This window comes from Miscanthus floridulus, chromosome 14, assembly GCF_019320115.1.
Source record: "Miscanthus floridulus cultivar M001 chromosome 14, ASM1932011v1, whole genome shotgun sequence".
Taxonomy (NCBI): Eukaryota; Viridiplantae; Streptophyta; class Magnoliopsida; order Poales; family Poaceae; genus Miscanthus; species Miscanthus floridulus.
This window is the reverse complement of record NC_089593.1, coordinates 30,831,529-30,903,617: the sequence shown is the minus strand read 5'-3', so window position 1 is coordinate 30,903,617 and position 72,089 is coordinate 30,831,529. Positions and strand designations below refer to the sequence as shown.

Genomic DNA, 72,089 nt, shown 5'->3' with positions numbered 1-72,089 from the left:
AGTTACAAGTTTTATGCAAACGCCCTACAGTGTCCTCCAAGTGTGAATTTTTCTCATTTCTACAAAAAAAATAATCTTCTCACTACCAAGAATCAAAAACTCAGAAAGAAAGTTTTAAGTCAATAAAGAATACCTTGGCCCTAGTAGGACCTAACTAAATAATGTTTGTGCTTTTGTTTACAATAAAAACCAAATCTCAAAAAGATTGTTTAAATCGATAAAAAAATTGAAATACCGAAAACATCGAAGATACCTTGGTCCTTGTAGGACCTAAAGCTAACAGGTTTTAAAGTCGGGATCAGATGGTAAAGTCATTGGGGGTGCCCCTGTTGTCGTAACAGGCTTAGTTGGGGCGGTCACCCCTCTCGCATAGTAATTGCGAGCTTATACCACTCCTCATCTCCCTTTAACTGCCTGAAGGATCATGCTTTGGAACGGCCGCACCCCGGACCTCTTTAATGCAGCCGCTGGTGTGCGACCTGCTGAGCTCCACCGATGTGGGACTAAAATGCCACACACCCACTGTGCTCTGCTACTGGCAGTGGCAGCCGAGCAGCCTGGTGCGAATCGATGGGCCATGGACTGGCCAGGCCTATTTAAATTTAAATGGGCTGAGAATTCTACTCAGCCACATCGGGCCCGGCTCGACTTGGCCTGCTCAGTTCGTAGTACGCTGTGCCGCTTCCTTTTGGTTCAAACATGAATCCCATCCCGGTCGAGTGAATTGCTGCATTCCCCAGTTTAATTTTTAAGATAAATCGTAAAAAAAAAATTCCAGGAAGCACAGCATTTTGATCATTTCTTTCTCTGAGTGGACTACTCTTTTTATCGGAATGAGAAAAGCTTACAACAACCAGCTTCAAATCCTAGCCGTACCAGGATCAGAAAAATGATTACACATTTTGCTCTCGAAATACTATTTTCCCTTTGTACTAACATCGGGAATGTTACCGCCTCCGATGAACATCTAATGGCCCTGTTTGCTTGCCGTACTGTTTTAACGAAGAAACAATGTTTTTCTCTTACATCAAATCGGTGAATAGTACTTTCAGCCATGGCTTTTCAGCGAATGGAACAAGACCAATATCGTGAAAACCGAAGCATGCTGAATCCGAATTTCTTCGCTCTGATCTCTCTTCCTCTACCTAATCGGCAACAAGTTATTCATCCTCTGGCTTAGTTTGATAGGCTAATGATAGGATTAGAATATAGGTTGCATAACTCTTTTACTATAGAGATAGCACTACACCTAGCAAAATCTTAGTTGCGCATCTAGATAGATTATTTATTGCATAGGTTTTGACTAGGTGGAAATTAGAGGTTATAGTTTTAGAAATGATTTTTAAGTTGTCTAATTTAACCCCGCTCTTAGAGGGTGTAGATCCATGGATTTCGTGGAACTGCTCTATTGTGGATCTGCGTGGAGCTTGAATTGTTTGGATTAAAAGGAGCCATAAATTGGTACCCATGGAAGCTTGAAAAGGAGCTAGAGGTAGAAGATAACAAGAGTAGCCCTTCCTAACTTAATCTTCTATATCCAGCACTGCATAAGATCATCGTATATTACATGTTCACATTATTTTACATTAAGAGAGATATCATAGGTTACAAAGCTCATAGCAAAATACAAAAGTGCAACAAAGGTCGAAAGCCCAATCACAAACACAAATAGAAAAGTTCCATACACCCTACAAGCTAGTGTACACGTGGCTCATAAGAGACAAGTAAAAGTTTGAGACTCAATTCTTCTCAACTCATTCTCTTCATAGATCTTTATCATCACTAAAACCGCTATAGAGGTGCTAACGCTATCCTATTTAGCGGCGCTAACTATAGTGGCCTTAGCTGCGATAGTGGTGGAATGTGCAAATTCTTATCGATACGTACGCAGTTGAAACGCTACAGCGATGCATACAAAGTGAGGGCAACTTGTTCTTTTTCCCTTTTGACATGATTATTTATAATATCCATCAAATTTGATTTCAGATATAGGAGGATTATTACTTTTTCTTGTGACCCGGGGCACAAAAAAAAAATGAAGAAATACTCGCCCGATCTAGTGCCAACTCAAAAAGAAATGATTGACAAAGTGTGTGGAAGATGGACAAAACGTTGCGTAATTTGACAGGATTCATTATGACACCCACCAACTACCAACTTATGCGTTAGCATGGTTATGAACCACGCCGCTTTGTCGTACTGACGAGAGGGCGGTTTCAGCTAATTACATGTACAAAAATCAAATATATAACATTTGTGCATGAGGTGAACCAAAAAAAAGGGTATAAACTAAAATATATATTATTTGTGCTTGAGTTGAACGTATTAGGGGATGTAGCTCAAATGGTAGAGCGCTCGCTTTGCATGCGAGAGGCACGGGGTTCGATCCCCCGCATCTCCATTTGTAGATGCATTTTTTTCCTTTTTATTTTTATTTGCTTATTAATAGATCGTGGCCCTTTTGTGTATTTGTAAATGCCTTTTCGTTTCTTTTATTTTTTATTTGCTTATTATTGCACTTTCCAAGCAAGGGCAGGACATTTGAGAGTTGCGGACACCTTCATTTGCTTAATCACATGCATTTTTTAGCTTAAGATTCCAGTCTCCAAAAGTTGCATTCAAAATCTATTTTTGAACGAAAGGAAGTTTCATCCGATCTCCACATCAACCAAACACAAACACTGCCGTTCACAAGCACAACTGACAAGATTCACACAGGTTATAATCAGGCTACACAGGCGTCAACAATAAGCACACCAGAAAACCGCGGGATCCCAACTCCCAAGTCCCAAGGCGAAGCAAATTTCACCGCGCGGGCAAGGCCGCGGCGAGCTGCACCATAGGCTTCCCGCCGCCGCCGCCCCTGCGCGCCAGCACGAGGGCTACAACGACGGCGACGGCAACGCCGACAAGCAGCAGTGCCGCGATCCCGCCGGCCAGGCAGACCCGCCTCCGGCGCGCGGCGCCCTGCAGCCGGCGGCCCTCCCTCAGCTCCGCCTCGGCCGCGGCCACGTCGCCGGCCGCAGCGCCCACCTTCCGCTCGATGTCGTCCAGCGGCGCGCCCTGGGCCTTTACGAGCGCGGCCATGTCCAGGAACAGCTGCTGGAGCTCGACGAGGCCGCGCTCCACCTCCGCCACCTCCTTCGCGGTCTCCTCCTGCTCCGCGCCTGCGGCGGACAGCAGTGCCGCCCGCATCGCCGTGTCGGAGGGATCCTCGGTGCTGCTGGGGAGGAGGAGGCGGTCCAGCTGCTCCTCGGTCGACGCGTCTCCGGCCACGGCAAGGTACCGGCGGTACGCGGAGACCTGCCGCCGGAGTGCCTGCACGTCCGCCGTTAGGTCGCGCACGCGGCGGCCGGCGCGCGGCGGTCCATGGAGGCGAGGCGCGCGCGGAACCCAGGAGGCGGACGAGCGCCGCCTGCGTGGCGGCGCGCGCCTCGCCGGCGCCCACCACGGCGTTCTTGGACGCCTCGTGCGCGGATCGGAGATGGGACAGCTCGTCGCGCAGCGCGGCCATCTCGGTCTTTGCGGCGTCTGCCTCGGCCAGGAACGCACCGAGCTCCGGGTCGTCGCCGCCGCAGGCGGGGGCGGCCCCGGCCGCGCCGCCCTGTTGCGCCTTGGCCGCGGCGGCGACGAAGGTGTCGGTCATGAGGTCGTTCATCCTGGCTGGCCGGTGCCGGAGCGGGTTGCAAGATGGACCTTCGGTGGCCGGTATCGGAGCTGGTTGCGAGATGGATCTTTTGGTGTGGTCAAATCTCAGGTCCAGTTCAGTTGCAAAAAATTTTGCAAAATTTTTTAAGATTCTCCGTCACATCGAATCTTTGACGCATGCATGAAGCATTAAATATAAATAAAAAATAAAACGAATTACATAGTTTAGACGAAATCCACGAGACGAATCTTTTAAGCCTAATTAGACTATGACTGGACACTAATTATCAAATAACAACGAAAAGTGCTACAGTTGCATTTTGCCAAAATTTTTAGCATCTAAACAAGCCCTCAATCTCAAATGATCGCTGACAAAAGCAAGATTTTTTCGGCATTTAATCAAGTAGGCTGTGCTTATTGCCAGATCTAGCTAGTGTAGTGGCCTAGTGGCACGTATCCTTCTTTTCTATTTTTTTAATCATCAAGCACAAAATGCTACACTACTGAAGGCCATGCAAGACTTCCATTTTCAGACTCCCCATTTTAAGCAGAACAAGATACCAAGATCCAAGATCAATTGTAACTGAACTACGATAGATCAACGATAGTTTTGAGGTATTTCTGGGTGGAAACTCGGTCGGTAGCCGGCCGATCAACGAGATCGCCGCACGCCTTCACGGTTCTCGTTTTGCATTACAAAGGAAACCGCAATGGGCTGCCTCATTCTTAGGCCACGTAGGGTCCCTCAATCGATCCAGTTCGGCCCATAGGCCTGGCGCTGGGCTTCCTTGTACGCGCAAGCCCAGGTGCCCTTCCCGCCAAGTCCTCATCAGAGCTCGCTCCCTTCTCCTTTCCTCCGCTGGAGTCAGCAAGATCGCTCCCAGCAGTAGTGGTCGCCATGCCGTCGGTGACATCCCTCCCTCTTTGAGAACCAGCTTGTCCCCATGCTGGTGCGCACGGGAGCACGGGAACTGTTGACGTAGAGGTTCTTCATCTTCCCAGGTGGAGAGTGCGTCGGGGAGGTAGGACCATACCAAGACTTGAGTAATCATTGTGTCATTTTGCTGACGAAGCCGGCCATCCAGGATTGCTTGCGGAACCTGCAGCTGATTAGTAATATCAGGAAGTTATGTACTTACGACTGCAGTGGATGGAACCGCCTTCTTCAATTGGAATACATGAAACATCGGATGTATAAGACAATCAGGTGGAAGTTGCAGACGATATGCAGACTGACCGATCTTCTCAATTATAAGAAATGGCCCAAAGAAGCGAAAAGCCAATTTGTTGGAGGATATTTGAGCTAAGGAGGTTGTCGGTGTTTCGGACCGGGGGGTCCTCAACCAACCAGTGAATTTGAACTGCGTGCCCCTAATCCCGGATGGTGATGCAAAAAGACACAAGGTTTATACTGGTTCAGGCAATCGGTGCCCTACGTCCAGTCTGAGAGATCGATCTTGTATTCCTTGCACCGAAGTGCTTATAGTAGGGGGTTACAAGCTGGGTGAGAGAGGGAGCTAGTCCCAGGTCTCGGCGTGGAGTGGTGCGGGCTGCTTGAGACGTTGCTCTCAGGCAACGGGGGAGCGTGCGTGAATTGAGTGAGTGCGTTTGCGTGTGAGGGCCGGCGTGGTCCCGATCCCTAGAAACGGCCCTGGCTGCTTCCTTTTATAGCCGCAAGGAGGGAGCCATGAGTACATGAGAGAGCTACCCGTGGAGCCTTAGCGAGGAAGGAAGATATAGTACTGTGGCCTATTCCTGTAGCAGCACAATGTCGGGAATGGCAATTGGTACTTGATCACTGGTGCGTCATGCCGGCCATGCCCGAGGCTGTTGGAGTCGTAGGAGTCCTCGTTGACGTTTAGTCAGCATGGCCTCCGCTGTAGGTGACATGCCGTGCCTTGTGAATCTTTGACTTGGTGGCGCGCCGAGGCCTGGCAGGTGTTTGTGGCTGACCGCGCCGAGGCCTGGCAGGTGTTTGTGGCTGACCACGCCGAGGCCCGGGAGGTGACCTGAGTATGATGCGGGGGCCTCAGTGGTCAGCGTCGTACCCGGTTTAGGTGGAAAAGTGCAGGGCGTGTGTCCGTAGGGCATGGTAACCCTTGCACCGTCAGTAAGGGATGGTAAAAAGGAGATTTGACTGTTGTCCCATCGCTCCTGTTGCTGTACCCTGCCGGTCGTGGCTGACGTAGCAGGTGCATTCAGGCGCATTAAATGGATGGGACAGCCTGTCAGAGGGACGGCCTCGGCGAGAGGGCCTCGGCGAGACGGCCTCGGCGGGGTGAATCGGGGAATCGGTAACCCGGCCAAGGCCTCGGCGAGAGGGCCTCGGCGGGGCGAATCGGAGAATCGGCCTCGGCGAGAGGGCCTCGGCGGGGTGAATCGGAGAATCGGCTGAGGCCTCGTGGTTGTCCTTCGGCTTTGATATTCGTAAGGTCTAAGCAATCTTTTCGGTTCTTGCTTACGGTACCCCTTTTTATGGTATCCGACAGAGGTCTGCACATAAGGTTGAGCTTTCAGATAGACCAAGTCACCTGGTTGAAAAGATCTTGGGGATCTATGCTTGACGGCTTGCGCTTTCATTTTGTTTTGAGCTCGAACAAGATGCTGACGCACCAAAGACTACATAAGTGCTCTTTCTTCTAACCAACCTTGAAGATCAGTGGACTTGCAAGCTTGAGATATGTCAATACCAAAGTGTTTTGATTCACGGCCATAAAGGACTAGAAATGGGCTTTGGCCAAGAGAAGAATGAAATGATGTGTTATACCAATATTCTGCCAATGCTAGCCACTATGACCACTTTGTAGGACAAGCATGCACAAAACACCGAAGATAGGTTTCAAAACACTGCTTAACACGTTCAGTTTGGCCATCTGTTTGTGGGTGGTATGCACTACTCATTCTTAGATCTGTGTCAAGCAATTTGAACAACTCTTGCCAAATATTGCTAGTGAAGATTTTATCTCTATCAGAAATCATAACAGTGGGAAGGCCATGAAGTTTAAAGATGTGATTCAGATAAATCACTGCCACTTGGAGAGCAGTGAAAAGGATGGGAAAGAGCCACAAAGTGAGCATATTTGGAGAATTTGTCTACTACTAGTATGCAATTGAAACCAGTAGATTTAGGCAGACCCTCTATAAAATCTAATGTGACAGTATGCCAAGCATGGTCAGGGATGGGTAAAGGAGGCAACAAACCTGGGCAAGCCACTCTTTCTATTTTAGCCTGCTGGCAAATGGTACACTAGGCTACAAAGTCATGGACATATTGTTTGAGCTTGAACCTAGCAAATAATTGTTTAACTCTCTTGTAAGTCACTTCATATCCTGAGTGGCCCCCAATAGCACTAGCATGTAATGAAGATAAGATCTTAGACTGCAGAGTTGGTTGAGAACCCACCCAAATCCTCTCCTTGTATCTAATGATACCATTCTTCAGTGAATAAAGCCCAATAGGAGAAGATATAGACAACTTAGATAATAACTTAGTAGCCTAAGGATCTGCAGTATAAGAGTCTTGAATTTCTTGTAACCAGAGGGGTCTAATAATTGAGATGGCAGAAATGTCATAGGAAGGAGCTTGAGATACTCTTGAGAGGGCATCAACCACCTTGTTTTCTATACTCTTCTTGTACACAATCTGGTAAGATAGACCCATCAATTTGGTGAGGGCTTTGTGTTGAATAGGGGTTGACAGCCTCTGATCATCTAGGTGAATAAGACTCTTTTGGTCTATGAGTATAGTGAAAGGAGAAGACTGCAAATAGTGGCGCCAATGATCCGCTACCATCAGGATGCCCAAGCATTCCTTTTCATAAGTTGATAGACCTTGAGCCTTGATCCCTAGTGCCTTGCTAACATAGGCAATGGGGTGTCCTTGTTGTTGTAGAACAACACCAATGCCTTTAGTGGATGCATCAGTCTCAATTGTAAATGGCAAAGAGAAATTGGGCAATGCAAGAACAGGGGCAGAAATAAGGGCCTTCTTGAGAGTTTGAAATGCAGCTTCTATTTCAGATGTCCATACAAACAATGTGCCTTTCTTTAGAAGATTGGTAAGTGGTTTACACAACAACCCAAACTATGGCACAAATCTTCTGTAGTAGCCCACCATGACCAAAAAGCTTCTCAGATCTTTCTGATTTTTGTGGTTGGGGCCATTCCTGAATAGAGACAATCTTGGAGGGATCAGTGGCAACTCCGTGACTACTCATAATGTGTCCAAGATAAGTCAACTATTGCTTGGCAAATGAGAATTTGGACATCTTGACATGGAAATGGTTCTGTTGTAGTATAGTAAGAACCTCTCTGATGTGTAAAAGATGATCTTCCCAAGACTTGCTATAAATTAGAATGTCATCTATAAACACCACCACACATTTTCTGAGTAAAGGAGCAAGTATCACATTCATAACTATTTGAAAAGTGGCTGGTCCTCCTATAACTCCATATGTCATGACCCTAAACTCATAATGTCCATTGTGAGTTTGGAATGCAATCTTGAACTCTTCATCAGGTGCCATTCTTATCTGGTGAAACCCATAACAGAGGTCTAGAGATGTGAACTAAGAAGAGCCCTAAAGTTCTTCCAGAAGTTCCTCTATTATAGGCAAAGGGTATTTGTTTTTCTGGGTGAGTGCATTCAGTCTCCTAAAATGAACACATTGCGCACCAGTAGAGCAGGAGTGGAGTAAGGACTAGTACTAGCCTAGATCCATCCCTTCTCTAGCATGTCAGCAATTTGAGTTTCTATTTCAGTCTTTTGAGCTAGGTTGTATCTATATGGTCTTAGGCAAAATGGCTGAGCACCTTCTAAAAGTGGAATGGAGTGATCTCCAGGCCTTGGGGGTGGTAATGATGTTGGTGGATCAAAAACAAGTTTGAACTGATCAAGCAACTATTGGAGATCAGTAGGTATTGACTGCTCAAGAGAGGTATTGGCTGATATTGCTTGAACTTGTACCAAATACAAAATGGAGTTTGTTTTGTCAAACGCCACTAACTGATTGTGATAGACTGGAGGTCCCATTTGAACTTCAGAAGGAATTCCTTGAAGAGTAACCAACTGGTCTTGATAATTAAATTGTAACCTAGTGAATCTTCATTGGGCTATGGGTTTCTAGCCAATCCATTCCTAAGATGATGCCATATCCTCTCAATGGGATAATTTTTTGAGTAGTGCAAAATGTAAACCCTTGAGTGCCCCAAATCTGGTCATGTAACTCATGAGTACAAGATAAGACTTCTCCATTTGCTACTCTGACTTTGACAGGTTGAGAGAGTAACTTCTAGGGAGTGACACTTGCTGCTACCAGATCATTGAGAAAACTATTAGAGCTTCTAGAATCAATCAGCATGAAAACTTCTTTGCCTTGGAGATAACCCCTAAGTCTAAAAGTTTTGGAGCCTTCAATGCCATTGAGAGCTTAAACTGAGATAGCCATTAAATCATCACTAGAATTAGACTCATCTTCCACTGGTGTAGTTGTAACTTCATCATAGTCAGCAATACATTTCCAGATGTCTTCTATAGCTTTGAGGGAAATAGAGGGAGGACACTTATGGTTGGGTCCCCACTTTTCTCCACACTTGAAACACAATCCCTTGGATCTTCTATAATTCTTTAATGCAGATAATTTATCTTCTCTAGATTGCTTGGGCTTACTAGAATCTATCATCTTTCTATCCTCAATAGCTCTGACATAATTAGGAACTGACATAAAAGTTGGTTTCATAGATTCTTGAGTGTTTCTCTTAGAGTAAGATACAATTCAGACCTCTTGATGGCTTGGTCTTGAGATACTTCTTCCTATAAAAACACCAAAGAACTAGCAGTATCTAGATCTTAGGGCGATGCATCATAACAATAGCACGTATATCCTTTTTTAAGCCATCCATGAAGCGATTGGTAATAACAGAAGGTGGAAAAGATGGGTCATGAGCTAAAAGTTGGTGGACAAGGTCACTGAATTGTTCAACATATTCAGAGACTGTGGTGATTTGCTTGATGTGGAAAAAATGGCGAATCAAGTGGTTGTGTTCACCCTTATCAAACCTATTATAGATGGCTAAGAAAAAGGATTCCTAGGTCATTTTACTGATGGCTGTCTGCGTTGTCTGAAAACTAGAGTGCTACAGAACCGACAAGGCGCATGGTAGCTAAACGAACCCATAATCCTAGATCAGTTTGCTAAACATCAAAGTAAGTTTCACAACATTTGATCCATAAACGAGGATTTGTGCCATCAAACTTATGAAATTTGACCTCAGGGATGGGTGTAGTGGGTAGGTAGGGTGGGTAAGGAGGGTAGCAATGCGATCACAGTGCCCCAAACCATCAGTGTGAGACAAAATAGGAGTGGATTTTAGAGGGGGTGTCGCACCTGTGACCGGGGCCATTTCCGGGGCAGTGGTATACACCACCTCGAAATCAGCACCCCGGTGATGAATTCCCTTGCCGTGTGTAACACCCTAGGTGTTTGTCACTAGTTAAGCAATGGGTTTGAGCTCAAACATGACATGTTAAGTGGTGACAAAGGTGTCAAGATCAAATCTACAAGAGTGAGCTCCAACTTAAACTTGGACAACACACCCTTACTTACATGTGGACCCTTGTTAAGATTATGCAAGTGTAATGTTAAACATGCTTATTTCATGTACATTACATCAACATGCATCCATCTCGACCAGTGGAAAAGTTTCATAAAGTTTGAAATCAAGAAGTCACATGAAATGATAAGTTATAATCTTTCTTAGATTGCTTTATTAAGTAAATGGGAATATGAGATGTCGACCAAACCTTGCAACCTTGCTCAAACAACTCTAATTGAGCTCATGAACAAAAGCTATGAAGGATTCATGTTGAGCAAATGCCCAAAAAATGCTTCAATGGATCAAAAAGGATGATTTAAGCATATTTAAGATGCTGTTTTGACCAAAGTAGAACTATAAGTTCTGTACTTGTTCTGAGATTTGACCTTAAATCAAAGTTGTAGTCCATGTTATGTAGAACAAACCTTGTTTTTGGACCAAGATGTAGATCAGCTTGTAAGCAAGTCAAATAGAGGCTTGAAGATTGAACAACTGCTGTCTTAGCCTCCCAGAAATTTTTTCTAAGTCCCTAAAGTGACAGTAGCAAGTTAACTTCTTTGCGACATTTTATCATCCAAATTCATGTGGTATCTCAATTGTATTACTTAAAATGAGTTGAAGTACTTTTCATGGTGAAAACAATAAATTAAGTCTTATCAAATTTGGGGTTCATTTGGATCTTCAAAAATAGTTTCTGAAACAGCAAAAGTTTACTTTGCCACTTAACTGACATTGCCATGTCGGCATTCCGCGTTCTCCAAATTTTGTTAAGCACCTTGATTTGGTACAAAAATAAAAGTTTGAGTATACATGGTGGAGAAGAGCATGTAAAAAGGTGGCACTTGTTTGACTTCATTTTGACAATCAATTTGGATTTTTGTTTGTCGCTGTCAATACGTTGACACTCTCAATTTGGAGCTTAATGCGCCGCTAATAGAGAGCTCTAATGGACTAGCATCCTAAATAGGGGTTGAAGAGCATCAGGAGAGGAACAACTTTGCTTCAAACACCATAGCCCAGTGTGGCCTGTAAGCAGCCCTGGCATGACCTCCAAAATAGGATGAATCACGCCCGCAACCTGTTTGACCTCGTGCCCACGTGTCTTCCATGCACTGGCCTCGCCTCCACCCTGGCTGACACACGTCCCACCTCCTCTGCCAGCGCCGCTGCTGATGGGGAGAGCCCAAGCGCACTCCTCCCCATCCCTCACTTGCCTCTCCACTCTCCCAGGCGCTGCTCTCGCTCTCCTTCACCTTTGCTCACGCGCATGGTCACCATGGCCACCATTGCCAAGCCGATCGAACTCCCACGCTACTCCTCCACATGTCCTCCTCAGCTCTTGAGGCTAACCCCATCACCCTCACCATTGCATGCCGCGCCTCCCTAGCCCCTTTCCCAATGCCGCCGCCGCTCCATAGCTAAAGCCGTCGGAGCACCAGCCACCAGCGCTGCCCGCCTCCATGGCCAGCCGGCCTTGAGCCACCGCAAGCCAAGCTATGGGCTCCTCTTTGTGTGTGTGTGGGCTCCCTGGTGCTCCCCGCCGCTGCCGGCCACCGCTCGCCAAGGCAGGCCGACCCCAGAGCTAGCCTGCCGATGGCCGCAGTCGCAAGCAGCCGGTGCTCATGGCCGGGCCGGCATGGGCAAGCACCTACCGTGACGAGCCCCTTCATGGATGTGCGTGGACCCCCTGGCACTCCGTCGTCGCCGCTCGCTGCCAGAGGACGACCACCTCGTTGGAAATCGAGCCGCCAGCCATCTCCTCTGTTCTAAGTCGCGCGAAGGACCTCACGCACGAATTCTATGAAAGGGAAGGGCTTAACTACAAAGTCTATGACTCAATTGAATAGTGCCTAGAAGGACCTGTTCGTTGGAATTTATTTTTGTGGAAATTCAGGGGCCTCGAAGCAATTGTGTTTTCCTTTTATGCTTTTAAATTGGCTGAACTTTGGAAAATCGTAGTAAATTGTAGAAAAATCATAAAATAGCAAATGAGGACTTTTTGGAATCCTTGTGAGTAAATCTACACATCAGAGTCATAATATGATGTGTTAGTAGAAAGTTTCTGATGTTTTTATTTATTCTTACAAATTGCTTTTAAAAATCCTTTTAAGTTATCAGATGTATATCTTGAGTTATAGAAGTCCAAAAATAGTAGTTCCAGTTGTGTTAATATTGTAATGACATACTATAGCTAATAAAATATTAAAATGCTAGTTGTGTACTATTTTTATAATGTTTTTATTTAATATTGTTAAATCGGCATTTTAGCTTGTTTTTCTTGTTATTTTCATATCTAAAGTTGTGGTGCTCCAATTGATATGAAATTTGTATGGTAGGCTAAAGATTCTATGTGTGTACTGCGATAAAAATTTCATGGGAATTGGATGCATTATGATTGAATTATTGATTTAACATATTTATTGCTTGATAAATGGTTTTAAATAAGTTATAATTTTTATGTAGGTGTAAAATAGAAATTATGGTTCCAATACCTTTGTATGATGTTGTACTACCATAATAACATATAATATTGCTATATGTTTATAGAAAATAATGATCTTTATATTTATCTTGCTTTTACATGTTTTCTTGCAATAGAAATTTGTCTTTTTTATAGTAATTAAATTATAAAACTTGAGCATGTGAAATTTGTATGGTAGCTATGTTTTGATAACATCTACCACTCATAAAAATCTCAGCCCCAAACTAGTTATTCTCATACATCACTAAAATTTATAAATATGTTTATTAGAAGAAAGGATTAATAAAAGCATAATTATAGATAAAGCTTGTAATTGTATTTGGTGATGCTTTGAGTGATTGGTGTTCAATAGTGTTGCTAAGTATGTTAGTGGCGGTTGAAGTTCTTGAATGGCTCATGTGTGTATGCTTTTTGTTAGCAAACAAGTGAAATATTAAATTGTTATATTCTGAAATGGCAGCATGTGCATTTTCTATTGTAATGATAACTTCGTGATGCAAATGATGTTTTCTTTAGATATGTTTGAATACAAAATTGTAGATAATTTCCTTATCTTGCTTGTCCAAAAATTTTATGATTTTAGGCCTGATGGTTTAGGAGTTATAGATTTAGAAGTTTGCTGTCAGGTTTTGCATGCTCTCAGTACATATCTGAATGATTGTGTTGTTTTACTTAGCTAAGCTTTAGATCATGTCTTGGAGATAATAGAAGAAGTGTAGTTCTTTTTATGAGCTTTTAAAATTCTTAAAGATCACCCCTTTTGGTGGTCGAAATCTCCAGTTATGAGCTTGTGAATTAGAGTGACAGATTCTGTCCTAATCTGGACAGAGATGTCTTCTTTATGATGTTTGACCTGCTTAACTTTGGAATTAGCTTGTGCTATTTATAACAAAGTTGTGCATGGTTTGATAAGATTTCTAAAAACTCTAGAACTACCTTATTATGAAAGCTATAACTCAACTTATTGCTGTCTAAAGTTGCACGTCAGATTCAGTCCATGTTTCGGATAGAATTGTTGCTTTGTGTGTTTAAGGCCAAATAATTATTGAATCACCTAAATATGATAATAATAAAGGTATATATAACTTAATAAGATTTCTATAAAGTTAAGGATCATGCTTGTTGGATGATTTGAACTCCAGTTATACATTTTTGAATTTAATGTCAGTTTTTTGTCCTCATCGGTACAGACCTAAGATATTGACATATTTGATCGTGTTAACCTGTGAGTTAGCTGTTGGAATGGATAACAAAGTTGTAGACAATTTCATTATATTTCCATAAAGTCCTAGATCACTTTTATTGAATGATTGTAACTCTAGTTATGGTTGAAACACGCGACTATTGTACTGCTGTCCAAATTCTGTGTATGCACTTAAGTTGATTGCCCATTCTTGATGTTGCTAATGCATGCTCTAAATTATGTAGCCCTAGTTACTTAGTTGAATGACTTGCTCTCTAGTGCTTAAATCAATATGATGTGACCATTCTTCATATTCATGCACTTGTATTATTGCATCTCATCTAGCTACGCTAGATGCACCACATGAAGGATGTGATGATAGAATCGAACCAGAAGACGGTGTTGGTGGACCTATCCCAAAGATAGAAGGACCCCTAGAGTATATGCCTGAATAAGAGATGCTCGCCAAGCGAGTGTCGTCTAACAAACACTAACATAGTGTTAGATCCTAGGTAAGCCCTAGAGCATTCTAAGCCTCCTATGTTTTTAAACTATCAACTTGAGTCCTTTTATGTTGATGCATTAAGTACTAGGAGTTGATTGGAACCACTTGCTACATATATTTTCCTTGTCCACACACACACACACACACACACACACACACACACACACACACACACACACACATATATATATATATATATATATATATATATATATATATATATATATATATATATATATATATATATATATCTTGAATCCTATATAGGTCCTGGATCGAATATATGCTTAGCCATGCTTAGTTGGTAGAAGTTGGGTGATTACCTGTCACCAGCATGATATAGGCTGATAACTAATCATGGTTGGCTATATTTGCTAGCGTGGAAATAATCATGTATCAATGAATAAAGGAGACCGGGCGGGATCATTATAGAGAAGTAACAAGGCATGGAGGTCTTGGGTGCCTATCTATCCCTGTCTATGTCGATTATGGACCGATTCGTTGTACGTCCTCATGTCATGTTGAATACATGCCTAGCACTTAGCTGGTCGGATCCAATGATACGACCATGAAGCCGAGTAGCTCAATTCAGGTCGGGCCCCGATAAGTGGAAGTGTGCACACTAGAGGCAGTAAGGATGTGCGAAGAGCCAATGGCGTGAGTCTGAGGGTGGGTTCGAGTCCCTATCTTCCTGGTAGATTTGTAGAATCTCTAAGGATGCGGCGCTGATCAGACCTGTGACTGTACCTAAATTATACCAAAGGTGACCTGAGGCTACCTTGGCATAGGTGTGACTCGGTTTGTGTTAGGAATAAATTCCTCAGCTGGGTAGAAATCAATTCGAATCGCCGTCTCTCCCGGATAGTGAGAACTTGACTGAGCAGCGGCAACGTAGCATTAATTAATGGAATTTGATGGTTATGATGAATATGGAAATGTTACACTGGCTATGGTTACTATTGCCTGTTACTAAATGATAGTCCACATGTTTGGCATAGGTTAGTTGCTAATCTATAGATGAATAGCTATAATTAACTTGGTTATCAAATTATAAAATATATAGCTCAACTAGTGGCTTTTATGCAAAATTTTATCAAGCTAGCTCCACCTATAAAGCATTGCATACTCTTTGGTATCACTTTATTTCTGGTTTAAGACGGGTAAGTCTAGCTGAGTACATTCGAGTACTCAGGGTTTATACCACCATGTTGCATGCGAAGTTCTTGGCCTGCTGAAGATGATGGTTAACCGCTAGTGGGCTTGATGACTCTATATTTATCTCTCATCTATATGCTTTTACTGGAGGATGTCACTTATGCTAGCAATGTATTTGGAACTTATATTAATGTAATCATTTAAAAGCTATGTTGTTTTCACTAATCGGTTTGGGAACCCAAACTTGTATTATTATTTGTGAACTCATTGTAAACATTATTTCTGCTGCAACTCTATGTATGTGATGTGTATTTGCTTAATCATGCGATCATGGTTATGATGTTGATTCACCAAGGTCCTTCGTGATACTCGGCAGACTACCAAATTTATATAAGTGAAATTTGGCTAGTAGTACTCTTGAGGAGGTTCATAATGTGGAATTTAATGAAATCAATGGTTTCCAAGAGGAAGATAAGAATCTAGATGATGTGAGAGGCACTCAATTGGTCAATGCAATGAAGAACATGGACGTTGGTGACATAAGACCTAGAGAGGTGCTTGATGTTGAAGATGACAAGAATCAAGTGCTCTCTAACGCAAATATGCTAGCTAGTGGTTCTCATGATTAAAATCAAGCTAATACAAGTGATGACAAAGAGCAAGATCAACAAGTGGCTAGTACATCATCTCAATCAAATGATCAACAAAGTGCAAGCAATCAAGTTCAAGTGCTCCAACCAACAAATATTGTAAGAGATCATCCTTTGGACTCTATAATTGATGATATATCAAGAAGTGTGCAAACAAGATCAAGATTGGCATCATTTTGTGAATATTTCTCATTTGTGTCATTCATTGAACCAAAGAAGATAGATGAAGCTTTGAAGGATGTTGATTGGGTCAGTGCTATGCATGAAGAGCTAAACAACTTCATAAGAAATCAAGTATGGGAACTAGTTGAGAGGCCTAAGGATCATAATATGATTGGAACAAAGTGGGTCTTTCGGAATAAGTATTATCAAGGCACGATAGTGGTAAAGAACAAAGCAATATTAGTGGCTATTGGCGGTAGTTAACAACCATTATAAATCATCAATATAACATGCATAAGGGTATAAATATAACCACCAACAAAGGTCTAGGGGTTTAAACTAATAAATTTCATGAGTTTTGGTGAATCTATAATTTCTATAGGGTTTATTTAGAAAACATCAAGGTGGACCTACATGTTAGATTTAATGGCGCTTATCCATAGCGAAACAAACACCAGAAGACTCTAGAAGACTTGAGAGGACTCCATGCCAAGGCAGAGAGGCAGAGGCTATTAGGTGGCCCCACCTACAGGCCGGCTGGCCCCTGGGACCCACTGTCAGCCTTCGTGTTGCAATGTTGGTTCTCCACCGCCTCCTAGGTTGTATCTACATCGTCCTTTAAGTCAGTTTGATCTAAGGGCTCACATTGGACGCTCCGGCCTATATATACCAGTCCCTAACACCCCTAGGTTATCCTAGTCATCAAGTCATTTGAGAAGACAAAAACCCTAATTATCCTCAGAGCTCCATCATATTCTAGGGCATAGATAGTTAGGCTAGGTCTAGAGGGAGGCAAGTAAGCTTCGCTTGAATTCCTAATCGTGTCAAGAGCGTGATTTGGTATAATCTTTGTATCCCCTCTCTTTTGTATCTCCATTACTTTTATATGCTAGCTACAATTGTTATGACAATATTAGTATTCATCTTATTCATGTTCTTCGTTATAATGTTCATGGTCTACTTTGATTATATGCTTAGTATAGTTGGATTATCATCATGTTCATGCATAAGTTTGTATAGCGCTCACTCTAAGGATCCATGGGTGGGTGGTCGACATTGTGTAAGCATGGTTCTTATACGTTGTTTACCTACGATACACCCTATATTCCGGGTCATGTGGTAGTTCACGGATGTGACACTCCCGTTGAGTCCTTTGTAGTCCACTCCCTGAATATAGGTGCATGTAGGGTCCGGTTACAAAGGAAGAACAAGCTCTATTCTTAATCTTCCTTAGTAATATCCCTTATGTGTAGATATGACAATGATCTTAGCAATGATTACTAGGTATAATTGCACTAATCAATGTATGCTTTGACTTATAATTAAGAATGACTTAGGAATTATTACTCTAATATTCTACCTGACCATGCTAATCCCATAGAAAGGAGTACTATGAGTGATTTATTATTATTATTAATCAATACTTATCATATATCTTATCCTATGATTTACCCCTGTTATGAGTAGAACATTGATTATAGTTTATTTCTTCATCAATAGTATAAGTTATCAATACATGTCCGTGCCAGACCTTCCCTGTGGTAAAAATATAAATAACAATACCTATAATACTATCGGGTGAAGTGCTATAATGATATATTATCTGTGCACTTGTAGATCCTTTTCATTCATATATTTATATATTCTTTCTAGTCACATAAAATGATAAAGAACTGCTTAGTATTATTCTAGTAGTAATGCTATGTAGTACCAACAAGCATCTCTGGCACCATCATTAGGGATGACAATCTAGTACAAGTAATGCTAGAGGATGTAGGCATAATATAGGTGACTACTTCAAACAAGTGACAAGTTAATAAATACCAATAGTGGCTCAAGGTTACACACAAGTTGAAGGCCTTGACTTTTGGAGAAACATATGCTCCGGTTGCAAGATTAGAAGCAATTAGGATCTTGTTAGCCTATGCTTGTGCCCACAACATCAGGTTATACCAAATGGATGGGAAGAGTGCATTTCTCAATGGGTACACCAATGAGCTTGTGTATGTTGAGCAACCGCCTGGTTTTGAAGATGAGAACAAACCCAACCATGTCTACAAGTTGAAGAAGACTTTGTATAGATTGAAGCAAGCACTAAGAGCATGATATGAGAGGTTGATGGATTTTCTACTCTTTAAGAGATTCAAGATGGGCAAGGTTGACACCACTCTCTTCACTAAGAGGATAGCTAATGACTTGTTTGTGTTGTAAATCTATGTTGATGATATTATCTTTGGATCAACCAATCAAGATTTTTGTGAGGAGTTTAGGAAGATGATGGCAAATGAGTTTGAGATGTCCATGATTGGAGAGCTTAGTTACTTCCTTGATCTTCAATTCAAGCAAATGAAGAATTGCATACTTGTGAGTCAAGGCAAGTACATTAAAGACATGCTCAAGAAGATTGGAATGGATGATGCTAAAGCTATTAGTACACCAATGGGAACAAATGGAAGCTTGGATAGTTATGCTTGTGGCAACATGGTGGATCAAAAGATGTATCGGTATATGATTGAAAGCCTACTCTATGTGACCGCATCAAGGCTGGATGTGATGTTTAGTGTATGCATGTGTGTAAGATTTCGAGCCTCACCAAGAAAAAGTCACTTAAAGGAAACAAAGAGAATATTGAGTTACTTGAAGCATACATAAAATATTGGATTGTGGTATTCCAAAGGAGCAAGATTTGAGTTGATTGGATATTTGGACTCCGATTATGCGGGATGCAAAGTTGAGAGAAAGAGCACATCGGGCACATGTCAACCATTGGGAAGATCACTTGTGTCTTGATCATCAAAGAAGTAAAATAGTGTAGCACTTTCAATCGCCGAAGCAGAGTATATTTTGGCCGGTAATTGTTGTGCTCAATTACTTTGGATGAAAGCTACTTTGAGTGACTTTGGAATCAAATTCAAACAAGTGCCATTGCTATGTGACAATGGGAGTGCCATGAAACTCACCAACAACCCGGTTCAACATTCAAGAACAAAGCACATAGATGTCTACCATATTTCATTAGAGATCACCAACAAAAAGGGGACATTTGCATTGAGAGTGTGGGCATCGATGATCAACTTGCCAATATTTTCACCAAGCCACTTGATGAGAAGAGGTTTTACAAGCTAAGGAATGAATTAAACATACTTGACTTCTCAAATATGTATTGATGACCCCCATTATAGGACATGCCTCTCCTTTGAGCTAAGCAAGGTAAAATTGATTGACATGTCATTCATACATTGTTAAGGACTTGTTTAGTGCATCTAATCATTTCTCACATGTCTTAGGCTCATTCATAAAAATCAAATGGATTTGGTGCTTGTATGGTACCACTATTGCTTCTATGTTTGAAATGATCTAGTTGTAGTATATGACATATTTGTGGGCTTGTGAACCTAATGTTTAATCTAGAAAATGAGCTATATGTGTTTAACTCAACATGGTCAAGATAACCCTTGAAATGAGGTGTGAAGAAGCTTGTCATTGAAGCAAACCAAGTTAAATATATTTTGTAAGTGATCTAGATTGAACCAAATATAAAAATGATCCTCACCTAAAATGGTTTCACCCTAGCCTATATAAAATTTTGAGCTCACCTTTTGTGGTATTTAATGCCAAAGGGGGAGAAGTAATCTCAAAGATAGTAAGATAGGGGGAGCAAACAAATGAAATGACATTGCAAGGGGATCAATTAAAACTTGAAGCACACAAGTAGGGGAGCAAGCTCATAAACTTGTATGTTGCATTTGTATGTGCATTATATTTGTTTGCTTGCATGGCACAAGTTTTTTAAATTCCATATCCATACTTGTGTGGTGTATGCTAGTTGTAAGAATTGATTGATGAAATGAAAACAAGCATGCGTAGGATGTTAGCTAGATAATCACATGCTTTTTCAAGTGGTACTAGAGCCTTACTTATAATGTTGATCTCATGAGGTATCTAGTGTTTTTGTTTTTACAAGTGGTATTTAGCAAATCATGGTGCTAAGGATGGTATTATTGGTAACTCCGATTGGTATCACGCTTCAAAGGTCCATTCTTTATACCTTAGCATCATTTGGTAGACATTACTTCCCCACACTTCCTAATCTATGCATATGTGCAAGCTTTTAATCCAAACTCTTAGCACATATATAGGGGGATCTAATGCTACCAATTTAGGTTTATGAAACTTGTCCATATCCTTTACACATGGTAAAATGCTTGGGCAAGCAACGTGAATCCAAAAAAACTTGATTGACTATCTTTGTAAAAAGGTTGTCATCAATTACCAAAAAGGGAGAGATTGAAAGCCCTAGTTTGGTTTTGGATAATTGATGAAATCTAGGACTAACCTTTGATCTAAGTATATAAATTAGATAAGGTAGTCCAATCCAAGTGGTGGAGCTAGATGATGGTCATGGTGAAGGTGATGGCCACAAAAAGATGGATCAAGTGCTTCATATTTAGAAAAGAAGAAAGAGAAAAATAAAAATGGGGTCAAGGCAAAGGTATAATGATAGGAGCCATTTTTGGTTTGCACTGAAGACACCATAGAGGGTGTGAGTGATTTAGGATCAATAGTCATACTATAAAGAGAGGAAATCTTTGGCTAAGCGGTTATTGAGTGCCACTTGGTGACATGACTCTTACATATGCATTAGGGACCTAATGCGCTAACAATTGACCCTTGTAAAATGCTTTGAAAAATGCTAACACATGAGCACATAGGTTCTACACTTTGTAGTTAGCTACATGGAAGCAAGGGTGAAGTGGTTGTGGAGATAGACAAAGAAAAAGGAGGAGATTGTAGTGACCGGACTCTGGCGCTGGGGTGACCGAACTCAACCCGGGCGCATCCGATCAATCTGCGTAAAGGAGGCGCTCGGCGTCACAATCGGACGTAGGCAAGGGCATGCAACCGGACGCATAGGGGCTACATCAGGTCACTTGTGATGTACACTGACGTAGGGACGCTGTAGCTCGGCCTGCGGTGTAGAGGTATTCGAACTCAGAGCCATGTCCAGTCGGTGTCGACCTGATGTGTTCAGTCACGAAAAACCATCTTAGGGTGCTTACTGGAAACGACTGGATTCCATGTTGGTGGAGCATCCGATCATCAGGCGGTGCGTTTGGTCCTGGCGCGAAGGGAGTGAGAGCGCACACTGGCTTGGCACGTCCGATCATAGTCTAGCGCATCTAGTCATATCCTTGACTTTGCGCTGACCATTTTTGACCATTGGAATCTAACGCGCAGAGTTCAAAGGGAGGACATGTGGTGGCCATCAGCCGATTGGACGCTGGGGTGCGTCCGGTCGTGCCTGCGTAGAGCAATGGCTCTATTCGTTTGAGGGGGTCTATAAATAGACCATGGCCAGCTTGGGGCTCACTCTCTTGGTACTTTGACATTCTTGACATCCTTGTGAGCCTAGGCAAACATCTCCTACTCATCTCTATCATTGATTCATCATCATAGTGAGATTAGGAGTGATTGCATGTAGTGGCACTTAGGGATCGTTGTGGCCGTGGATTTCTTGTTACTCTTGGTGGTTGTTGTCATCTAGATGGCTTGGAGCAGCGGAGGAGCATCAGCATGAGTTGGTGGTTGTTCGTGGCCGTCTTCCGGTGATTTATGTGGGGTCTTGTACCTTCTTCGGCGTAGAGCCGAAAGGTAACTCTAGTAAATTGCTCATGACATTAAGTTACCTCACTTATCATAGGTTCTTGCGGCGCCAAGTGTTAGCTAGGTGTGTGATACCTATTAGCCGCCGAACCACCAAGTGTTGGTCGACACAACGGGGACTAGCGTGCCGGCAAGCACGTGAACCTCAGGAGAAAAATCTTAGTGTTCATCGTGATTGGAATTCTCCCAGTGATTGAATTGACTTTCATATTGTAATTGGTTCATTTCTCTACACGACGGCATAATCACCCTACTCACTTCCTTATATTCTTTGCAAACTAGTTGTGTAGCAAACTCTTTAGTGTAGCTAGTTTTGATAGCTTGCTTGCTAGCTTAGTTTCATTTAGTGGAGCTCTTTAGTGTAGCTTGTTTGAGAGCTTTTAGTGAGTAGTAACTTAGCCTCTTGTGTGCCTAGAGATTGTAGCAACTAGAATTATTGAAGTAGGTGGCTTGCAACCCTTGTAGAGCTAGAGCAAAATTGTATTTCACCGTTTAGCGTACTAACAATTTGTTCTAGTGATCTTGTAAAGTTTTATAGGCTATTCACTCTCCTCTAGCCATATTAGGACCTTTCAGGTTCTAGACCTTTTACCCCTGTGCACGTGGCGATGGCGAGGCGGAGCGCGTGCTGCAGCGGCGATGCAACAGCGAGGCCGAGGATGAATGCAAGCTGCATCGACGAGGAGGAGCACGGCTGCCGGCCGCCAGCCGTAATGACGAGGTGGAGCTCGGTTGCGGGCCGCTACGGTGACGCTCGATCACGGTCCGCTACGGCGACGCTTGGTCACGGTCTGCTACGGTGACGCTTGGCCATGGGCTGCGACAGTGACACGGAGCACGGGCTCCACCGACGACAAGACAGAGCTCGGCACGAGCTGCACCAGCAAGGAGGTGGAGCTCGATGCGGAGCCAAAAAGCGCCATCGCTCTAGCCTCCGCACACGAACGGTTGCCTTAGAGACTCAGACTTCCGCCGTCGCCGCACAGGAACGGTTCGTCAGTTCGTGTGAGTGGATAAGGACCAAGGAAAGAGAAAGGAAGAATAAATAAAGAAATAAAAGAGAAGAAAAAATAAAAAGAAAAAGAAAAAAGGGTATTATGATTATTTTATTATTTTCATCTACGGTGTGAAGCTGATTTACCAAACACCCTACCAAAACAGTTTTAGCTCTACAAGTAAAGCTGTTTCTAAAGCAAAAGCTGCCAAAAGCTAATTCATTAGTGAAGCTGAGCTGTACCAAACAGACCCTAAATCAGGCATTATTCCTCTTTTTACACTCATCTAATTTCTTTTTCACCCATGGGAATTCAGTGACCTTTTTGGGATGGATTCCATTTTCTTGTGTGTGGGTTTTTTTTGGTTGGGTTACTCTTTTTTTCATAAGAAACTCACATTTGAACCATTAAAAAAAACAATACCAAAACCTGTTCCTAGAACCACACCAATGTAAATGGTGGCTATGTTGCACGTTCGAGTAACTCTAAGAGGCTCTCTATATGGTTCCTAATTGTTAGGAATAGAGATTTTGAAGAACAAAATATCACCTAACAACTTCTTTGATCGGTTATCCAAATATAGTCGTTCTCTATTCCAGAATTCTTGCTAGCCAAAGATGGAGACCAAGGTTAAGTCTCTAGAGTGTGCATAAGATATAGATATACAAAAGATGTTGAAGAGTGAAAATATATAAAAAATGGTTTTTATTCAAATCACTCCCCAAATGATGATTTGGAGTTTTAGAAAGACTCTCAGAGATGCTCTTATGACGCCATAAGTCTTGGCACTGAGACTGCCTAAGCGGAGCTTACGTGCCTAAATGCTTGGCATCTAGGTTTGCTCGAACAATGTAAATGGCGCCTAGTTTCTCAAACAATGTGTGAACTAGTTTAAATTGTGGCACAAGAGGAATTTTATATCATATTGATTGCTCCTACAGTGTCTCACCTTACGTCATCTTAGCTACAACCGATCGTTGAAGACCCTAATCAGTCGACACCGCCTCATGACCAATAATTGCCTGAGGTGCAAGAGTCTCAAAGGCCTCAACCTCATCTAGCAGAAGACAAGCCTAGGCACCATGAGTACCATCAACAACAAGAATGAGAAGAGCCAATACATGACGAGTAGTAGTAAGGTAGCTCCCATGAAACCCAAGGCACTAGAAATGCATGCACCAGAAGAGGCCACCAAAGAACTAGAACTTCAAAAGCTTGTAAGGATCTAATGGATGACTATGTGTGAATGACCTATAAAAATTTCTACAATGACAAAAACAAGACTAGGCATGATATTGATTCCTAATAATTCTACATGTCTAGCATAGCACTTCAATACAAGCCTTCCTACACAAGTCTAGTGGCAAGATGAATAAATAGCAAACAACTAGAGCACTCAAGCTACTCGAATAGCACTACTCAGCTAGTCGAATTACCCAAGACGAGCAACTACTTGAGGAGAGCTAATCAACTAGTCGAACTACTCTAGCAACTACATAAGCAGAATATGAACACAAGTAATAGCAAGTATAGAAGGGGGCAAACTAATGGGAGACGAAGTTGATAATATTTTTCTCCCAAAGTTCAGTTGCTTGCCAGCAACGTACTCCCCTTTTAGGCGAGTCCTTTGGGTCACCGCTCCTCTGCTTGACCCTCAACTTGAGCACTCTCTTATGAGCTTGCCCATCAAGAAGGCACTCCAACAAACCTCTTGATTTAACTAGAGCTGCTCCTCACAACCTCCCGTGGGGATGAGCACAAAGCCCCTCACAATCTTCTCCACTAGAGCCCCCACATAATCACCCAACGATGATCAACGATGCTTTGCTACTCTAAGATTTCTAGGTGGCGACAACCACCAAGAGAAACAAGAAAACCACAACAACAACAAACACCTAGTGCCACAAAGATGCTAACTCTCAAAGCAATGCACTAGATCCCTCCTGATCCCACCCAAAAGCAATCTCGAGCATGCCAATGTGATTGTAGTGTGTTCTTTACCTCTAAGTATGTGTATGTATCAGCCAAGGGTGCCAAGAGAGCTAAAATAGCTGATACACCCTCTATTTATAGAGCCAACAACAAACTAGCCGTTATGTCCCTTTGGTGGGTAGTCTATCTATCTTAAACACGACTGGCAAAAATATACCTTGGCATTCAGGCCTTTGCTTCCAACTCCATCCATCTTCTCTCCATGTTGAACATATGCACCATAGTTATGATCAACTCCACCATCTTCTTGTCTTGCTCAACTCCTTTATGTGGACCTAGCGCTCAAACATCTCAATTAAAAGCATTAGTCCACTAGTTGTCAGTCAATTACCAAAACCAAATTAGGGCTTTCAAATGTGCTGGTGATGATAAGGATGTTTGAGAAGGTGAAATCTTCAGGAGTGGTCAAGTGGCTGGCAATAGATAGGAAGAAGAGGAAGAAAGCCCCACACACCGAGAAAACCATCGCCTGCAAACGGTAGCCAGAGCCACGGTTGAAAAACCATCGCTAGCAAAAGACAGGAACATGAAGTATCCAAACATGGAGGTCATCAAAGATATTCTAGATTGCCTGAACAATTATCAAAGAGGCATGCATTTCCTACCCAACCAAACACTCTAATTTTTTCAACATGGAATGAATATGTTCCCGGATTGGTACTTGCGTGCATTTTCAAATGACATAGACTTGATGGTTGCAAAAATTTTGAAAGACACATTTGGAGGCCCAATGAGAACAATTGCCTTCGACTTTGATGACATACAAACACTTTTTGGCTAGGTTGCATCAAAACCAATCTCATTCACGTGCAGTGCCTCTCCAGTCTCCATTTGACCGAATTATTTTCTTTAATTGATAAAAGACCTCGGGGGTACTTAGATCCTCAAAGAAATGCACAGAAAAACTTTAACTTCCTCGTAAAGTGGAAACTAATGACAAAGAGCTAGAAAAAACATTGAGGAGAAAGAGGAAATCCAATCTAAAGCAATATACTCAGTGATGCTGAAGGTTGCGATGTAAGTTGCATGGATTTGGAAGAAAATAGAAGATAGGGGTGTCATATATCACCCCTACAACTTTGAGTATGTTCAGTTCTATTCTGTACCCTACCGTGGTTTCTGAATGCATATCCATTTATATAGTTATGGGTCTATATGTGTGAATTTATACAGTGGTTGATTTGCATAGTCGTTAATAAATATTGGTGTAGCAGAATAAGAAATTTCCAATTCGGTGGAGAAAAATTAAATGTTTGAAGTTTGATTCTAGAGGTGTGGCAGGAAAATATATAGCCACCTCTAGAAAATTTATTTCAAGAAGCAATTGGGAATCTTAGCCATATCTAAAAATGGATCTCCTCTAGAAATCGTTGGTTTCCAGAAACAAGACACATAGGTAGTGGGGAACTGTGTATTTATAGGATCGGAATCTTTTTTTTAGATATATAGGATCGGAATATCTGGCCTGTTTCTTTTATCCATTCCATTGAAGTAATTATTACAAGCAAAACTAGTCATCGTGTTAAAAATATGGTGGCCGTAAGGTAACTCAGAATAACTCATCAACGTTTCTTAGGTGCAGAGCCTCATTCCATTTTTGCATAGGGCCCATCAATTTCAGGTACGGCCTCATTTGTAGCCCTTGTATTACTCTGACTTGCTAGCGCCTGGACATCCAATCTGGGTGCTAGCGTCCGGACGCTGCCCGCACAGGGAGCAAATGAGCGCCTAGCGCGTTAAGTTCGTGAGGGAGCACACCAGTAGTGGTCCCGCACCGCTGGTCGCTCTGCCCGCACAGGGAGCAAACGAGCGCCTAGCGCGTTAAGTTCGTGAGGGAGCACACCAGTAGTGGTCCTGCACCGCTGGCCGCTTTCCACGTGCATCCCATATAACCCCCGATCTACTTTTGAAACATTTAGATGCAACAGTTGCAACATACAAATGAAGACAGAGAAACACTTGAAACAAACATTTGAAACACTTGCAAAAACACCCAAAAAACATTTAAAACCCATTATAAACATTTGCAACATTCAGATAAAACACTTGCAAACATACGTACGAAACACTTGAAACATATGCTTGCAACATGCATATATATGCAACATCTAGATCTACTTTTGCAACATCCAGACAAAATACTTGCAGCATTCGTCTGGAACAGATGAAACATTTGGAACATAGACTTGAAACATACGTGTATAGCCATTACAACATGTGTAACATCCCGAACTACTTTTGCAACATTGACATACAATACTTGCAACATACCATAGAAACATCTAAAACACTTAAAACATACTATTGAAACATGCGCTTTCAGCGTAGTATCAGCTTGCTGCTTGGACGAGAGGAGGCTCGTTGACGCGGAGCTCGATGCCGTCACGGAGCTCGAAGCCGTGGAGTGCGCGTAGGTCGCCGGTGTGGAGCCCGTTGGTGGCACGGACCTCGCTAGGGGTAGAGGGGCAGGCGGATGCAATGGAGCACGGCCACGACGAGAGACGCGAGTCCGGGAGCGAGCTAGCGAGCACGTAGCGCGGCGCGGGCGGACGGCGGGGGTGCGAGCGGGGGCGGCGCTGGTGAGGACGGGTCCGTCCCACGAGCAGAGTGAGTGGGCGACGTGGGCGAGTGCGGGGTCTGTTGTATTTTTCCAAATGCCGAAGGAGCCTAGCTGAGAGTTCTCTTTTGTAATCATTCAACAATAGCATATGGAGTATAGAGACAAACTTGCCCTGCGTAACTTAGAATACCATCTCATCGTTAATTAGATTGATGCTCTTGACCGTTGCAATATTCTCTGTTTCCCTGTTTTCAGTTATTTTTTCTAAGTAGCTAATATAAGCCCTGATCAATTGATTGTCAGTTTCCATTTCACCAGGAACAGAAGACAAAAACGGAGGAGAGGCCCAAATCGAAGTGATCGATCTCACGGTTCTAAAAAAAAAACACATTCACAAATGGATCCATAATTCCAGATACACAAATATCGCATGCATGCATCTGCCTTTTATTGTTCATATACGAAATTATAAATTCTATGTATATATATGGTCGATGGCATGCACCCGCGCCCCTCTGCTGAGTGCTGTGCTGGCTAGCTAGCCGATCCTGGGAGCTCTGGCAACCTTGTCGTTGGAGTCGACGAAGACCCTGACTCGGTCGGTGTTGTAGTCCATGGTGACGAAGGCGTCCGCCGGGACGACCTGCACGTCGGCGCCCGGCTTGTCCTCCTTGATCTTCTTCTTCGCCTCCTCCGACGACATGCCCACCACCTCCGACCACGAGTCCTTGGGAGCGCCACCTGCGCCGGCCGCAGCGCTCGGCGGTCCACTTGTTGCCATCGCGCGCCTGGAAATTTGACAAGGGAAACAGGTAGATAAAGGTGCCGATCGATCGTCACAAGTCAAGAAACAAAGAACCTGATCATTGATCAGGTAGTAACCTAGTAATTGCTGATTACCCAAGGTTGCTTTGTACCGATCGAGGTAGATTGGAAATGCACTATTTGGCCTTGGTTAGGGTATAGATGTGTACGGTGTTGATCTATGGGGTGTGGATTGTAGTACTAGTAATCTAGTATACATGTATACGCAATTTATAGGCGGTGGCGCCAATGAGAAAAGCTTGAGCGATGACAGAGGAGATTATAGGTGCCTCCGATGGAGTTTTGGACGGACGCAACATTCCGAACAGTGGAGAGTCAACAGATGGCACCCCAATGCTGCTCTATAGATATATTCCTTTCTTTGTTCTCACACAATAATAACCAATGCTTTGCCGGCCGGCCGGCGAGCCAATTGTATAAGAATCGCTAGTTACTTAGGACTGAACCCTGGAGGTCATTTTTCTTAACCGCGTATTCCTCTATTTAGTCGTGCTATATACGCGTAGCGTGCTGTTGCGTGCCTGCGTTAATATATAATTAAGTTGCGACCAACCATTATAGGCCGCCAGCATTAGCCTGCATCGAATATTTTAGCAAAGCTCGTCCGCGATCGCAATCTATATCTCTTATAATCCTAAACTCTACTAGAATTATATCTCAATATGCAAGCTATTCACATCAGCAATCCGCTAGAACATGCAATTGTAACACCTATCTATATTTATGCAAGCTATCCACGTCAGTCCTCATGAGTTACAACAAGTGAGGAAATCAATATCTTGCAAAGTGTTGTGATAATATTGCAGGTTTATTCACTAAGTCACTATCACATAGTACATTCCCAATATTTGTTCATGGTATTGGTATGCGATGATTTCAAGACTTGCCAGCTTCATGAGGAGACACTCTCTAAATATAATAATCTGTGTTCCAAAGGATATAGATGGCTCAAGGGAGGGCGGTGAATAGCCTATAAAAATTTCTTCTACAAAGGCACAAGACTAGAGCAAAGTTGATTATTGGTACAAAATAAGGCCCTAACAGCAACTGCTTTGCACTTACTCTAAGCAAACCCCTTACATAATTCTAAAACACTACACCACGCAAAGCTACTAACTATACTAGGCCACCGTAGCTAGCTAAACTAGTGAGCAAACAAGAGCTAGCCACTCTACTACTAAAGCTACAACTAACTAGAGACCTATTCCACCAAGCAACTACCACACAAGCAATGAATGTAAATACAGGTGAGAGTAGTAACAAACTAACGAGGGCAAGTGATTAACACAAATGATCTATCTTCATGGTTCATTTGCTTGCCGACAACCTATGTCCACGATGTGGTGAGTCCCCAAGTGATGATTCGCACGCTGATTAACTAGCCACTCAAGCTAGACCCATGACCTCGGTGACACAGGAATCAAGCACAAGGTCACTCCAACTAGCCACGAGCATTCCACTAGAGTTGCTTTCCGTGATCTTCCACGGGGATGAGCACAAGAGCCCCCTTACAACCACTTGATTGGAGGCGACAACAATCACCAATAGCCACTCAAAACGATCTCCAATCCACCTAGGTGGCAACAACCACCACGAGTAACAAGAAAACCATGGTTCAACCGATGAACTATTGTAACTAGATGCAAATCAACTAGGAAAATGCAATAGATATCTCCCAATCTCATTTTGGATCAAACACAAGCAAGGAGATGAGTTGGAGGTGTTCTTGGATGCTCACTCATGCTATGGGATGCTTAGAATACCAGGAGAACCAAGAGGACCTCAAAGAGGCCAACCATCCCATATAAATAGTCCTCCAAAACTATGTAAAAAAGTTGATCACAGACGCGTGTTACCGCACATCACATACGCAGTTTTACGCGTCTCTCATAATGCACACCACTTACCTCATACGCGTAAACCTGCGTCTGTAATAAGTATATATCATAGACGTGTGTATACGTGTACACAAAACACGTCTGTATAAGGGTAAACGTGTTTGTGATAGGAGTCATCACAGACATGCATTGTCAAAACGCGTATGTGATGAACTGTTGTCACAAACGTGCATAACCAACACACGTCTCTAATGATGATTTACAAAAATAATAAAAAAAGAAAAGTCCTCAAGGCCACGGTCTTATATCATACGTGACACGTCAAACTATATAGTAGTCAATTGGTAATTAGCAATTTCATAAGTAATATCAAAAGCTATTACATGTCCCTCCAACATACCGCAGGTAAACCTACTTGCTACTTGAACTAATAAGATAAGCTGCAGGCATGTAACTAATAACCTTCTTGAGGGAAAGGAAAGTAAATTAGAACAACATATATTAGCCACTAACATACTCTCTCCGTCCTGTAATATAGTGCATTCTAGCATTTAAAATTTGTCCTCAAATATAATGCATTCTAGAGAATAAAAACCAGTTTTGTATTAAATACTTTTCATTTATCAACCAATCACCACTAATCATGTTGATGGTAGCGTCTGATTTGGAAATAAAATGATAGTACATACGTCTTTTATGTTCTCTCTTAATTTGTTTTAAAATTCTTAGAATGCACTATATTACAGAAGTGGGAGTACACTTTAAATGTCCCTCGATGAGATACCAAACAGAAACTAACAAAGCAAGACTTCAAATGTAGCAGTAGTAACTTACATAATCTTCAAATTTGGTTATTAAGAAAGCAACACTCATCACATTATTCTAGTCAAGCAAGGCAAGGCATTTAACTAACATTACACAAGATCAACCATGAGGGCAAGCAAGGGCCATTACATGACCTAAACACATGTATTTGCTAACTAGTCATTTGAGTAAACTATTTTATTTATTAACTAACAAGTTAATTATAAGCATAACATGGAAAGGATTAAGTTGCCAAGGAACAACAGGGGTTTGGTGTCCCAAGGTCTACATTCAACTCCAAAATACACCAAGGTCATTTTATGATTTATCCTAATAATTTTGGTTATTATTAATTAATAATTAAAGCATGTAATTAAGTGGATAATTTCAAATTATTAAAATAGTACCATAATTTTTATGAAGGCAGGTCTAAGCATGTAAAGCATACACAAAAAGTTTCATAATTAAAGGATAATTATTTTTGCCTACAAAAATCATGGGAGACCCATTTATTAATTAAAAGAGGTAATTTTTAAGCATATCAAAGTTACTGAAAATGACCAACTCATATTTTTCCTAGGTAGAAACATCATAATAGAGCTACTAAAAAAATTCACATTTTTATCAAGCTTCTATATTTCATTATGAATTAAAGAAAATCAGCACATATTAGCATTTTCTGTAAAAGATTAAATCATTTTTTGCGCCAAAATTCTTTTCTCACCCACTCTCTCCCTACCCCAGACGCTGACATGCGGGGCCAGATCAATAGCGCCAGCTGACCACGTTGACCATGGCTGTGCCGGCCTTTGACCGATGATAGCTCGTCACCGATGAGGTCTCTGGCGATGGCGCGGGCACCTAGGCGCTCGGGACAACCTCACGCATTGACTGAGGCTACCGGTTGATCGTCTAGGGCTTCTGAAAGGTCCTTGTTTGGTTTTGGTAATTGAGTGATAACTTAGGTGGACTAATTGTGTTTATGTGAGATACACAGGTGAAAGCTCTAGTTTGGTTTTGGTGAATTGATGAAACCCTAAGTGCTAACCTAGTTTATCAAGTGATCATGACATAGGTAGCACACTTCAAGTAGAAGAAGCTAATGAAGATCATAGCATGACAATGGTGATAGCATGGAGATGATCAAGGGCTTAAACTTGAAGAGAAGAAAGAGAAAAACAAAAAGCTCAAGGCAAAGGTATAAACCATAGGAGCTATTTTGTTTTGGTGATCAAGACACTTAGAGAGTGTGATCACATTTAGGTTTGATAGCCATACTATTAAGAGGGGTGAAACTCGTATCGGAATGCGGTTATCAAAGTGCCACTAGATGCTCTAACTTATTGCATATGCATTTAGGATCTAGTGGAGTGCTAACACCCTTGATAACATTTGTGAAAATATGCTAACACATGTGCACAAGGTGCTTGCAGGGTTGAGATGGGTTCGGCGCTTTTGGAAAAATGAAATGTCTATTTTCTATTGCGCCGGATGCAAAATTCTTGGTGATTGGCTCATTGGAGCAAGGGTGAAGAAGTTAGAAGTGAAAACGAGTTGGTCGCAAAGATGCCAGCGTCGGTCAACTGACCGGACGCTAGATCTGAATGCACCGGACGCTGGCAGGCTGCGTCCGGTCGCGCTGACGTACGATGACACAGTAGCTGGAATGTGACCGGACGCTGGCTGCGTCCGATCGCATTCGACCGGACGCGTCCGGTCATGCTCGGGAGCTTACTGGAAACGACCGGACGCTGGGCCTTCAGCGTCCGGTCAGTTTATACCGGAGCGTCCGGTCAGGTCAAGTGACCATTGGAATCAGGACACGCGAGCGACCGGACGCTGGGGTCCAGCGTCCGGTCAACACGACTGGAGCGTCCGGTCAGAACGCGTTTTGCCCAGTGAAGGGGTATAACGGCTCTATTTGATGGGGGCTCTATTTATAGCCCCATGGCCGGCTCAAGGGACAGCTCTTGCACATTTTCATTGACATAGCAACCTTGTGAGCCTAGCCAAAGGACTCCCACTCATCTACATCATTGATTCATCATCATAGTGAGATTGGGAGTGATCCAAGTGCATTGCTTGAGTGATTGCATCTAGAGGCACTTGGTGTTCGTGTTTCGCTGCGGATTTCTCTTGTTACTCTTGGTGGTTGCCGCCACCTAGACGGCTTGGAGCAGCGAGGATCGTCGAGCGGAGGTGGTGATTGTCTCCGGCTCCGATCGTGGTGATTGTGAGGGGTTCTTGACCTTGTCCCCGACGGAGAGCCAAAAGGTACTTTAGTGAATTGGTCGTGGCTTGTGTGATCCTCATCTTGTGTTGGTTGTGCGGCACCCTATTGAGGGTTTGGCGTGTGAAGCCAATTAGCACGTGAACCTCCAAGTGAGTGAATCGCCACAACGAGGACTAGCTTGCCGGCAAGCAAGTGAACCTCGGTAAAAATCATCGTGTTCATCCTTTGATTCCGAGGTGATTGGTCTCCATTGTTATTCATCATTGTGATTGATTGGTACTTCATCTACACGGCGGTATAACTATCCTAATCACTCTCTTTACTTTACCGCAAACTAGTTAACAAGCTCTTTAGTGTAGCTAGTTGTGAGAGCTTGCTTGCTTGGTTGGTGTGGCTCTTTAGTTAGTCTTTGAGAGCACACTAACATAGGATAGTGTCTTTGCTATTGTGTGAATAGACACTATCTAAATTAGAATTGTGGTAGGAGGCGTGCATTTTGAGTAGGCTAGCGCAACACTTGCTTCGCCTCATAATTGTCTAACCTTTTGTTAAGTGTTGTTGTAGAAATTTTATTAGGCTATTCACCCCCCCTCTAGCCATTAGGACCTTTCAACAGGTGATTAGTCCACAGGTACATGTGTATGAGCAACATATGCCATGGAGGTGAAAATGGCTTGGAGATGTTGCAAAGCTCACACATATAATGATGAAGGAGCTTATTGCACATGAGACATGACATTGAGTCATGTGATCAAGGTGAAGAAGATCGAGACAAGACTTGGCTTGATGGACCGGTTGCAAGCGTGAAGGGCAAGTCGAAGGCTTTGGAGTGATGGACCGCGTGGCGGTGAAGCTTGAGCAAGACTTGGCGCCGATGGACGATGGCAACGGTGAAGAGCAAGTAGAGTCAAGATCGATGAACCAATATGATCATATGATGATATGAAGTGGATCATATCATTGTTGATCGTGTTGGTGCATGTGTTGCATCGACATTGAAGGAGATGGAATGGAATGCGCAAGGCAAAGGTATAACCTAGGGCATTTCATTTCACCGGTCATAGGTGTGTAGAGAAGTTTATGACCGGGTTTAGGATAGATGGCTGTACTATCAAGAGGGGCAAACTTGTTTGCATATTGGTCATCTAGTGCCACTCGAGTGATCTAACTTTGCATTGTCGCTAGGATCGAGTGGCGTGGCAAGTTGAGTGGCTAACATCCTTTGGGAAATGATTATGAAAATGCTAACACACATACACATGGTGGTGTACACTTGGTGGTGTTGGCACATTTACAAAGGAGGTGGTGTTTGCAGGGTTGAGATGGGTTTGGGCCGGCGCTTTCGGGAAAATGGAATGCCTATTTTCTATTGCGCCGGATGCAAATTCTGGTGGTTAGCACATTGGTGCAAGGGTGAAGAAGTTAGAAGTGAAAACGAGTTGGTCGCGAAGATGCTAGCGTCGGTCAACTGACTGGATGCTAGATCTGAATGCACCAGACGCTGGCAGGCTGCATCCGGTCGCACTGACGTGGAGTGTAGCAGTAGCTGGAGAGTGACCGGACGCTGGCTGCGTCCGATCGCGTTCGACCGGACATGTCCGGTCATGCTCGGGAGCTTACTGGAAACGACCGGACGCTGGGGGTTCAGCGTCCGGTCAGTTGAGTGCTGCTGCGTCCGGTCAAGTCAAATGACCGTTGGAATCGGGACACGTGGTCGTCTGTGAGCGACCGGACGCTGAGGTCCAGCATCCAGTCAACTCGACCGGAGCGTCCGGTCGGCCCGACCATTGCCCAGTGAAGGGGTAATGGGTAGTTTAGCCCTTGGGGCTATAAATAGAAGTGGCCCTCGGCCATGGCTGGTGTGGAGCACCTCAAGGGACTTAGTGTCCATGCTTGTGAGTGCTTGGGAGCCCTCCATCACACACATACTTGATAGTGATCATTCGATTGTGTGAGTGAGCGATTCTAGTGCGATTGCATCGTGAGGTTGCATCGAGTGGCACTAGGTGATCGAGTTGCAAGCTGGTGGTGCTTGTTACTCTTGGAGTTTGCCACCTCCTAGACGGCTTGGTGGTGGTCTCCGTCGAAGCGCGCAAGAAGCTTGTGCGACGCTCCGGAGAAGTGCTTGTGAGGGGCATTGTGCTCACCCCGCGGGAGCCGCGAAGAGCAACTCTAGTAAAGCGTGTCATTGAGCTACCCTCACTCAAGGGATAGGTTCTTGCGGCGCCCGACGTGCGGGCCTAGCGGGTGATGCTAATTAGCCGCCGAACCACCAAGTGAGCGGTCGACACAACGGGGACTAGCGTGTTGGCAAACACGTGAACCTCGGGAGAAAAATCATCGTGTCAACCTTGTTCTTCCCGTTGGTTTGCATCCCCATTACACAAGTTTGCAATTACTTTTATACATATTAAGCTTGTGTAGTTGCTCTTGTAATTAGATAGCTTGCGTAGCTTGCTAATTACCTTCTTGCTTGTGTAGCATAGAAGTAGCTCCCTTGCGTGGCTAATTTGGTTTTAGTAACCTTGTTAGTCACATTGCTTAGTTTGTGTAGCTAAGTATTTGCGCTCTCTAATTAGGCATTGGTTGCCTTGTTATTGAGCATTGCTAGTGAGCTTAGTTAGTTTTGTGCTTTTGCTTACTAGCATGTGTAGGAGCTCCCTTGTCGCTTAAAGTACTAGTGGCATAGGTTTGTGTAACCTTGCTCCTAGAATTGTTTAGGAAAGCTCTAACTAGCCCGGCACCTTTGTTGCATAATTGTTATCTTTGCAAGGTGCTAGTGAACATATATAGTGGGGTATAGTCTTGGCTAGACCGATAGTTTTAATTCCGCATTTGTATCGGTTAGTCGATGCAATTAAGTTTTAGAAAAGACTATTCACCACCCCTCTAGTCGCCATCTCGACCCTTCAGCTTCGCAACATGCAAGGCGGCGGCTATGGAGGCACGGCGGTGCTCCGACGAGGCAAAGGCAGCCAATGGCGAGTTCGCCGGTGACGATGAGACCACCTACAGGCTTAACGCAACCGCGCGAGCACGTCTACGGTGCTAAGTGACCGCATTAGAGTTTTGTGCATGCGCAACCGTAGCCATGGCAGCTCGGCGATGCCGATCACGCCGGCGCAACGGCAGGCCGGCCACTCCGGTGCGGTAGAGGTAAAACGGAGGGCACGGGCATGACCTAGAGCTCACCACGATCACGTATACGCGTTCGGTTGAAGCGGGGATGGCACGGTCACGGCCGCCGACATCGAGGGTGGACGTGGCGGCGTGAACTCAGCGACGAGGTCAGCATTCCGGCGTGTCCTATGAAGGATCAAGGAAAAAGGATAGGCCGATGAGGATTACGGCACCAAGGCGAAGCCAAAACATTAGGAGAGGGGCAGGAGCTGCTCCAGTGAGGCCTGACCACGATGGAGGCGACCTCGGCAGCCATGGCGAGCCGCCGCGGCGAGAACGGTGCGCGCGGCCGACTCTGGTGGAGAGAGGCAACACGGGCTAGTTCAGGCGAAGCGCAAGGACTAGGCGATGCCAGACACATGAGCAGTGGGCAGGGAGTGAGTAGCGGCGGTGAATTTGGCCGACGAGTGGAGCCATGCCGACGGCGACGCTGAGAGAGGGAAAATCTGGGGAGCGTGGGCGGTTTGGCGACTTAACGGCGAGGCGAGGCGTGAGCGAACCGTCCAGGTGTGGGCAGCAGCTGCTTGACGCTGCCACCGCGAGCAGGTGCGTGTCCACGCGCTGGGAAGCGGTCACGGAGGCGGTGGCGTCGGCAGAAAGCTATGGCATGGCACTGCACGCCGACCTACTGTTCATGACTGACAGCACCACTTCCTATCCCTTTTTCTCCCAAAAACTCTGGTAAGCGTGATGAGATCCCTTAAGCAAACTTGTTCATCGATCTGAGCTCTCCAACTTTGCTTAAGAGATCAACATCAAAAGATTGACATATTTTGAGATTTTGATATTCAAATGAGGGTCCTGTGAGTTTCAGTATTTGAAAACTGTTTTACTCAACATTTTTGGGTAATTAATTAGTGATTAAACATCTATGAAACCTATCAACCAATTACATGATATCAAAGCTCAAACATTCTACCAAGCAATGGATCAAAGTTTGGTCAAATTTTATTCATAACAATTCATTTGATAATTCTCCAAAGATTGGATTTATTAACTGGTTTTCAGGGACTTAGCCATAAAAATGACTAATTGTGTAGCCAGCATTAATTCAATTTTTAGAGCTCAATTTAAACATATTTGATTTAGAAACATCATCAAGTTTTGATTCTATACTAAAGCACACATATTGTACTACAAAATCTATTTTAACAAAAAATTATTTATTTAAGCAATTTCACATATATAAATTCACCAAGTTTCTTAATCTCTATTATAGACATCATTTCATGCAACATGTGAAACATATTATCAACAACATATGAAACATCACATATGCAACATGGACCTGCTATTATTGAAACATAAAATGCATTAATGAAACAGTTCTCGATGATTATGCTTCATGATCAAAGTTTTAACTGCTTTTAACATCTAGGATGTTACATCGACGCAACACTTTGGGCACGGCCTTATCGGCCGCTACCCCGACAAGGTCACGCACGGGGCGTGACACAAGAAGACAAGCTCTCCTCGGCCTTTGGGGGTTCGAGGGCTTCGGGGCCCGCGCGTCAGCCCCTTGAGTCGGCCTCCCTCGCCACTAAGAAGACTCCAGAAGGCATGCCTAGGGGAGGCCGGTCCAAGCCAACACAGCCTGACACACTCAACGTGTCAAAACAAGTTAGCCGGGCGATGCTCAAGGCTTCTTCAGCTCCACGACATCACCATGGTCCACAGAGCGTCGCTGCATGACCCTTCTGGACTCCGGCACATGTAGACCATAGGCTCAACCCCCTAAACAGCCATGTATTCGACCTATCTCAATATATAAGGGATAAGGTCGGACCCTAGAGGGGGGAAGACGATCCAATATAGGTCATGCTCGACACTGTGAGTAGAGCAACCCAGAGAGGGGCACCGAGAGCTCCTCCACCAAACCCGTCGTCTTCCTCCTCTACGACGAGGGGAAGACTTCATCAGCGGCGAGGCAACCTCAGGATTAGAACCAAGCTAACCCCTACCAAATCTCTTTTCCTCCTGTACACTCTATTGTAACCCTCCGATTTTAGGTGCTCTTGAGTATAAGGATCATCACCTGCTCGATGTAGGGCACCGATTGGCCTGAATCAGGATAAACCGTTGCGTCCTCTCTGTGATTCTTGTGTTCTTGAGTCCACCTGAGCCACTGGAGACACATACTCTGACACCGACTCGAACAACAATGCTTGCCGCAGTTCCGATCCCGCGACACCGTCCTAGCTGTCGGATGCGGACTCGGATGCCATCCTCGCGATGAAGGGATTTGTGCCATCATTGACAGAGAGCGGTAGAAGAGGTGAGGACGGCATAGATGATATGTGCGGCGATAGAAATCGAAGGGGATCTTGGGTGGAGAGACACTACCGGAAACCGGCGATTTGCCGAGTGCCGAGGCTTTGCCGAGTGTATTTTATCGGGCACTCGGTAAATACCGTGTTTGCCGAGTGCCAAATAAAATACACTCGGCAAACAAAAACACACGGCAAAATACGTCTTTGCCGAGTGTTTTTTTCTGGCACTCGGCAAAGAAGCTTTTTGCCGTGTGCATTTTTTTTGCCCTCGGCAAATCATTTTTTCGAAGCACTTTTTGAGGCCCTAAATGAATTCAAATGAAAAACTTTTCAACTACAAAGTTGTATAACTTCTCAAGATCTACAAAGTTTATTTTGGTCATTTCTTCATTTGACAAAGCGATAATAACGTTGTTCATAAAATCTACATATCTCATATCTCTCATATTAATTTCATGAAAGTAGAAGATACATATATAAGATTTGTGAACAATGTTACTACCACTACGTCGGATGAACAAACGACCTCGGATGAAAAAACTTCCTAAATGAAAATTGTAGATCTCCAAAAGTTATGAAACTATGTAGTTGACAACTTTTTGATTTGAAATCATCTTATCATGCAAAACTATGTTTGAATCTCTCAAATTTAAAATTCAAATTTTTCAAACGACCTCGGATGGAAAAACTTACTAAATGAAAATTGTAGATCTCAAAAAGTTATGAAACTTTGTAGTTGACCACTTTTTGATTTGAATTCATTTAGGGCCTCAAACAAGCAATTTACTCTCAGTTTGCCGAGTGCCTTTTTTCTAGCACTCGGCAAAGCCGTATTTTGCCGAGTGCCTATATTTTGGCACTCGGCAAAGAGGTATTTTGCCGTGTGCATTTTTTTGGCCCTCGGCAAATCAGTTTTTCGAATCAATTTTTGAGGCCCTAAATGAATTCAAATGAAAAACTTTTCAACTACAAAGTTGTATAACTTCTCAAGATCTACAAAGTTTATTTTGGTCATTTCTTCATTTGACAAAGCGACAATAACGTTGTTCATAAAATATACATCTCTCATATTAATTTCATGAAAATAGAAGAGAGATATATATGATTTGTGAACAATGTTACTACCACTATGTCGGATGAACAAATGACCAAAATAAACTTTGTAGATCTTGAGAAGTTATGAAATTTTGTAGTTGGCAACATTTTGATTTGAAATCATTTTTCATGCAAAAACGACGTTTGAATTTGAAAATTTTAAAATTTGAATTTTTCAAACGACCTCGGATGAAAAAACTTCCTAAATGAAAATTGTAGATCTCCAAAAGTTATGAAACTATGTAGTTGACAACTTTTTGATTTGAAATCATCTTATCATGCAAAACTACGTTTGAATCTCTAAAATTTAAAATTCAAATTTTTCAAACGACCTCGGATGGAAAAACTTACTAAATGAAAATTGTAGATCTCAAAAAGTTATGAAACTTTGTAGTTGACCACTTTTTGATTTGAATTCATTTAGGGTCTCAAATAAGCAATTTACACTCGGTTTAGTATAATATATTGGGAACTAAAACGGAATCTAGACACAAGTGATAGTGTGGTGTAGTGGTAGAGGAGGTTTGTGCGCAACGGGAGGTCTTAGGTTCGAATCCCGTCGGCCGCGTAGCCGTGAAATTTACGCGAAAAAAGCCGGAGATGGATGGGCGCTGACCGGTGGGGGCCTCCACCAATTAAAAAAAATTTTCATTTTTTTTTGGGTAAAAATTCCCATTTTTTTCGGCTTTTTTTCGGTTCCAACTTTGCCGAGTGTCGGCACTCGGCAAAGGCTTTGCCGAGTGCCCGACAAAAGACACTCGGCAAAGACGTCTTTGCCGACTCTTTTTTTGCCGAGTGCTCTTTACCGAGTGCAGCACTCGGCAAAGCCTTTGCCGAGTGCAAATTGGGCTTTGCCGAGTGCCCCTGGCACTCGGCAAATTCACTGAGTCCAGTAGTGAGATGAGGACGTTACTAACCTGAAACAAAAGGAGCACGGGGCCGGGTCGAGGAAGGTGAGCTCGAGGCTGGTAGCACAGTCGTCGAGAGGGCTCCGCCGCACCTAGTCGCCTCCGTCACGAGGGATTCCGCCCCCACCACACCCTTCTCTCCATCCTCCCCTTCCCCATCACCCGTTGTTGCTCCTGCGAACCTATAGCCGCTGCACCATAGATCTAATTCTATCATTACTATTTATTCCCTTGCAAATTACCAACTTCCCCGAACGACCGTCTTCCCCTTCATTCAGATTGTTTTTTTTATTTCTACATATATTTAGTGATTGCAATATTTATTTGATGAATATATTATTTTTGATGCGCTATATGTGTTATACGCTCTTGCTTTAATCTCTATCTCTACTTGTATAATGGTACTGTTTTTGCAAAACTATCACTAAAAACATATATACTTCATATTAACTAAATTGAGTAAATATCGAAATACGAATTTGAATCCGAGCTATTCATTTTCTATTTATATTCAAGAACATTTGAATGCATATTCATAACTACCTAAATATTCGATATTTGACGAACAGATATCAAATTCTATCTGTAATTCACTCCATTTTCACCCCTAGAACCATCAAACCAACAGAGCAAAGACTACGACTAAGAAAAGAACCCCTCACTCTCTCACAAGACCGAAGCCTAATCCTGGAACCTAGACCTCTAAAGGCTCTAACAACTACGCGGAAATAATCGCCCAAGAAAATGCGACGTGATGACCATGCAGCATGCAAGAAATAAAAAAAGACGACAGCCAGCACAGCACAGCGCCAAGCGAGCAGCCGTCTTCACTGCACAAGGACCAAACCACCGGAACCATGTACAGTGGGATCGGAGAGCAGCCGTCATAGCCGGAGAGTAGCCGTCTAAAAACAGAGTGTCGGCAACCAGAAGACTAAAATTTGGGAGCTAAACAAGCGACGCATGGACCCTTAGAAAAATCACAAAGCAGCCAAACAGGGCCCTAAGCAGCGAAACAAGCGACGCGTGGACCCTTAATAACATTTCACGTACGTGCATGTGCTGCTAGCTGCTTGGCAATGGCCAGATCATAATAGGCCAGCAGCAGCCTGAATATTTTTGTGAAGTTACCATTTGACATTAGATCGTAATTCATATTCAAATAAGCATGTCATCTTTTTTAATATATAATTTGAACCAATTAAATACGCTTCATATTTCAGGATTTCATTTGTCATGTATAGTAGTAGTAGTAAAGTACCAATGATTAACTTGCACTTGCCAACTGCATGTCAGTGTATTCATGCAAGCATATTGATATTTTGACTGAACATTGCCAGATAGAGCAGTGTACGTGTAGCAGCGGTGGCTCAGCTCGCATGCATGCGCAGCGCCATCTATGACTATCAAGCAGATGGGTGGCGGATCATCGTCGGCGGGTGGAGCTAAGTACTGACGCACATGCATCTACCAATCACGTCTCTTTGTATCTTAGTTCTTGTTTAGATATATGGTTTCCTATGTATATAAAGAAGCCATTTCCTTTTCTATCTTCAATAACTATAGTGACATATTAGTGTTTTCCTTAGTTGACACACTAACTGGTAGCTATACAAACCATCTAGTTTCTAGGTTGGGAGTGCTCTTAGTGCTAGCAGGTAAAATTAACAGGTGAGGCTATACATTACTGGTAAAATTAACAGGTGAGAGGCTATAAATTAATTGCTGCTGGTGCATGCGTGTTCACCTGACACAGCACGTAGTAGATTTTCGTCTGCCACGCGTCTCGATCGATCCTTCATCTAGCTCGCCGTCGCCGATAGAGCTAGTAGATAAATGCTGCATGCGCATTGGGGCTAGATATAAATTAGAGAGGACTCCCGACGTAAGCACACAACGGGTCGGAGTGCACTGGGATACACACAACACATATAAACCACCTCTAAGCCGTACGCGTATTTATAATGGTGAGTGTGCATGCGTGTGAGCGTATGTGTCTGTACTTATATAATTTGCAAAAAAAAAAAAAAAAAACCACCTCTAAGAGCATCTCAAGAGCATTTGTAAATCTTACTCTCTAAATCATCATTCGGAGAGTTTGCATAAAAATCGATTTGTATATCTTTTCACTCTCCAACAGTTTCTCTATTTCTCATGCGCACTCTAGAGAGCTATTCTTGTCTTTTATATTTGGTTAGCGAAAAATTCGGAATAGAAGATGATTATATTTGGATGATCATTTAGAATTAGAAAAGCTGTTGGAGAGTGATTTTTCATCAAAATTTCTATTCCTAGTATTTAAGAAGGATACGTAGAGTCTTAAACCAATTATACTCCAAAATCAGTTTCGTCCACAGCAGCTCCCTAATATTTCCGCCCCCAATAGTGACACGTCATTAGTTAGTTGGATCAGAGATCGAATTAGTTGGATCTTGACCTTTTCTGTCCGCTCGTTCCTTTCTGTTGGTATATACGGTGACTCCAGGTCTCCAAGCAACACAGCGTACGTGGGCAGGCCGGTCTCCAGAATGCTAGCGCCACCATCAACCTTGTGCTCGTCAGCGCCGCCATCAGCCTGGTGCGACGGGTCGTGGTGGCCGCATCAGCGCGTCGCCGGCAAGGGGTGGCCGCATCAGCGCGCCGACGGCCGCAGGTGGCCGCAGCTGCGCTTCGACGGACAGGGGCGGCCGCATCTCGACGCTGCCAGGGCCGTTCCGGGAAAATTCAAGGCCATGTACCAAGCTAAAAAATGTGACCTATTAGTCTAGAAAAAACAGAGCTAAATGTATGATATGATGTAGTATGTAGTACATTGTAATAAAATATATCAAGAATAGTACCTATGTTGCATAATCTTTACTTGAATAGCATCATTCTTGTAGTGTTCTTTGAAATGAAGTCTTCAATGATATGCTCATAATCAATCTTCTCCAACATTTCGCCTTCAAGTGCTATTATAGCCAAGTCATTAAGCCTTTCTTGTGTCATTGTAGAACGCAAATAAGTCTTCAATAGCTTCAATTTAGAAAAGCTTCGCTCTGCTGATGCAACGGTCATAGGAATAGTCAATAGAACTCTATATGCAATAGTTGCATTAGAAAAACAACCATGCTCCTTTAAAAACTGCAGAATTTCAATAGGCCCCATTCTTTCTTTTGGAATGAATTCTCGTACAAACTTCAACTCCATATATAGTTCTTTGGCATCAATATCAGATTTTCCATCCTTTTTAAGGACAGCCTCAAGAGTATCACAAGAAGACTTCAAGCCCCGGTCATCCAACGACTGCAATGCTTCCCAAGTAAATAAGAAACCAAAATTTTTCTGGTATTCTTTGTACTGCTCAAATCTCGTTGTAAGAGAGACAATAGCTTGATCAACAAGGCGTAAAAAATACTCTACTCTAAATAACCCCTCTGGAGACATTGTGGCTGTATTTGTGTCTTCTGGGTTTTCATCATAATGCCTCTTTCTTTTAATTTGTCTTTTTTTAGGAAATGTTGTACCAATATCCATCTCAAGTGCAATTCCTTTGGCCGACTCCAAAGCTTCTAAGAAACCAGTTTCCCTATAGCCCTCGAAGAAAGAAATAAGCCCTTGCACTTTATCCATAGCAACATCAATAAGCATATCCTTTGCTTGCGGTTGTTTGCTTACCAAATTAATAGCATATAGTACCTCATTCCAAATGACGACAGCCACTATAAATTCATACTGTCCAAGTTCATTATTTGTTAGACCTTTAGCCTCACTGCTCTTTGCCGGATCATTATCAGTATCAGATACCTATAAAATTAAAAGAAAGAAAACATTTTTAATATATGAGATAACCAACAAAATTACACCATTGATTCAGTTCCAATATGAAAATGTTGGGTACCTGAAGTAGAGCCTCCCGAATGTCTGCACATTGAAATCTGATAGCTTTAACACTGTCAATGTGACTCTCCCATCGTGTAGCTGAAACTGACTTGAGAGTCAATCCAGTTATGTTATCTTTTAGAATCTGCCATTTTTTAGTAGAGTTAGAAAACGTTGTGTAGATACGTTGGATGATTCCAAAAAAGTCTTTAGCTTTGCCACAAGTCTTAGTAGCCATATCACAAAGTGTTAAATTAAGGCTATGACAACCACAAGCAGAATAGAAAGCTCTAGGATTTACATCCAAAAATTTCCTTCGTACACCTTGATGTTTTCCTTTCATATTTGACCCATTATCATAGCCTTGTCCTCTCACATCATCTATGTCAAGATCAAGAATCTTTAGCTCATTCTCTAGCACATAAAAAAGCACTTGTCCAGTCGTGTCATTTACATCTAAAAATCCTAGAAAGGATTCTTCAATGCGAACATGACCTGATGATGAGTCCACATATCTTATAATTAAAGACATTTGTTCTTGGGGTACAATCAAGTATGACAGAGAAATACTTTGCACTCTTTATTTTCTTAATAATTTCAGACTTAATAGCAGAAGCAAGCAAGTGTATCAACTCATTCTGAATCCTAGGACCGAGATAATGAACATGAGTTTCTTCATTTGTAATACGGCGGACATGCTCTTGAATAACTGGATCAAATTCAACTAACATCTCTACTAAGCCTAAGAAATTCCCATTGCTATCATCATATAGTTTGCTGTTGCTTCCACGAAATGCAAGATGGTGCTTGGCAAGAAATTTTACTATGCCAACAATTCTAAACAAAACTTTCCTCCAATGGTCCTTTTCTTTCTCAAGTTGTTGTTGAGCAGCTTTATCAATAGTTTGATCAGTTTGCAATCTATTACACAACTCATACCAAGCTGTCTGTAACACCTCGGGTGTTAGCCTTGCATAACTTGATTTGCATAGCATGAGCATGATCATAAAGCATTCATATATAAGCTTTGACACTTGAAACATTTGATTGAAACATATGCAACATTCTTATTATTTCATGTTCCCATGTGTATGTGCATATGATCATGAGTGTAAACATGTAGATGATTGTGTGACCTTGCAAATAGCTTAAACATGTTTAGAATATCATCATGAACAACTTTGGTATTTATGGTTAGGGGTAAAAAGGTCATTAAGCCATGCTTTGATGTGTATCATCATTTAAATGTGACATGTTTGATCAAGTTTGAACTAGGTGTTAGAGACCTTGCATGGAGGAGATCACTAAAGCAAAGTTGTAGAATTTGCTATAAGGAACAACTTTTATTTTTAGGTCATTAACTGATTCAGCTCCTAACATGTGTGAAATTGGATCACAAAAATCAGAAAAATCAACATTTGCAACACTTAGCAAATTTTTGCTAAGTCATGAACCTTGACTGACTGACAGCCGATGTTTGGGATGATTTTACTCCATTTCTGTTGCGAATTAGAACAAGTTCTTTGAACAAGATTGGTAGATGGTACTTAGGACTACGACTTTTGTTTTGAAAGAATTCACTGAATCGCTTTGCATAGGGAGTTATTTCGATTGCAAAACCCGCTGTCAGGCTCGGCTTCGTGGTAGACTGACGAACTGAACCAGCGCTCGGTGGCCGACCGGCGCTAGAACGTGAACGCCGCGTGGACGCGATGAAGGCCGTGCGTCGCCGCTGCTCTGATCCGCCGGGCAGCGCCAGGCCTGAGCCAGCCATTATCACCCCGCGTGCGCCCGCTCCATTCCCACTCACTCCCGCCAGCTCTCTCCCTCTCCAACGCCCTCCCTTGCTCTCGCCGTGGAACCAGGCAACGCCGTCGAGCTCCAGCAGCTCCGCCGTCGCCATAGCCAACGCCAGCTCGCCCTCGTCGCTTCTCCATCACTGCAACACCTCCACCAGAGCTCCCGTGACTCACCGCCTCGGCCCGCGCTCACTGACCGCACTTGGTAAGCAACAGCGCCGTGCGCTAGCTCGCCGGAGCATCCCCGCTGCGCCCGTCACCGTGGCTGGGGCACCTCCCTCCACCGTCGGCCGTGCAACCGTGTGCGTTAGGTTCACCTGAGCCCCTGGAAGCTCGTCCACGCCTTTTAGTGCTTCGCTGTGGCCTCCACCGGCATAGCGCCGTTGTCCGGCTCCGCCGTGCCGCCATGAATGCCGCCACCGTACTTAGCTCCGACGATAGGCTCGGTCAAGTAGGTCAATAGGTCCAGGAGATAGTGGGGGTCATGTCGTGAAGACGTCACCGCCGGCGGACTCACCGTCGACGAGCTCCAGCCACGCAGCGTCGAGCGGCGCCGTCGTGCTCTGTTTTGTCTCGCTGACCGGTGGGGTCAACTGACCAGTGGGTCCCGCTTGTCAGCGACTCCATGTATTAAAGCTAGTTCATTTTGAATGCAGATTTCATATGTTTTGTGAATTTTAGATCTCCAGTTTGGCAGCTTCAAAAATTGTGCAATAATTTGTGTAGTGTGCCTTAGGAAGTGTAGTATTTAGGAAAAATATGTTCTTGACATTTACAGTAGAAATTTTTGGAGATTTAAATAGAGATTTGAAATGTGCTTTTGAATGCATTCAAATTTGTTTATTTTATATCTAGAGTTCCTGTGCTCTAAAAATTATGAAATTTTTGTGGTAAGCTAGTCTTAGCATACAAGAGCTCTGGTAAAAATTTGAAGATGAGTGCATGTGTAGATTTGTAGTTATAGATTTTTCTTTTATAATTAGGAGATCCTTGTGTAAATTTTTATAAATTATTTAGGAATCCAATACTCATAAAATTTGTAGGAGGTTATCCTAGTACCATAAGGATGCTAAGAAAAATAGGAAATCTATTGCTTGACACTTTTCAATAGGGTTTTCTATTTATGCTATTTCAAGCCTTGCTGCCTTGTCATTTTTGTATAGGATGTTCTACTTGGAAAAATGGCATGAAACTTTTACAGTGGTCCTTTGATAGCATTAGTAAGACACTGTAATTTTTTGAGAATTTATGAAGTACATCTGGTATATGTTTATTATTTAACCTAAATATCTCAGTAAAATAATAAAGGCCTTTAAATAAATAGTTTGGGCTTCACCATTATATTATCTTAAATGTATTTGGTATGCTTAAACTGTTGGTAGGTTTTCTGTTGTCAAATTTTGACTGATTACAGGAAGTAGAAGTATTGTTACTTTGTATTGCAAATTGAATAGTTTCCAGACAGATTCTGGAGTTTGATGAGTTGCATGTTAAAAATGATGTGTACTGTAAAAATGGTTAATAACAAAGTTGTAGAGAATTTGATAAGCTTTCTAGAAAGTCTAGGATCACTATATTTGGATTAGTAGAAACCCTGTTATGAGTGAAACAAGTAGCTGATGTTTTGTGGTATAATCGATGCATTGTGGAAGTAGATAATTAAATAATCGAGAAGAGATATGCACCTACTCAATAAACATGATGCACTTGTTAACATATATGCATTCGTAATACTTATGCCATATTCATGCATCTAGGATCGGAGGAAGAGATAACGTTGCTGGAATTCGAAGAAGCAGAGGAAGGGGACCAGTAGGAGAATCCGCAAGCCGCAGCTCCCGAAGGCGTGGAGCAGAACCCTGAAGAGCTTCCGGAGTGTCCTGACCACCGCCCTACTTCCTTTCTACGAGGCAAGCCCCGGAGCATTCTAAGTCTCCCAGTAATTTACAAATGTTTACTTAAGTACTTATGATTGATGCATTAGGTTATAAGAGTTGAATGAAACCACTTGATGCATATAAATTCCTTGTCCAGATATTACACCTTTAACTGGTATAGGTCTAGGATCGAATAAATGCTTAGCCATGCTTAGACCAGTAGAAGTCGGGTGATGTCCTGTCACCTGTGAGATATAGGTGGATACCGGAGCACGGTTGGTTATATTTGCTATCGTGGAATAGAACCATGGGGTAAAAGAAAATTGAGACCGGACAGGAAGTCGATAGAGAAGCAACAAGACATGGAGGTCTTGGGTGTGGATCTATCCCCGTCTGTGTCGATTAAGGACCGTACCATTGTTGGCGCTTCTGACAAGATTGAATGCATGCCTCTCACTTAGCTGGCCGGATAACTCGTTCCGACCATGAAGCCGAGTAATTCAACTCAGGCCGGGACCCGTTCTGTTGTGCGATCCTTCCAGGGAACGATCAGACTGAGCCTAAGGGTAGGCTAGGCCTGAACGTCCTGGCATCTGGTGTTTCAGATTGTGTGGCGTGGTACGGACCCACGAAATGTGTACCTGAGTTGTACCAAAGGTGACCTAAGGCTATCGTGGCTGGTAGACCTGGGTTTGTGTTAGGAATAAATTCCCAGCTGGTTGAAATCGATTCGAATCACCGTCTCTCTCGGATAGTGAGAAACTTGGCTAGTCCCAACATCGTAGTAACTGTGTTATGGAACATGATGGTTCGGATGAATATGAAAGTACAATACCTGCTATGGTTACTATTATATGCTTTTAAATTGATATACCACATGTGTGGCACAGAATAGTTGCTAATCCAGAAATGTATAGTCATAATTAACTTGATAAAGAAATCGTAATTGTACAATGAGTCAATTGCCTTTTACGCAAAATGTTGTCAAGTTACGTCTACTTATACAGCCTTGCATAATCCTGGGAGTCATTTTATTTCTGGTTCATGACGGGTAAGTCTAGCTGAGTACCTTCTCGTACTCAGGGTTTTATTTCCCATTGTTGCAGATGGCACTGTGTATCACGGTTATTGCAAGAGTTGCTTCTATCCCGCTATGGATGAGGAGTAAGCCTTGGGCAGGCTTCTTTATTAATCCCCATCTTTGCTTTTGTGGACCGTGATCCTACTTGGCACTGTATCAAACTAGGTTGGAAACTTTATTTTCAAACTTAATTGCTTCCGCTTTATCTATCAAACTTGGTTTGTAATAACTTTTATTCATACTCTGATGATGAAATATATCTGTGAACTTTATGTAATATGTGGCATGTATGTTGAATCCTGTACGATCTTGGTTGTTGTAAATCGTTTATCGAGACCCGTCGTGGTACTCGACGGACTACTAGGTTTATATGGGTTCAAGTATGACAGTGCGACCGCTTGCGGGCTGCCATTATACTTGTACTCTTATAAATTGGTCGGTTCTGCGACAGCTGGTATCAAAGCAAGATTCAACGTTAATTGTCACAAGTGTATTTAAAACAAAAGTTTTTGTTTTTCAAAAACCCTTCTCTAGCAACTAATAGTTATATAATAGGTATTTGAAATATAAAGTGTGCCAATGATCACTTTCCTTTTGCCCAAATTAAGGACTATTAGGTGGCTATTTAAGTACTAACATGGGGGTTTTTACTTCGTCGTCCATACGGCGTGCTATTGTATGGATACCATTCACTTGAGTGGTAATGTATGGATCAAATGCCCCTACGCTAAGGTAAGAGGATGAGTGTATGACCGCAAGAAGTAAGCGTGCGGTCGGGGAGAGTTAGCTTTGGTATGGCTATGTATGCATGCTTGCATGTGTATATGGTACGTATTTAATTGTGGGTTTAAATTATTGTCGGGTAGATTGATACGGAAGTATATGTATGGGTATACATATATGGAAGTATTTACAATTATATTCTGCATATTTCACTATGGGTTTAGGGCTAAAATAGAATTTTATGCAGGTACACTGACAACGAAACGTGTAGCTCGACTAGTTACGCTATATATGAGAGAACGAATATATGCCACCGTGTCTACCGTTAGAAACAAATTTTTCCTAAGTTTGTGAGGACGTACGGAACGAGCATGCATCATGATAATTACCATTCACATAACTACATTGTTCCTCCTCTTATAAAATTCTTACTCGGTTAAGTAACTCTTATCCATTATGGCATTGTCTCACCAAGTGGTACATGTTAATGGTGCAGATGGCACGCACAAAGCAGACCGCTCGCAAGTCCACCAGAGGCAGAGCTCCCAGTCGTCAGCTTGCTCCATGTAACCGTCAACATCACACGTTTCTTGGAGAGTTTGGGATGCTTACACTCTTGTGGAGAGTGCTCAGCTATGTAGGCTATCCTGATGGAATGGAACCCCACTACTTCTGGGCGAATGAGCAGTTGGGGGAAGGTCTCTTGGTTACTGTGGAGGCCATTGTTCATCCCCGAGGTGACGATTCTGAGTGGATAGGTTGGTATTATGAGTCAATTGGCAGGACTGCTGAAGAAGCAGCTGGTAGGGCAGCCTTTGGGATCCTGAGGGATATCATGGATCATTTTCCTCAGGAGCTGGTAGCCGCTTTGGTTGGAGTCTTTCCGAGGGGCAACCCCTCCACTGACTCATGGCAGCAGGCAAGAGGAAGACCCTTAGAGATTGGTGCAGCAGAAGGGCAGAATAGTGATAACCCTGCCATGAGCGCCATGTTCGCAGTGATGAGAGTGTTGGATGGAGTAGAAGGTAGCCTCAAACGTGTGTCTGGTGCTCTTGGTCATGCCCGCGAGGACCGACGTCAGCTTCAGAGGGAGCATGACGCCGAGATTGAGAGGCTTAATGTAGAGATGGCTCGATTAACTCACCAAAGGAATGCAGCCTGGTCCAGGGAATATGTTCTGAGAGCTCGACAGTTTGAGCTAGGGCAGCAACTGGCCAATGCGGAAGAATACAACGATAACCTATATGAGGAGGTTCATCTGCTGAATAATCAGCTCCACCCTTATGTCCCACCTGGAGCCACAGAGATGGATCTAGAAGAGGACGAGGAAGAAGAAGAAGTGGAGCCTGAAGAAGAAGTGGAGCCTAAAGAAGGAGATGATCCTACGTCGGACCTCGATAGTGATCATGATGAGGATTAGATCGCTTAGCACTTAGTGGAAGGGCTAATGTATCACCTTTATTCATGTAATGGACCTGTAGTTCAAATTTGGCATTAGTAATCCGACTATCATGTAATATCGTTAATCGCACGACTATCGCACATTTGGTTGAATATCAATACGATTCCAGTCCTTTGTTGGTAATCACAATTTAAATTTGCGTGCGTTATGAGCACGATAAGTGGTCAAATTGGGGATGTCATGTTGCGAGAATGAATTGTTATGCCTCTGTTTTTATTATGATTTTGAGAATTTTCTCTAGTAATTTCAGTTTGGCATGAGTACATAATTCATCTACAATCTCTTGACATCAACCAATAATCGCTTATTGTTGCAACTTCGCAGATGACACGCACCCGTGCTAGAGCTGGTGGCAGCCAGGATGGCAACCATGATGACTTGCCACCCCCACTACCACCGTCCGCTCAGGAGTTCTTTACCCAGTTCCTGGGGAGCCAAAGGACAATGGAGGAAGCTTTGCGCCTCATCGCGCAAAACACCGCTCGTGGCCACCCACATCAACCAGGGGCCGAGCCAAATCAGCACAGTACATTCAAGGAGTTTTTGGATACGAAGCCTCCAATCTTCAAGGTGGCTAAGGAACCACTACAGGCTGACGAGTGGCTAAATACCATTGAGTAGAAATTTCGTCTGCTGAGGGTCACAGAGCATCTGAAAGCTGAGTATGCTTCTCATCAATTGCAAGGACCAGTAGGGATCTGGTGGACACATTTCCTGTCGTCTTTGTCTGCTAATGCGCGAGTTACCTGGGAATAGTTCAAGCTGGCTTTTAGGGGACATCATATTCCCCCAAGCCTGATGCGCATGAAAGCCGCCGAATTTATGAGGCTCACTCAAGGGACAAAGTCACTCACAGAATATATGCACGCATTCAACAACTTGTCCAGATATGCTCCAAGTTTTGTGGATACTGAAGAGAAAAAGATAGAGAGTTTCAAGCGAGGTTTGGGTACCAAACTTATGAAGACCATGGCAAATTCTAGGTGTGCCACGTACAATGAGTTTATTAGTGATGCCTTGACCCAAGAAAACTACAACAACATGCATGCAGTTGCTAAGGGTCTCAAGAGGACATATGAGGCCGGTGCCTCCGGATCTTTCCAGTCAGAAGCGCCTATCGCAGCTAGGCCACAATTCCGTCCACCTGCACCCAAGTTTAGGCCTCCACCACCTAAAGCTCAGAATAATAGGCCATAGAAACCATTCCGTAAGGCGTTCACTATTGCCTTACCAAAAGGAAATGGCAGTCAGGACAGCTCCATCGGATTCAGAAGTAATCAACCATGTTTCAACTACAACCAACTGGGTCATTGGTCCAAGGAATGCCCCCACCCCAAGAAGAATGGCAACCCAAATCAGAACAATCAGAGTCAGGCGAATGCCAGGGCACGTCAGGGACACATGCATTATACCGCTGTGGAAGAAGTGCCCGCCGGAGAAGTTGTCACGGCTGGTATGTTTCTCGTCAACAAGCACCCAGCTGTTGTTTTATTTGATTCGGGAGCTTCTCATTCATTTATGAGTCAAGCATTTGCATCTAGACATGATCAAGAAATAATTGAAGTAAGAAAAGGAGGTTATAACATAAGTTTAGCAGGGGGAACTGTTACTACCAAAAAGTTAGTCAAAAATGTACCCATCTCCATACAAGGGAGGGAGTACACAACAGATTTGATAATATTGCCCGGGTTATCGATAAGTGTAATCTTAGGCATGAATTGGATGAAGGATCATGGTGTTCTTATTGACACTAGCACCCGCACTATTATGTTGAGAGAACCCACGGGAGGGAATGCTTTTCTAGTACCACTCTCCCACGATTTCGAACCCCAACATTTAGCTTGTGCTATCCAAACCACCACAATATGTGATATCCCCCTGGTTTGTGAGTTTCCGGATGTATTTCTAGAAGAATTACCAGGTCTACCACCAGATAGGGACGTAGAATTTAAGATCGAGTTAGTGCCAGGTACGGCACCCATATCAAGAAGGCCCTATAGAATGCCACCCAATGAGTTAGCGAAACTTAAGGTTTAATTGCAAGATCTATTGGACAAGGGTCTTATCCAACCTAGCTCATCTCCGTGGGGATGTCTAGCTTTGTTTATGAAAAAGAAGGACAAGTCACTGAGAATGTGTATAGATTACAGACCACTCAATGCTATGACCATCAAGAACAAATATCCGTTGCCCCGCATCGACATCTTGTTCGATCAGCTAGCGAAGGCAAAGGTATTCTCCAAAATTGACTTGAGATCAGGTGATCAGACCAGACGATATACCTAAAACTGCTTTCTCTACTAGGTACGGCTTATACGAGTATTTGGTTATGTCTTTCAGACTAACAAATGCTCCAGCCTACTTCATGTACCTAATGAACTCGGTATTCATGCCCGAACTCGATAAGTTCGTGGTCATGTTTATCGATGATATATTGATTTATTCAGAAAATGAGTCAGATCATGAAGAGCATCTGAGGATTGTCCTATCCAGATTGAGGGAGCATAAGCTATATGCCAAGTTTAGCAAATGTGAATTTTAGTTGAGCAGAGTACCTTTCTTAGGTCATATTTTATTAAGAGATGGAATCTCTATAGACCCATCAAAAGTACAAGAGGTCATGGATTAGAAAGCCCCAACTTTGGTTCATGAAGTTCAGAGTTTTCTAGGATTAGCAGGATATTATCGTTGTTTCATTCCAGATTTCTCAAAGATAGCTAAGCCTATGACCAAACTACTTCAGAAAGATGAGAAGTACAAATGGACGCCAGAATGTGAAACAGCTTTTCACACCCTCAGAACTTTGTTGACTACAGCACCTGTGCTGGCACAACCAGACATTGAAAAGCCTTTCGATGTATTTTGTGATGCATCAGGCATAGGTTTAGGATGTGTGCTTATGCAAGAAGGGAGAGTTATTACATATGCTTCTCGGCAATTGAGAAAACATGAAGTTAACTACCCTACACATGATTTGGAACTTGCAGCCGTTGTTCATGCATTAAAGATATAGAGGCATTACTTATTGAGCAATGTATGTCATATCTATACTGACCACAAAAGTCTTAAGTATATCTTTACCCAACCAGAGCTGAACATGAGACAACGAAGATGGTTAGAATTGATTAAGGACTATAATTTAGAAGTGCATTACCATCCGGGTAAAGCTAATGTAGTAGCCGATGCACTCAGTCGGAAGTCTCATTGCAACACTGTGGAAGCATTATTGGAAGATGGATTCAACTTATTACACCCTGCTGTGCTACACAATATCACGATCAGTTGTTCACTTAAGAGCAAGATCATAGAGCTACAGCAGACGGATGTAGGAATAAGTCACATCAAGAGAAAAATGCAAGAGCAGGAAACCAAACAATTTAGATTGGACGAAAGAGGTGTATTATGGTTTGAGGACCGACTTGTGGTACCAAAAGGCCGTGAGCTAAGGAATCAAATTTTAGATGAAGCTCACTCGTCCAAATTGTCTATCCATCTGGGTAGTAGTAAGATGTACCAAGATTTGAAAACCCGTTTTTGGTGGACTAAGATGAAGAAAGAAATCACAGCCTATGTTGCTAGGTGTGATAACTGTAGTAGAGTGAAAGCTGTCCATATGAAAACTGCTGGATTACTTCAGCCATTGCCGATTCCAGGATGCAAATAGGAGGAAATCAGCATGGACTTTATCACAGGCCTTCCAATGACGCCATAAGATCACGATTCAATATGGGTTATTATTGATCGTCTCACCAAGTCAGCACACTTTATACCCGTGAACACATGGTATATAGTTGGAAAATACGCTGAGATATATGTTTCCCAGATCGTGAGATTGCATGGAGTACCTAGGACTATAATCTCAGATCGAGGACCACAGTTCATAGCTCATTTTTGGGAGCACTTACACCAGGCTTTGGGGACCAAGCTAATCAGAAGTTCAGCTTATCATCCGCAAACTTTAGGACAGACAGAGCAGGTGAACCAAATCCTAGAAGATTTACTTAGAGCTTGTGTTATATCTTCAAAGGGTTCATGGGAGAAATGGTTACCTTTAGCTGAGTTCTCCTATAACAACAGTTATCAAGTGAGTATCAAAATGGCTCCATTTGAAGCCTTGTATGGCAGAAAATGTAGAACTCCATTAAACTAGATTGAGCCCGGTGAAAGGAGATACTTTGGTATTGATTTTGTCAATGAAGCCGAAGAGCAAGTACGCATCATCCAACAACATATGAAGGCAGCTCAATCAAGACAGAAGAGTTATGCCGATAGAAGAAGAAGACCACTGACTTTTGAAGTGGGTGACTATGTATACTTGAGAGTATCACCCATGAAAGGTGTGAAAAGATTTGGGATGAAAAAGAAGCTTTCACCAAGATATGTAGGGCCATACAAAATTTTGGAACGAAAAGGAAATGTTGCGTATAAGTTACAACTTCCACCAGAGATGAGTGCAATATTTGATGTGTTCCATGTTTCTCAGTTGAAGAAATATCTTTGAGTACCTGAAGAAGCTATTGCACCCACCAATGTGCAGCTTCAATCGGATTTGACCTATGAAGAAAAGCCAATTCGAGTATTAGAGGAGATGGAGAGAGTGACAAGGAGTAAGATTATTAAGTTCTATAAGGTGGTGTGGAACAATCATAGTGAACAAGATGCTACGTGGGAAAGAGAAGATTATCTACGAGAAGTTTATCCCGCCTTTTTTCAAGAATGGTAGGTCTTGCAAATCTCGGGACGAGATTTTTATAAGGGGGAGGGGCTGTAACACCTCGGGTGTTAGCCTTGCATAACTTGATTTGCATAGCATGAGCATGATCATAAAGCATTCATATATAAGCTTTGACACTTGAAACATTTGATTGAAACATATGCAACATTCTTATTATTTCATGTTCCCATGTGTATGTGCATATGATCATGAGTGTAAACATGTAGATGATTGTGTGACCTTGCAAATAGCTTAAACATGTTTAGAATATCATCATGAACAACTTTGGTATTTATGGTTAGGGGTAAAAAGGTCATTAAGCCATGCTTTGATGTGTATCATCATTTAAATGTGACATGTTTGACCAAGTTTGAACTAGGTGTTAGAGACCTTGCATGGAGGAGATCACTAAAGCAAAGTTGTAGAATTTGCTATAAGGAACAACTTTTATTTTTAGGTCATTAACTGATTCAGCTCCTAACATGTGTGAAATTGGATCACAAAAATCAGAAAAATCAACATTTGCAACACTTAGCAAATTTTTGCTAAGTCATGAACCTTGACTGACTGACAGCCGATGTTTGGGATGATTTTACTCCATTTCTGTTGCGAATTAGAACAAGTTCTTTGAACAAGATTGGTAGATGGTACTTAGGACTACGACTTTTGTTTTGAAAGAATTCACTGAATCGCTTTGCATAGGGAGTTATTTCGATTGCAAAACCCGCTGTCAGGCTCGGCTTCGTGGTAGACTGACGAACTGAACCAGCGCTCGGTGGCCGACCGGTGCTAGAACGCGAACGCCGCGTGGACGCGATGAAGGCCGTGCGTCGCCGCTGCTCTGATCCGCCGGGCAGCGCCAGGCCTGAGCCAGCCATTATCACCCCGCGTGCGCCCGCTCCATTCCCACTCACTCCCGCCAGCTCTCTCCCTCTCCAACGCCCTCCCTTGCTCTCACCGTGGAACCAGGCAACGCCGTCGAGCTCCAGCAGCTCCGCCGTCGCCATAGCCAACGCCAGCTCGCCCTCGTCACTTCTCCATCACTGCAACACCTCCACCAGAGCTCCCGTGACTCACCGCCTCGGCCCGCGCTCACTGACCGCACTTGGTAAGCAACAGCGCCGTGCGCTAGCTCGCCGGAGCATCCCCGCTGCACCCGTCACTGTGGCTGGGGCACCTCCCTCCACCGTCGGCCATGCAACCGTGTGCGTTAGGTTCACCTGAGCCCCTAGAAGCTCGTCCGCGCCTTTTAGTGCTTCGCCGTGGCCTCCACCGGCATAGCACCGTTGTCCGGCTCCGCCGTGCCGCCATGAATGCCGCCACCGTACTTAGCTCCGACGATAGGCTCGGTCAAGTAGGTCAATAGGTCCAGGAGATAGTGGGGGTCATGTCGTGAAGACGTCACCGCCGGCGGACTCACCGTCGACGAGCTCCAGCCACGCAGCGTCGAGCGGCGCCGTCGTGCTCTGTTTTGTCTCGCTGACCGGTGGGGTCAACTGACCAGTGGGTCCCGCTTGTCAGCGACTCCATGTATTAAAGCTAGTTCATTTTGAATGCAGATTTCATATGTTTTGTGAATTTTAGATCTCCAGTTTGGCAGCTTCAAAAATTGTGCAATAATTTGTGTAGTGTGCCTTAGGAAGTGTAGTATTTAGGAAAAATATGTTCTTGACATTTACAGTAGAAATTTTTGGAGATTTAAATAGAGATTTGAAATGTGCTTTTGAATGCATTCAAATTTGTTTATTTTATATCTAGAGTTTCTATGCTCCAAAAATTATGAAATTTTTGTGGTAAGCTAGTATTAGCATATATGAGCTCTGGTAAAAATGTGAAGATGAGTGTATGTGTAGATTTGTAGTTATAGATTTTTCTTTTATAATTAGGAGATCCTTGTGTAAATTTTTATAAATTATTTAGGAATCCAATACTCATACAATTTGTTGGAGGTTATTCTAGTACCATAAGGATGCTAAAAAAAATAGGAAATCTGTTGCTTGACACTTTTCAATAGGGTTTTCTATTTATGCTATTTCAAGCCTTGCTGCCTTGTCATTTTTGTATAGGATGTTCTACTTGGAAAAAATGGCATGAAACTTTTATAGTGGTCCTTTGATAGCATTAGTAAGACACTGTAATTTTTTGAGAATTTATGAAGTACATCTGGTATATGTTTATTATTTAACCTAAATATCTCAGTAAAATAATAAAGGCCTTTAAATAAATAGTTTGGGCTTCACCATTATATTATCTTAAATGTATTTGGTATGCTTAAACTATTGGTAGGTTTTCTGTTGTCAAATTTTGACTGATTACATGAAGTAGAAGTATTGTTACTTTGTATTGCAAATTGAATAGTTTTCGGACAGATTCTGGAGTTTGATGAGTTGCATGTTAAAAATGATGTGTACTGTAAAAATGGTTAATAACAAAGTTGTAGAGAATTTGATAAGCTTTCCAGAAAGTCTAGGATCACTATATTTGGATTAGTAGAAACCCTATTATGAGTGAAACAAGTAGCTGATGTTTTGTGGTATAATCGATGCATTGTGGAAGTAGATAATTAAATAATCGAGAAGAGATATGCACCTACTCAATAAACATGATGCACTTGTTAACATATATGCATTCGTAATACTTATGCCATATTCATGCATCTAGGATCGGAGGAAGAGATAACGTTGCTGGAATTCGAAGAAGCAGAGGAAGGGGACCAGCAGGAGAATCCGTAAGCCGCAGCTCCCGAAGGCGTGGAGCAGAACCCTGAAGAGCTTCCGGAGTGTCCTGACCACCGCCCTACTTCCTTTCTGCGAGGCAAACCCCGGAGCATTCTAAGTCTCCCAATAATTTACAAATGTTTACTTAAGTACTTATGATTGATGCATTAGGTTATAAGAGTTGAATGGAACCACTTGATGCATATAAATTCCTTATCCAGATATTACACCTTTAACCGGTATAGGTCCAGGATCGAATAAATGCTTAGCCATGCTTAGACCGGTAGAAGTCGGGTGATGTCCTGTCACCTGCGAGATATAGGTGGATACCGGAGCACGGTTGGCTATATTTGCTATCGTGGAACAGAACCATGGGGTAAAAGAAAATCGAGACCGGACGGGAAGTCGATAGAGAAGCAACAAGACATGGAGGTCTTAGGTGTGGATCTATCCCCGTCTGTGTCGATTAAGGACCGTACCATTGTTGGCGCTTCTGACAAGATTGAACGCATGCCTCTCACTTAGCTGGCCGGATAACTCGTTCTGACCGCGAAGCCGAGGAATTCAACTCAGGCCGAGACCTGTTCTGTTGTGCGCTCCTTCCGGGGAACGATCAGACTGAGCTCAAGGGCAGGCTAGGCCTGAACGTCCTGGCATCTGGTGTTCCAGATTGTGCGGCGCGGTACGGACCCACGAAATGTGTACCTGAGTTGTACCAAAGGTGACCTAAGGCTATCGTGGCTGGTAGACCTGGGTTTGTGTTACGAATAAATTCCCAGCTGGTTGAAATCGATTCGAATCGCCGTCTCTCCAGAATAGTGAGAAACTTGGCTAGTCCTAACATCGTAGTAACTGTGTTATGGAACATGATGGTTCGGATGAATATGGAAGTACAATACCTGCTATGGTTACTATTGTATGCTTTTAAATTGATATACCACATGTGTGGCACAGGATAGTTGCTAATCCAGAAATGTATAGTCATAATTAACTTGATAAAGGAATCGTAATTGTACAATGAGTCAATTGCCTTTTACGCAAAATGTTGTCAAGTTACGTCCACTTATACAGCCTTGCATAATCCTTGGAGTCATTTTATTTCTGGTTCATGATGGGTAAGTCTAGCTGAGTACCTTCTCGTACTCAGGGTTTTATTTCCCATTGTTGCAGATAGCACTGTGTATCACGGTTATTGCAAGAGTTGCTTCTATCCCACCGTGGATGAGGAGTAAGCCTTGGGCAGGCTTCTTTATTAATCCCCATCTTTACTTTTGTGGACCGTGATCCTACTTGGCACTGTATCAAACTAGGTTGGAAACTTTATTTTCGAACTTAATTGCTTCCGCTTTATCTATCAAACTCGGTTTGTAATAACTTTTATTCATACTCTCATGATGAAATGTATCTGTGAACTTTATGTAATATGTGGCATGTATGTTGAATCCTGTACGATCTTGGTTGTTGTAAATCGTTTATCGAGACCCGTCGTGGTACTCGATGGACTACCGGGTTTATATGGGTTTGAAGTATGACAGTGCCACCGCTTGCGGGCTGCCATTGTACTTGTACTCTTATAAATTGGTCGGTTCTGCGACACTGTCATGCTCAAAACATGATCTGCACCTGTCTCATGTTCTTTGAGCCTCTTCCCAAGATGTGCATTATAACCCTCATTTGCCAACTGACCTTTTCGATGCCCCTTTGTAAATAATTTACAGCTGAAGCAAAATACTCTATCGAGTTCCTTAGAATAAACAAGCCAATCCCTGTCACAGCTTTCTCCATTTGATAGAATTCTATTATAGAATAGTGAAGAAAATCTTCTAGAAAACCTGTCCTTAGGCCCCTTCTGAATTGATAGATCTCTTTTAGGGCCCTTTTGTGCTAAAATATCAACTTGTTTACTATCAAGTGAATCCCAATATCTTGGATCAAATATATCAGGCTGAAAAGAATCACCAGCATTTAAAGAAGGATTCAAGTCTTCAGTGTTATTGCCTCCTATCTGAGTATTTGTGTTGTTAGGGAGAGCTTCCTCAACTTCCACATTATTTTCTGGAGGATCTATAGGATTATTGTCAACATTATTGTCAATTGCTTGGCCTTGGTCAGGTGTCGGATTATCAGATGACACTTGTGACTGTTTTGTAATGAACCTATCCATAGCTCCTTCCTGAGACTGGACTAATTTCTCTATTCTTTGTTTTTTCTTACGCTTTTGCTAACCCGATTCAAATTTTCTAGAACGATTTGCAGAAGACATGGCTTCAATCTTTGAACACAATTCCAGTAGGTGTCTAGATGAAAAGATCAAAAGAACAAAATTTAGAGAGATCGACCCACTACTACTCATTACAGTCTGAATGAATTGAAAAAAATAAATGATTAATATTACCTTCAGGGCCTCAGTGCCTCGCTAGTCGCTGCAGGTTCAGGTTGCCGTCAATTCCTCACGCTCGATGTCGATCGCTCGTGATACACGGCCGGCAGCCGATACGGCATCAGGGCGATGGCGGCGATAGGGGACGAGGAGACCGAGACCTAACTGCTGCGAATTGGGATTGGCAAAACAAAATGATGCCCACTGTCCAGCGGCCAGCCAATAAATCATTTTTTATTGGACCAAACTGTTGCTGTGCAAGCTGCTGTAATAGGCTTGCTAGCTAATGGACCAAAAGCCGAAACTTCAGCTGTGCTAATCTATTTAAGTACTCCATATTTGGAGGCCTATGAGATTTGGAGGCCCTGCGCCGTCGCTCATGCTGCACATGGGACGGCCCTGACGCTGCTGGGCAAAGGGCCGCCGCATCTGGGTGCTGCCATGCCCCACACGCCCCTGGAGGGAACCAGCAGCCTTGGCTGGCCCCATCTTCAACCCTTTGGCACCTGGATGGAAGAAGATGGGAGGCCACTTCGTTGGCGGGTGGAGCTAAAAGCGCGCCAAACATGGCGCGAGCAAAGGGAAGACGAGCGTGGGAGAAAGATTTGGGGGCGTGCTGTGCTTTTGCAGATATGCGGGGCGCTGCCTCATGTTTTCAGAGCGAGCAAATTTTGGGGAAACGCTTGGGGAACTGTTGGACCGGGATTTTAATGATAACCACGCAAATATCAGTTTTAGGGGTATTATTAGCCTTCTCTCGGAGATGCTCCAAGAACAGTAACACCGCCGTGGACCATTTCACAGTGTATCAGGCCCGCCGCTACACTGATCAGAGTCTCCATTACTGCCGCTGGGAACGGCGCTGATGCTGCCAATCGTGGAGTCCCTGCAAGAGTACCTACCTTTAGTTTGTAGTTTAGTAAAACAATGGAATTTGTGGGGGCACAGTTCAGTTCAGTTTCAGTGAACATTTGCGTGAAAGAGCAGATGCAGTAGGCAAACATGTCAGTGCTAGGTTGGCGGTTAGTTTACTGTCTAATCATTGTTTAGCGAATAGCGACAAAGTGATTGTTGGCGGTAGAAATCCCATGGAAACAGCATGACCGCCCAGGGCTTATAGTGAACAAATAGAACGAAAAATAAGCTGCATGACCCAGGGCTTATAATGAACAAATAGAAGGGAAAATATGCGCCTCATGTACGCACCTGATCAGTAGTAGCCTGGTGCGGGGAGGTGTCGCCGCCGCCACCACCATGGACCACCTCACAGTGTTACCAGGCCCCATGGTACACTGCATCAGAATCTGCATTACTGCTGCTGGGAACCTCTGCAATGGATCATCTTTGTCTGTGTTTTGGTTCAGGGTGCATCTAACATCAAGTAAGCATGAAATGAAATAATACTAGCCAGGGCCCCGCCCGGTGCCACGGGGATAATAGTGAGAAATACGTGCAGACAATGTATTGTTCAATTTTTCGCACAAAATAAATTGGCCTGCTTTGATATGTAAAAGAGTTACTTGTTTTTAGGAAAGAAATGGTCTAACCTAGTATAAAAAAACATTAGCTGTTTGGGAGTTTTAGCATTGAAAAGGGAGAGAGCAAAAGTAGCGAAAAAACAGAAGTAAGTAAAAAAAAAAGCAGTACGTAGCATGAGAAGAAGAGAGCAGTAGAAAATGAGAAGAAAAGGGAAAAATCATTCGCTACAGTAGTCGGAGTACTGTATCAGAAGGAAGAGGGAGCATGGGTTGGTACAGTAGTCGAGTACTCTTATCTGCTAATGTTTGGAGGGTATGTACTGTTGTTAACGGGTAAGTGCTTTTTGGAAACGGGTTTATATTGTTGCAAACGGACTAAAGTGTGCCAATGGTTAACGGGTATACACTGATACTTAACGGGTAACACTTTTGCAAATAGATAATTACTGCTCACAATATCCGTTGCTGTTCTAGTAACAGTGTTTTTGTGAGAGGGTACTGTTGATAAACAGGGATCTGTGAGGGAGGGGTTGGTATACAGCTTTAGGAGTATAATAAATAAATAATAATAATAATATAATAATAATATAGGGTAGATATGAGTAGTGAAGCAAACAGTTGGAGTAAGACCAGGGAACGGTCCATATATATATAGGTGCTTAATATTCTCCGTGCAAACATGGTTCACATTGCACAGATTGGTGATGGTATCATAAATAGTGTTTGGGACTAATGAGGAAGCGTTTCAATAAAATAGAAAACCATTTCCTGTTAAGAAATTTTAGGAAATGTCAAAGAAGTAGGAATACTAAGAGGGATGCAATTCTAGGTGGTCTGAAGAAGATAGAGTGCTCAAGTTTAACTAAAATACTCTGAGAGTCACTCTAGCACAGCACGGGCACCTTGGGCTTGGTCTTAAAAGTTTTCTGTCAGAAGTTCTGACGGGTGTTAGAAGTTCCGACGAGCCCTTGCGAAGCCCCTACTTTAACCTATGTGTAGCCCCATAGGAAGTTGGTTACTTCCGACCATCGGAAGTTCCAAAGTCTGTTGGAAGTTTTGACGTCCCCTGCGTTTGTTGTTAGTCATCGGCAATAGCGTTGGAAGTTGTTTTACTTCCGACCATCAAAAGTTTCGACAGCTGTCGAAAGTTGTGACAGTTTCTTGTCTCATCTATCAAGCCTTCGATAGTTGCATCGAAAGTTGGTCACTTCTGACCGTCGGAAGCTCCGACACGCGTCGGAAGTTCCAACAGTTCTTCTTGCATAGACTTAGAAACTGTGTTCGTACAATTCCCCGTGCAAAACCTAGTCGTCGGTTCTGCGACGATCTGCGTCGGAAGTTCCGACGCCACTTTGAACGATCGACTTTTGCCTTGGGGGTATAAATACCCACTCCCTTCTTTCTAGCCGCGGACCACGCCTTTACTCGACCGAACCTCAAACTAAAGACCTCTCTAGCATTCAAGGCTCTCCCCTCTTCTCCTCTTTGCTCATGGCTTCAAATATTGCAAGAGTTTGAGTTGAGAGAAGGGGGTTTGGTGAGAGAAACATCAAAGCAAGCTGGAGCACACTCGATTTCTTCGTCAAGCTAGTTGGGATTGCATTTGTTACTCTTGGGGCTTTGGCCCTAGCTAGCTAGGCATTGCCCGAGAGCTCCTGATCTATGGGAGAACCCTAAGAACTTTGTATTTGTTGACGGTGAAAATGTCACACTTTTGTTATTCAAAATCATCGTCAACAGCCTCGGATAGAAGGGAGATAAGCATACCATAAGCATATTTTATTAAATAACAAGTTCCATGTGTACCCTGAGTATTTGATGCAGATTCAAGCTATATGGAGCAAGATGAGCTAGTGGGACCCACATAGGGGGTCGACCAACCCTCCCTATGGGCCCACTAGCCATCCTAAGCTGGCCATAATCCATGCCAAGGACTCCAAAGTGCTTCTCCTCCCTTGGATGCAACTTGTGTTTCTTCTCAAGGGTACATGGATCCATGGGCCCACAAGAGTACAAATTGACATCCACAAGTGGCCCCACCAGTGCAAACCCACTGAAGATGAAGTGTGGGACCACCTTGTCAGAAGAGATGACCCACATGTCATAGAGGGGAGTCAGCCGACCTATATATAGGTCGGCTGACCTATATATGACCACCACGAAGCTTCCACCCACTCAATGACATGTGGGACATCTTCTAGAAGAAAGGAGGGTGACCCCACCTGTCATAGGGGGGTCGACTGACCCCCCTGGGTTGGGCGACCCCCTTGGATGCTCCATATTCCTCCACTGCCTCTATGCATGATGGCATGCAAAGAAGCACAAGCTTGGACGATCCTAACCCTTGATTTGAAGTCGGTTTCATCCTATGGTGCTGAAAACATGTCACAGGGATAGCTGACGTGCGCAATGGGTGGCCCACACTCTCCCTCTCAACCTATATAAACCCCCTTACCCCTCACTCTCAAGACAGACAACATAAGCAAGAAGCTACTCCACCCTCTCAAGATTTAGTAGTGCTAGTATACAAAAAAACACACGCACATATCTCAGGTTTATATGCTCGAATATAAAAACTTATGTTGTAGTACAAAAGAAAGTCTTACCTAGCATATTTGTTGTTTGTTAATGAGCATACTGTGTTGTTATAAGCCATCTTCTTTCATGGTGTCACAAGAAATCTGGCCGACTTAGTAATAGGAACACAACCAGCATCAAGATTGCCCCTATCTTCACTCACAATTGATAGAGATGGAGACTAGCTCCTTCTTCATCAACTCTACTTCCCATGGCATTGTTTTTGTTATACAATGCATCGAACTCTTGCACAACTTGTTGAGTTTATCTTTTAGGCTCACCTCCTTTAAAAAACCACACCACCACCATCCTGCATTTTCTGTATAAAAACAAAAATATATATATAAAGAGAACACACAAAACATCTTTACTAGTAAAAAACATGAACATACTACATTAGTGCTTGAAAAAAACAAATAAACAAAAACCAACCTTTATAGGTTGTTTAGTAGTTTTAGAAGGACTATCAATAACATGAATGTCTTGAACCTCAGGGAAGAGCACCTTAGCATAAATATTGTATGGTTGTTCGATAGGACTATCCTTCTTTATAAGATGCTTTGCTATATAAATGTCAAAGAAAACTATAGAATACCAAGAGTTGTAAATACTGCTGGAGAGTTGCCAATAACAACATCCTCACGCTTCAAAGGCAGTGTAAGGAACTACTAAACAGCCTATAAAAACAAATCATATACATACCTACCACTTATACATGTCAAACAACAAATCATCAACACCGTTACTGCATCAGAATATGTAGAATATTGCAAAAGCAAAAACAGGAAGCACTATCATGTTTCTCTGTGCTCTATCGGCCCTCGATCTCCCTACACAGGTGAGTAGCAAGCTCACCATCACACCCACACTCTCACTCGGCTAGAGGTAGAAGAAGGGTTGAGCATAGAGCACACAAACAGCTCGAGCACAGTACTACACAAAAAGCCTCTGAATGTTGGCACTCTGAACTGATTTCATTGCCTTGCCTTGGTCTAAATTATATACAAGAGCTAATACCTCTACTAGGTACAAAATAGTATGGTGAGTACACCAACTACCTACTCTAAGGTACATGGCTTAGCTCAGCCTCATCTACACTACATGGCTGATGTAAGCCACTACATCTAAGGCCCATTGCCATACTGCTACAACACTAGCGAGAGGACAGCAGAGCTGACTAACTGCTAATCTTAATCTACAACAATCAATCAAATGGGAGCTGCAAATTATCTTACAGACACACCCTACTCAAGTGACAGCACAAATGAGCCAGCCGATTGCAGCGTCCGGTCAACATCAGTAAGGGTCCAGAAAGCAGTTTTTGTGACCGGACGCATACAGTCAGTGCTGACCAAACGTAGGTCAGAGTCCAGTCACAACTTAATAGCTCTGTGGCAGGGAGAACTGATCGGAGCGTCCGATCACCTTGACCGGAGCATCCGGTCACCCCACAGAACGCTGATGCAGCCTCCTAACGGTTCGTTTTGAATGAGGGGGTATAAATACTTCCTCTATTCATCCAAGGGAGCTCTCTTGCCCATTTGATCAGCTGAGAAACACCCTTGAGAGTGCTTTGGAGAGCAAGAGCCTAGTGAGGTGATTGAGATTTGAGAATCTAAGATTAAGGCCTCATTAGTGCAAGGAGAGTAGCAAGTGTGCATCCACCCTTCTCATTAGGCTTGTTGTGGTCAAGTGAGAGTTGTGCTTGTTATTCTTGGTGATCGCCATCACCTAGAGGGTTTGGTGGTGATTGAGAGTTTGGTGATCATTCGGCGGAGCTTGTGGATGACCCAACTCAAGTTGTGAGCGGTTATGGGCGATTCACCACGACGGAGTGTCGAAGAATCAACTCGTAGAGAGTACTTGATCCTTGCACGGATCAAGGGGGAGCTACACCCTTGCGTGGGTGCTCCAACGAGGACTAGTGGGGAGTGGCAACTCTCCGATACCTCGGTAAAACATCACCGCGTTCCTTCTCCTCTCTTTACTTTAAGCATTTACATTTGAGCAATTCAATTCTTGTCTTTACATTCCTAGAATTGCCATGCTAGAGTAGGATTAGAACTTAGGTTGCAAAACTTTTGTGCGGTAGAATATTAGAAACACATTCTAGGCACAAGAGGTGAAGTGGGCTGAGTGTGGGGTTTAATTATTACAAAGAATTTTAGAATTAGCCCAATTCACCCCCCTCTTGGGCATCTTGATCCTTTCAGGTGTCACTAGCCATTTGAAAGTTACCGTTGCCACCCAATGGCTACCTACGCACGCCAACACCCTCAGCTTCTGATGTCACACCAGACGCACCGCTACCCAGCATCCGATGCGATCCAGAGAGCATCCAAAGAGGTCCCGATCACATAGGACATGTGAAAGGTCCTAATATGGCTAGAGGGGGGGGTGAATAGCCTATTTAAAAATCTACAAACCAACTAGAGCAATTTGATTAGTATGACAAATAGCGAAAAGCAAATTTGCTCTAGCTCTACAAGGGTAGCAAGCCATCTATCCAACAATTCTAGTTACTATGATCACTAGACACACAATTTATTAAGTCACTACTCACTAAGAGCTCTCACACTTGCTACTCTAAAGAGCTCCACTAGATGAACTTAAGCTACAATACAAGCTCTCAATTCTAGCTACACTAAAGAGCTTGTTACAACTAGTTTGCGGGAATGTAAATGAGTAAGTAAGGTGTTTATACCGCCGCATAGAGGAGTGAACCAATCACAAGATGAATATTAACTCAATCATTGTGAGAATGCCAAAGGGCAAGAGACAACCAATTTTCTCCCGAGGTTCACGTGCTTGCCAACACACTATGTCCCCGTTGTGTCGACCAACACTTGGTGGTTCGGCGGCTAAGAGGTGTTGCATGAACCTCATCCACACAATTGGACACCGCAAGAACCTACCCACAAGTGAGGTAACTTAATAACATGAGCAATCCACTAGGGTTATCTTTCGGCGCTCCACCGGGGAAGGCACAAGTCCCCTCACAATCACCGGAGATGGCCACGAACAATCACCAACTCATGCCAATCCTCCTCCGCTGCTCCAAGCTATTTAGGTGGTGGCAACCACCAAGAGCAACAAGCAAATCCTGTAGCGAAACACAAACACCAAGTGCCTCTAGATGCAATCACTCAAGCAATGCACTTGGTTCTCTCCTAATCTCACAAAGATGATGAATCAATGATGGAGATGAGTGGGAGGGCTTTGGCTAAGCTCACAAGGTTGCTATGTCAATGCAAATGGCCAAGGGAGTGAGCTTGAGCTGGCCATGGAGCTTAAATAGAAGCCCCCACAAAATAGAGCCATTGGCTCTCTGTTCTCCGAAAAGTCAGGGCCACCGAACGCCCCGATTAGATCGACCGGATGCAGAACCCCAGCGTCCGATCACATGATGCACGCCATGTGTCCCCTGCTTCAAACGTTGATCGCCTAATCTCAACGATCATCAGTACATTTAAGTTGTGATTGGACGTGCTGTTCAAAGTGACCGGATGCAGGACCCCAGCGTCCGATCATTTCTAGTATGGTTCCAGTCGCGACCGAACATGTCCAGTCATGCCCAACCGGACTCACCCAGTGTCCGGTCACACATTGTCTCCTCTGTGCGCCGCCACATCAGCACGACTGGACGCTGAATAGTGTTCAGCCAGCGTCCGGTCAAGAGACCAAGGGCAGCCTTCACTGCACACCACTGACCGGACGCAGGACCCTAATGTCTGGTCACTGTGTGACCAGTGTTCGATCACTGCATGACCAGCAACCGGTGCACTCTATGAAACCCTATCTTTTCTGTATAAGGCGTCGGTGGCACCGTCGGACTATCCACACTCTATGGGCGGACACTCCGCTGGTGAAGTTTCGAACCCTTGCTCCCAAGTGCTAAACACAATGTGTATCACCTTTGTGCATGTGTGTTAGTATATTTTCATAAACATTTTCAAGGGTGTTAGCACTCCACTAAATTCTAAATGCATATGCAATGAGTTAGAGCATCTAGTGGCACTTTGATAACCGCATTTTGATACGACTTTCACCCCTCTTAATAGTACGGCTATTGATCCTAAATGTGATCACACTCTCTAAGTGTCTTGATCACTAAACCAAAAAGCTCCTATCAATTTCACATTTGCCTTGAGCTTTTTGTTTTTCTTTCTCCTTTTCCAAGTCCAAGCATTTGATCAATACCATGGCATCACCATCATCATGTCATGATCTTCATTTGCTTAATCACTTGGAGTAGTGCTACCTATCTCATAATCACTTTGATAAACTAGGTTAGCACTTAGGGGTTCATCAATTCACCAAAACCAAACTAGAGCTTTCAACGCGTCCGGTGCCTTGCAACAGATGACACTCAGCGTCCGATGCAACTAGTGAAGCAAACCACCTCCTTGCGTGACCAGTACTTTGGATGCTCCTTAGTCACATCAGACACTGACGATCCATGTCCGATGCATCGAGTTAACCAGTGTCTGATGCAATGCTGCGATGCTGCCCTAGGCTAGGGTTTGCCACCGGATGCTAAGCCCCAGCGTCTGATGCAATCGCCTACAGAGTCCATTGTGGGCAGAGCATCTCCTTCTCAACTTCTTCTTCATCCCTTGTGCAACAGTGTTAATTCCACCAAGTTTCCATTACTTGTGTACATGAGTTAGCATTTCACAAACATGTTTTCAAGGGATGTTAGCACTCACTAGGTCCTAATGCAAACGCATGGAGTCAATTCACCTAGTGGCACTACATAACCGTATTAACCATGAGATCACCCCTCTTAGTATGGCTATCTATCCTAAGCCTAGTCACACTCTCTATAGTGTCTTGACCAGAAAAACAAAATCCCTATTTATACCTTTGCCTTGATCTCCATAGAGTTTTGTTTTTCTCTTTCTTCTTTTCCAAGTTGGAGCACTTGATTCACCATCTTTTGGCCACCTCCATCACCATGAGTGCCATCTTGCTCCACATCTTGGACTTGGACCACCCTTACTCATCTTCACACTTAGACAAAGGGTTAGTCCAATAGGTTTCATCAATTAGCCAAAACCAAACTAGGGCTTTCAATGGGTTTGTACTGCAACATCTAAAATTTGAAATTTCATACAATATATCGAAGAAATGCACATGTAATTGGCTAATTGTACTCTAGCATCCAAAGCACAAAAACTATGATAAGTTGATAACAGATGAACAACTTGGATTTAAAAAGAATATTTCCTAATACTTAGCTTCTCACACATCTAATCTAACATCTCTCTAACATAAAAACATGACAATTGACAATTTAGAAAGCAAAAGAAGCAAAGATAATCATGTATTGTGATAGTAACATAGTTCTCACTTCTCAATTCTCACTAGAACATACTAGATAATTGATATGATATGGTAATTAAGAAAATTCTAATTAAATTGTATCATTATCAGATCAGATAGTTAGCTATATTATAAGCTATATGATTATACGATATGATACTTAACTAAATTATAAGTTGTATCAATTTGCGTGGGAAGGCAGAATGCAATCATCCCTATGCACTACTCGGGTGAGATTTAGGCTGCCAGTTGCCTAGACTTATGTCTAGTACACCTAGTCAATCGTCTAATACCGTCTAGCACTTGTCTAGCCCTCACGTCTAGACAGTCTTTGACTAGAATTGACCATCTAGATGGTCTAACAGTCTAGCCCAATGTCTAGGGGCTAAACTAGTTGTTAACCTAGTGACTAGCATCTAGACAAAAAGACTTACGTCTACGTGAACACTGTAAGCAACTAAACTAGCTACTCTACTACTAAGGCTACAAATAACTAGAGAGCTACTACTAATAAGCAACTACGGCACAAGCAATTTATGAATGTAACTAAACAAGTGTTGAGCTTAATAAAGAACCGGCCAAGAGATGAACACAAGATTTATCCCCATGGTTTGGTTGCTAATAGCTTTTGCGTGGTGAAGTGGATTAGACTGGAATTCAAATGCTACTAAAATTGTGTAGGAGCTTGCTTTGGGTGAAAATAGAGCTAGTGCAAAGTAGTTGCTATTGGGGCCATATTTTGTTCTAATCAACTTTACTTCACTCTTTTGAGTTTGTAGGAAAAATTTTACAGACTATTCACTCCTTTCAGCCATATAGATCCTTTCACCTAGATAGCTTGGTGGTGATTAGTGGCTTGCTAATCTCCTGGAGGTGGTTGTGGGAGGCTCAAGCAATGTTGTATGTAGTTTGATGTTCGTCATTCTAGAATGGAGAAGGACCAACCACTAGAGAGCACTTGGACCATGAGTGGGTCAAGAGAGAGCTAGACCCTTGCGTAGGTGCTCCAACAGGGACTAGTAGAGAGTGTCAACTCTATGATACATCGAGAAAACATCGTCATGTTCCTTTGTTTACTCTTCGCATTACTTCATTGCAATTACTTTCCTAGAATTTCCTTGCTAGATTAGATTGAAACCTAGGGCGCAAGACTTTTGTGTGTTAGCATCTAGGAGACACATCTAGGCACATGGGTTAATTTGGCTAGTTTTAGGTTTTTAATTTCCACAAAAATTTACTTAGCCCAATTCATACCCCTTTTTGGTATCTTGATCCTTTTCACTCTTTTAGTGAAGCCATTTGATATGAAAAGACACCATAAGTCCATAACCATCATCCACCTTTCATCCCAA

General features: G+C 43.1%; 1 protein-coding gene, 2 non-coding genes and 2 pseudogenes across 3 annotated transcripts; 1 reads left to right on the top strand and 4 right to left on the bottom strand.

The window, feature by feature from the left end:
• Positions 1–294: 294 nt before the first annotated feature.
• On the bottom strand, positions 295–405 carry LOC136506294 (small nucleolar RNA Z279/snoR105/snoR108). Its single transcript, XR_010771509.1, has one exon. It is a non-coding gene; the product is annotated as a small nucleolar RNA Z279/snoR105/snoR108 (small nucleolar RNA).
• A 1,923-nt stretch (positions 406–2,328) lies between these two features.
• Positions 2,329–2,401, top strand: TRNAA-UGC (transfer RNA alanine (anticodon UGC)). The gene has a single exon. It is a non-coding gene; the product is annotated as a tRNA-Ala (tRNA).
• A 387-nt stretch (positions 2,402–2,788) lies between these two features.
• LOC136504225 (syntaxin-111-like) lies at positions 2,789–3,658 on the bottom strand (annotated as a pseudogene).
• Positions 3,659–28,048: 24,390 nt separating this feature from the next.
• LOC136504416 (subtilisin inhibitor-like) lies at positions 28,049–28,588 on the bottom strand. The gene is made up of 2 exons (XM_066499332.1): positions 28,491–28,588; positions 28,049–28,378 (listed from the first exon to the last, which is right to left on the bottom strand). The coding sequence occupies exon 2, from the start codon at positions 28,369–28,371 to the stop codon at positions 28,129–28,131; it is 243 nt and encodes an 80-aa protein (XP_066355429.1). The 5' UTR covers positions 28,372–28,378; positions 28,491–28,588; the 3' UTR covers positions 28,049–28,128.
• A 14,725-nt stretch (positions 28,589–43,313) lies between these two features.
• Positions 43,314–61,141, bottom strand: LOC136503288 (uncharacterized; annotated as a pseudogene).
• Positions 61,142–72,089: the final 10,948 nt, after the last annotated feature.

Excerpts from the sequence above, each read along its gene's own strand:
- LOC136504416 (XM_066499332.1), bottom strand. The coding sequence starts at position 28,371 with ATGGCAACAAGTGGACCGCCGAGCGCTGCGGCCGGCGCAGGTGGCGCT.